Here is a 58488-nt window from a genome sequence, read left to right as displayed (position 1 = left end):
GTGTTATAAGTGCAAACAAAGTCATACTGGTGATAAATGTGAAGCAGATGAAGACAGAATATGCTGTATTCTATGTAATGGTTCTCATTTCGCTATTAGTAAGAAGTGTCCTAAATATTCCCGCCAAAAAGCTATTAAAGAAACCATGGCTCACAGCTGTGTTTCATATGCTGAAGCTATGAAATTTCATCCCCCAACCAGTAAATTATACTCAGATGTATTAACATCGCCACCACCTTCATCTATTAAACCACATATCCAATCTTCTCCACAAAAAGACAAATCAGGCCATATTCAATCTTCTTATAAAAAAACTGTTACACTTAAACCACGTTCTCCACAGAAACCACAACGAGGATATGATCGTTCTGCTCATGAGGCCTTAATTAATGAATATAACATTCCTGCGCCCTCAAATGGCTGTGCACTAAGTAATAATAATAATACTAATAATCAATCTGTTGCTGATATTATATTTATGTTAATTAAATTCTTGACGCAATCTAATATGACACAAACCAATTTTTCACCGTCCAACGCTGCCAACCTGAATGTTATATCTCAAATTTTATCAACTCACAATGGACAACAAAGCCCACATTATTCAGTGGAACTGTCGTAGCATAACAAATAAGAAATCTGATCTATTTTATTTGATAAACAATTTCTCCCCTTTCATTATAGCTCTTCAAGAGACATGGTTAAAACCTGGATATTCATTTAAGATTCCAGGTTACTCATGTTTTCGTGATGATAGAGCTGACGGATATGGCGGTATTGCCATATTGGTCAAAAACTCCCTTTCATATTTATTATTTTCCCTTCCTTCATTTAATGGAATTAATGCTATTGCATTAATAGTAAATAGTATTTGTTTTGTTAGTTTATATATTCCTACCCCTCTTCTCAATTATATTCAGAATTAGAAAAAATTATATCTATTTTACCTAAACCTTTTCTTATTATGGGTGATTTTAATGCCCAACATCAATCGTGGGGCAGTACCACCTCTAATTATTACGGTGAGAAAATTATAAGTATAATCGACAGTCATAACTTATGTATAGTTAACTCGGGTGTACCAACACGTAGAACTGGCCCAAATGAAGGTGTTAGCGTCCCTGATATTTCTCTGTGTTCTTCTGATTTAGCTTCTTCGTTTTCGTGGTCTCCTCACTACTCATCATTCGGAAGTGATCACTTTCCCCTTATTTTATCTTTACCTCATTCCATTCCTCCAATTCGGAAAACCGGTCCTCGTCTTAAATATAACTTAATGAATGCAGATTGGGTGACGTTTAAACAATATGTAGGCAATAGGATTTCAAAACTACCTCCTGTTTCTCACGGAAATGAGCACCAATGTTCGAATAGTTTAGTAATGGTTATGAAGGAAGTTGCTGATATGCTATTTCCTATAAAAAATAGTGCTTCAGGAAAAATTTACGTTAATTTATTTTAAAACGTTAGTATTTTAACCTCAGATATTCACATAGCATTTTCGCAAAATGTGTCGATTTTATCAGCTTTCTTGGATATTAGTTCTGCCTATGACAACGTCCTAATTACAATTCTTAGAACTAAATTGATAGCCTTGAATATTCCATTTATGCTTGCTAATTTTATTATTAATATTTTGTCAGAGAGAACAATAAAATTGGATTTAGGTGATGATAACAAACTATCCAGATCAGTATGGAAAGGTCTGCCTCAGGGATCAGTACTTAGTCCAATTTTATTTAATATATATACATATGACCTTGAAACATCTCTTAGCAAATCCGTTAAAGTATTGCAATACGCGGATGACCTATTAATTTATTTAATAGATCATTCAATTCAATCTGCCTGTCAAAAATTGTCTGATAATCTTGACTTGTTGAAATTATGGTTAGACGCAAATGGTCTCGAACTTTCTGTATCGAAAAGTAGTGTAGTACTATTTACAAGAATGCGATCACCACCGCAAGTGAAGGTTTTCTATGATAGTTGTTACATCCCGGTTAAAACAGAGATTAAATTTTTAGGCATCGTCTTAGATAATAAATTAACTGGTTTATCCCACTGTAATTATATTTCTGCTAAATGCGAACGAAATCTAAATATTCTTAGATGTCTAGCAGGTGTATGGTGGGGAGCACATCCGTATTCTTTAAAACTAGCGTATAATGGCCTTATAAGGAGCGTCCTTGATTATGGAACTTTTTTGTTAGCGCCGGGAAGTTCTTTTGCCTTTAAGAAACTGGACCTAATACAATCCAAAGCTTTGAGAATTATATCCGGAGCAATGAAATCAAGCCCAATCAATGCTTTACAGGTTGAAATTGTAGATCCACCTCTAGATTTAAGAAGACAATATCTAGCTGATCGTTTTCATGTTCGCTGCTTACAGTTGTCTAACCATCCACTTATCTTAAAACTTCCACAAATACATCAGTATGTTACCTCATCTTCTTATTGGATACACAAAAAACCTCCATGTTTAATAAAAAGCTTTGAAAAATATAAAGGAATATCTGCACCAATGTTTACTTCCTCTTGTTCTCCAGTCTATAAATACTCATATGAATCTCTGAATTTATGCCCTAACATTTATTATGACATAGGAATTTACAAAAATGATACGGAACAGGCAGCTAAATTCAAATTTATAATAGACACACAATGGAATGGATGGCATTGCATTTTCACAGACGCCTCAAAATCAAATAATTGTAGTTGTGTAGGTGTTGGTGTATTTCACGTGCAGTATAATATCGTTCAAAAAATTAAACTTCCACCAGAGTCATCAGTGTTTACTGGGGAATGTATGGGTATTTTAAAAGCAATAGAATATGTACATATAATGAAATTACAAAAAGCAATCATTTTTACTGACTCAATGTCTTCACTACAAGCGTTAGACAAATATCCTTTAAAATCGAAATCACTTCATTCTATTATTTACGATATACGAGAAAAACTTCAACTGTGTACATTAAAAGAATATTCCGTTTCTTTTGCTTGGCTACCGGGACATTCTGGTATTCCAGGAAATAATAGGGCAGACCAAATTGCGAAGGAAGCTGTGCTTTGTGGAGATATGTTTCCTTATAAAAACTATTACAATGACCTAGCGAGTCTTCCAAAGTTGTATCTTAATAAATCTTGGAAGGAATATTGGCAGAACAGTATTAAAACGAAAGGAAACCTTTACTATCAGGTACAACCCGACATTCCTATAAAGCCCTGGTTTTGTGGGATAAAGCTCGGGAAGACCGCGACAACTATATTAACTCGTATGCGTCTTGGTCACGTGTGCACACCGTCTCACCTTTATAAACTTGGTATTGTAGAAAGTTCCTGTTGTAGCTGCGGTACTGAAGTGGCTGATCTAAATCACATTTTTTTCTCATGTCCGGATCTTGATCACTCCTCCTTGTTAAAACATCTCAGATTCATCCGTATCCCTTTCCCTACCTCTTTTACAACTCTTCTTTTTTCCAATGATCCTATTATTTATAAAATTTTAGCTGAATTTATATATTTAAATAGTATTAAAATTTAATATAATGTGTTCCGTATTGTATGTATATTATTTGTAAATATCGTATCCTATATAATTTCCTAACCTAATCCTTATCTCTATGCTACAAAATTTTCGTTGCTAGATATAAATTAATGACGTTTCCCCGTTTTGTTTTTGGCGAAATACCCTAAAATCGGGGTGAATGCCATACCACAAGAGAAAAAAAACAAGCTTGTCAGATTGGGACACAATCGCTTCTTTTCTCATACATTAAATATACGTTTTTATATATATAATAAAACCATACAACTATTGTAAATACACAAGAATATTACATTTATACATAGCCACCACTGGACTCGTTATTTAATCTTCCTCCTCCTGTCGCTGCCAGTACCAGCTGAACATAACATAAATAATAGCTGTAACAATATAGACGCTAAATTGGTGACCCACGACGTTCCACGACAGCACAGCAGACACGGTGAAGCGTGAACCTACTCCAGTCCAGGTGCCATCTTTCCTACATTCCTTCTCCTTACCGGCATTCTTACCATACAAGATCTTATCACCATCGACCATCACACAAGTACTCGCCGTCGTTGTGCCGCCCGCGCCGCCCGCCGCCCGCCGCCCGCTTATGATCACGTTATATTTTACTGCTTGTTCTGAGTCCATATACGTACTAGTTTTTTATAGATGTTTCATATTTTTGGGGTACAAGTAAAAGGCTCCCAATTATTAGAATGTAGTAAAAAAAAACGAATCCTCGCGGTTCCCCCTGGAAACCATCGTGTTAAATTCCTGGTGAATTTGCACAATGGGCTGACATGACCTGACCTCATGCTCATCTTATCATCCTCCACAGGTGCCCCGCCAGCGTAAACCGTTAGCGCAGGCGATTTACAACACTGAATCAATTGTCAATTTAAAAATGTTTTCTACTGAACTGAAGAACTTGTATTCATGGTCATATATAAGGCATTTAAAAAAAAAACATGATTTTCCAAATTAATTATTATAAATTGGCCTTTGGCGTCATCACTTAAACAAATATGAAGAAGTTTAATCGTAGACTAGGCTGTACGGTCCAAGGATCTTTGCCTGTTCCATCATTGAATAGTGGACTTTGGCTTCATCACTTGAGCAAATATGAAGAAGTTTAAACGTAGACTAAGCTGTACGGTCTAAGGATCTTTGCCTGTTCATCATTGAATAGGAGATGGACGAATATGGAAAAAAATATATATTATAATCAAAGAGTAAAGTAAATTATACCAAAAGAATTATAATACTATTCCACATACAAATGGAAACAAGTGTACACTTTTCAAATAGATATATTATATATTTAACACAGGTCTGAGAGATATGATATTGAAAACACTTTTACAATTTTTTATGTAATTCGACTCACATCACTCTTATCTCTTTGTTTGACTACATGAAGTGCATTATAAAAATAAGCACTTCCGAATACTTCGCAAACTATAACTAATATATATATAATTGTAGGTTATATTTATCTAAATAAAATAAAGTAAATAGACACGAAACAAAACTGGTATAAAATACTTTTTCTAAACGTGTGTTATTCCTAGATGCTGTACCGTTCGTAGTTTCGTAGCACATAATCAATCTGAACTAGACCACAATTTTTTATACTGGACTTATCTAATTCTGTATATATATATATATATACCGAAGAGAAGTTAGACACAGAAGAGGAAACACTGCTAACGTACGTGACTTGTAAGTATGTTCAGTGATAGCTTATACAGGTTTCATACTAATTGCAGCCTATTTTTTTTATGTGCATAAAATGGAAAATAACCTGTCGGCTCACCTGTAGGCAAATGGTAATATTGTCTATATATACTAAACAGCACTAAGGACAAGCACATTAGCATGCAATGGAAGGACTGTACAGCATATACAATCGATTTCGGCGGCGGGGAGGGGTAGGTACGCCCCCCCCCCTCGATGGGTGCTTGCGATTCCTAAGTTTTTTTAATATGATAATTGTATGTTGTAATTTTATTATGAAAATTTAAAGGTTAGGATGCATTTCGCAATATGTATATCTAACAGATTTTGGTAGATACAATTTCAATTAAAATTCTAAAAATTAATATCTCAAATAATATGACTTTCCGCACATTAATTTTATGGAGTAGTTAGACTAACAAAAACAGGTACTATCAAACATAAAATTTTCAACTCTCAAATTGATTGTATAGATTATACAGGTTAGCCCATGCGATGCCCATGATACTGCTCTTGCGTTGCCATTCCAGAGCACATCATGTCTCTTATCCTGCAATTTAGCTACCATTTGACACCCTTCTTTTATATTAATATTTAATTTAAATTTAAATGTAATAAGGCCTACAAAATATTTATATTTGTAGGTATTAAATTATACAAAATTTTGTTTTTACTATTACAGGTGAATACAATAATAAAACACTTATAAACACTCTAAAATTTATGTCAGTGCAAAAATAGGCTTAAGTCTACTAAAAGTATAAAATAACATACATTATGTTAGACTTAAAATATAACATTACATAAAAATATCACAAATTTATTGCGATAACTGATTTGTACTTGAGGTAAGAAATAACAGTAGAGGCAAATATACACTTGATTTGGCAAACAAACAACATTATTACTAAACACTTCAAGGCACACAAGGAATGTTACCAAAATTTTAAACAATGTTCTCTATAGAATATATAAAAGCACGGAAATAAATTCTACTGTAATCCATCAACACTGGTTTCACCAATACTCCCTCTACACTTTGTTTTTTGTGAATTATGTTTTGTAACTTGTCCAGCACTAATTTCTCCTTCACTCTTCAAAGGCAGAATGCCGAGAGATTGTAAATCTGAACTATATTTGGAAACTATTGATGCTGAACTTGTATCTGAAGTGGATTCAACTCTATTTCTTCTTAGCTTTTTCTTTAATTTGACTTCACCTAAACTGCTAATTTCTGAGGAAGAGTTATCTCCATCTAGAGAACTGGTACTAGTAGAAATTGTAAACTTTCTAAACGTCTTAGTTCCTTGAAAATTTTCTTCTTTTTGGTATATCTTGGATACATTTTGATTACAATTTTCTAGATTTGAAAGTATTTCCTGAGAATTTTGTGGTAAACGCAAATTAAATCTAGGCGAGGATAAATTAATAGATATTCCAAGGTCATCTTCATTTTCAATCTCTAACTGTAGTTCTTCTTTGCTTGATACACATGTCATAGGGCTGGTATGTTGATCTACTGACAACAATAATTTAAAAGGTGATGTAGTTCTAGTTTTTACTTTAGTTGGAGAGGTCATTACACATTTTACATGTACAGGTGAGGTTTGTGTATTTTTTTGAAATGCAACTATATTATTTTGATTATCTTCCATGTTATTATTCCGAGATGTAGAAGGCTTATTAAAATTCTCCAAAAAATCACCATACTCATCAATTATGAGCTGTTTAATAAAATCTTTTTCTAATATTAGCATTTTTTCAAGTTCACCTTTAGGATCGAGTGTTGGCCACAAGTCGTTATGTATTGGTTGAATATTGAATGTTTCATTTCTTGGAGATGTTTGAGTTTCTTTTAAAGATATTTTTTGCGAAGTAGTGCTTTGGGTCGCAGTATCTTGTGTGTCAACTAAATGTATAAATTCGAAGACATCTATTTTGTTTTTAATTGATAAATTTGATGTTTTTATGAAAGTCTCATTGGGATTTTCTTTTTCACTTTCCGAAGCATTTTTTGATTTATAAGAATTGATTAAGTTCTGATCAGAACTTGACATAATAGAATCAAATGGTGATTTGTTACTCTTACCTTCCTTGGAATGATCTGTGTGCCCGGATTTATCATCTTCAAAATCATCGGCATAACTATCTTCGTTTTGATCATTACTTGTAATTGAAATATTTGTTGATGTTGGTTGTGTATTTTGTGCAGTTTTTGACAATGTTTTATTAATAGTTTTCTCAATGTCAATTACTTCTTGAAGTAAATTTTCATCAGAAGTCGAAAGTATGTTTTCATTATCTTTTTGTTTGTTTTTTTGGGGCATGTCTTTATGAAAAGAATTTTCACGACTTTTTAAGATTCGGTCTAGTATTGGACTTATAGCAACGTCATGCTTATTAGGTATGTCAGACAATTCCTTCTCAATATCACTTACTCTAACACCACCTAATGTCAATTGCGAGTATGGTATGTATTCAGTGTTATTATTTAAAATTTGAGACTGTTTATTTGATGTTTTAGGACGTGTTATATTAGAATTATTTTTAGATTTTGGTAATTTTACCGCATTTAAATTTGATGTGTGCCCATAAACTGATTGTAGTTTTCGCTTCCATTCTTCTAAATTTAACTGTGATCTATTATCTGATTGTTTTCTATTAATTAAGGATTTAGGAAGTCTCCCGATATTACGTGACGATGCTCTAGTAGAAAATTGAGTTTTAACTTGCCTTTGAGTTTTCGGTTTATATTGACTATTGGAGCTAACATTGTTATTGGAGCCACTGCTATCATATGTCGGCATCCTTGAAACTTTTCTTATAGACTGTTTCTCACAGGCATGTGTCAATTGACCGTCTTGTTTTTTATCAGCAGTTTTAAGCTTTTGTTGCAACGTATATTCCGATTCATGTTGTGTAACAATAAATGCTACATTATTTTTATTTATACTTACACCTTTCTCAACTTTACTATCGGGCAAAATATCAAATTGTAAAACTTTTTGTTCTCTCAATTCACTTCTTATATTAATTCCTGGCATTTTCTGAAGATGTAATTTTTTATATTGAGTAGCAGTGATGTTTGGTTTAGAATATTTATAAGAGTATTCACAATAGGCAATAGTAGGACAGTTACTGTTTATTTTCGTATTATTTAAAATGTTTTCTTTATAGCCAATGTTATCTTTTTCATCAATGTGTATCACATTAGTACGTGACAATCCTAGCTTCCGTATACTTGTTTTCTTAAGTATAGATGTCGGATTTACTTGTACTCCCGCGCTTATTTTAGGTTTTTGTAAGTCGTTGGCCAGCGACTTCATTCCATTGAACTCCTTACTCAGATCAGATACACGTGGATGTGAATCTTCAGTTATTTTATAACCATTAAATTTGGCATTTACAATTTCTTCTATATGGACTTTTTCATTAAATTCTTCATCTAAAGGAGTTGGTAGCGATTTGATTTGTACTCCAGGCTCATGTTGCTTAGATAATTCTTTAGAAAGTATTTTTAAGTCATCTGCAGTTGTTTGTAACATTTCATGTAATCTTTTTAATATAATTTCGTCTTCAGGTTTTAAAGCTGGCTCTGGATTCCAAATATCATCATTGATGATGTTAACCATTTCAAATTTCTTACTACTTTCAACCTGTAACATATAAGAAACATAATTGTTTACATTTTTTTTTATTTAATCAACTATTAAACTCATTTATTATAGCATTATTATTATACAGTATTAACAATAACATATAACCACTAACCACAGCATATCTCATATGAATGAGGACAGTTACATTTAGTAGGAATATGGGTGATACCCCGTTATATCTAACAGTTTTGAAATCCTTTTAAAATATGTCGAAAATTTAGTACTTACGTAGTACTTTTCAAATTGAGTATCATACTTAAGAAGACTGAAACTTTAAAGAATATAAAAATTATGAGACATGTTTATAAATGAATCTCAAATCTCGCAAATACTTACATACAAAACAAAATAACAAATACCACAAGCTCTGTTTGGCTTGGAAGTATATGAAGTTAACAATATATGTTAATATTGTTAACTTCACTTCATACACCAATTGTTAGTAACGTATTAAGGCAATGGAAAACAAGAGCTGGTTTGTCATTCCAATGACTCAAAAAAATGGTATAGAGTACTAACCAAATATCTATCAACTGGGTACCGAGGAGCGTCAGTCCTCATCTGTTGGTCAGGCAAAGTGGTTCTGGCATTCGCTCCGTTGACGCTGTTCCAGTAGTTCGTTCTGTGGACAGGAAAATTAGGTAATTTTAATACAATACTTTTTATGTAAAGGCCCACGTTTTGTAACTTCATAAAACATAATACATGAATGAAAACAATGGGTATAATAGATATAAGGCGACAATATAAATGTGTGCATGTGTGAGACAGCAAGCAATCATATATTTCTGAAGTATATATATGTATATAACAAAGAGAAATATTGTAGTAAATGAATTGAAATTCCGGAAGAATGAATAATTATAGTTATTCATTGTGTATATTATTAAAATTTATTGTATCCTGTTTAATACTTTAGAATAATCTCTAATCAAATTATGGATAAGTATATCTGAAACTAGTATATAAAGAGTACCTCAGAAACTAGTATAATGGTATTAAACTTCATTTTTAAATTAAAGTTACATTATATACGATAGACGATCTTTATACGTGTTCTAGTTACATGAAACACATAATAAATTTCTTATAGACCCACTAAATATGCCTTGCAACTAATATAGAGGTGGGGAGGATATTAGTAACGGGTATTAGAGGCGCCATTTTGTCAAAATGTCCCTTCATTTAGGTTTTTATTTAAATACTAATGTAGTTCATTAGTTTTTCATACTACGCACCTATTAAAGCATATTGTGACCTTTAAAAATAGCAACTGCTGTTTTTAAAGGTAAAACGTACAAAATGGAATATTTGCATTAATTAAATTTATTTGTATATCTTATTTATAACGCCATCTCGTTCTGATTTTAATCATCATGATCGATCATTTTTGACTTATTGTCAACAATTTTGTAAGGTACAGAAATTATTTAGAAAAAATAAGTCATAGATACTCGATGTTTTTTATTGGGATAGGTTTGAGAGCGGGTTGTGAGGGTTAAATAAAAGTGCATTTGTACAAAATCACATCAATTGTATTTTCACCAACATGTACATTAACGTCTTAATCGAAGCATTTCTCTTGCTGCTTACAGTAAGAAAGAGACGACTCTCAAAATTAAGTATGTATATACTTTTATGTGTCGAATTTCTATCGACATCTACAAAGAAGCCTATGGATAAAGGCGGACTATAACAATCTGGCGTCTTAAATGTATGACAGTTTATGTAATATAATCATATTATTTAACCATAAATAAAATAACAACTAATTGTATACAAAGAAAAAAACAAAATGTCATACATATATATGTATTATACACGATAGGAAACATTTCTGAAATAGTTTAGCCAAAGTATTGTTAGTTGTCATACATTTAATACAACAGTAGTACAAAAGTAAAATGCACATTTTGTGCTTACAATTTATCAATGTCGCCCATTGGCGAGCACTAACTAACAGTCGACAAACCCGATGCCGGGTGGAATTCCACTGACCATTGATAATACTAACAATCAATTTCGAATCTACCAGAAACGACAGATTCAAGAAAACATCTATCATTAATTTTAAGTACTTATCATAAAAGTTTGTGAACAAATAAGTTTATGAATCAGTTAGTCGTACAATTACTTAAAATCGCCTGCATCTAAGAAAGAAAATTACATGCGATTATCTACATCGATTAAAATATATTTGCATTAATCACCAATTTAGGTGACAATAGTACATATAGAATCTGAGGATTTTCAGAAACGATTATAAAAGTTTAATGCGGTAATAGCTGACTAATACTGTATATAGAGTTTAGTGGCTGTTCCAAACATATATTTACAATTACATAGAACATATATATACAACATACGTATATGTACACAATTATATATATCTCTAAAATAAATAATGGACATCTCAATTTAATTGAATGTACTAACATGCGTTGTTTATAGACATAACGTCTGAAGTTATTGATTATCGCATTACATTATTCAAAGCAACATTAATTAGACACATTTTTAAATGTAACAAAATATATCCACATTATCCTACCAGGACAAGTGACATACAAAAAATAGTAAAACAAGTTAATATTAAATTAGAGCAAGACCAAGATCGAAAATAACGTACTAAAACAATTTGAAGCCAGTAAAAATGCAAAATAACACCCAAGACGTCCAGCTTTCTGATAGCCTTCGAAATTGACGTACACTACTACTTTTTAACATTAATGACATATATAATGATAATTACTTCACTTTATACAAATATAGCAGCGAGTTTTAAGAGTTCCTATAACGGCCGCGTGTTAGCGGTTCTGACAATTTGACATTTCATAAAATGACTAGGTACGCCCCCAACATATGTAAAGCGATTCTGCTAATACTGCCACCATCTTCTACCCACCGGTCGCATCTCAAACTGAGCCTATTTTACTGCCACCACGTAAATCTGAATGTATACGAGTCCAACGAGTTCAATGAATCAGCTTGAAGCACGAACGGGGACTTACTTTCCCCTCATGACATCTGACGCATTAAATTATTCTTACAAATTAATCAACTCAAATATCCACTCCAACGAGGTCACGTATAAAATATATAGTATTTAATATTTTTCCAATCAACAGAATATGAAACAACTAGGTACATAACGACCAAGTAAACAATAATACCTGAGTATTATTTGTTTGACAGATTGTTGTCATCGAATGCAAGACGGTAACGGAACTCGAGCCACTCTAATACTTAAATTGATAGTAAAAAAACACTATTTCATATGTATTGAATGTAATAAATACAAATATACATATATTTAATAATATCTGTACAGGGAGCGACATGCTTCCAATCAATATCCAAAACTATGCTTTTACAATCAGTACACTCGACTACATGTTATAATGTCATGATCGTATATCATATAATACTCGTATAATATATAAGAATCACATAAATAAATGCCAAGTTCACTATGGTTCAGGACCTACGGGTAACTAAGAAAATGGCATGCGAAGAAATCTCGCTCACGAATCAGCGCAATTTTCTCGAAAAGTAACGTTATCTTACGCTACGAATAATTCAGATCAACATTATCGTTTCTGCAACGATGCGTTATCTAGACAAAAATTAGTCGAAAAATCTTTAAAAATTGATATGTACTCTATTCAGAATATCCCACCAGATTTGTGCATTAAAAAACTCGAAACCTTGAATTGGCTTTGCGAAATAACGGAGAAATATATAAATTTACGCACAAAATCAGATCCAATATGCTGAATACGGCCCATATCGTAGTTATCATTGCGGCCTCCGCTGCCGCTAAAATAAGTTTAGATTCGCCAAACCTTTTCAGTAAACGATCTAAACTTATAAGTTGACTATTTACAAAGTTATATACAAATGTTCGGTAGGTGTAGGCGAGACCAATCCCCGCCTCGCCGCGGAGCCGCGCGCCGGTGCGGCTGAGAGCTGACGGCCGGCGCTTGCGGCCTCGTGCCGCGGCTTGCTCGGTACTTCTCCCGTGCACAACGAGCGTTCACATCGGGAGAGACAAGAGATAGAGTCGGGGCGACACTACGCTAGCCTAAGTCTCCCGCTCCTTCTTCGGTTTGAACTCCTCACCAAGTATTGTTGCAATTTCACCCTGCATAAATGCCCATGGCACCGTCGAGTTTGCCAATGGACATTTCTCCCCACTTGGACAGTAAACCTAGAAAGAATAAGATAATATTATATTGTCTTGTCTACTATTTTTAGTTGGATTTATTTGTATCTTTCTGACCTAGTAATACTTAGCAAACACATACAGTAAGCCGATTCATCGTGCAGAAAATGTAAAAATCACATGCAATATTAAACAAGAAACTAACCTCTGATCCTTGCTGTCGCTTGATAGAATCCCGGGAACAGGGGAAGCAGAATTTATGGTGCGGTTGGCTAGGGCACTGGACGAAGTGGGTGTCCTCAAGGCGCTCTTGGCAAAGTGTACATTTGAGCAGTGGCGCTGGCGTTGGCGCTGCCGCATCTGTGCCTTCGCCTGCCTCTGTCGACGACACCGATGTCGTCGACGACACGTGCCGGGAGCCCGACGACCGCCGCCCGCCGTTCGACCCTGTCGGACCGGAGAGCAATTGTTAGCTACTGTCTGCTAATTGGAATCACGCGAAAGAAATCTACTCAGTACCGATTAAGTCAGCGTAACTGAACTACCGCTGATTGTCGAATTCTTAATTTAGTGACGTTTTATGTGACATATCCGCGAATATATAGGCGACAAGTCAGCAGACTGTAGCGGACGGCATGTGCGCGAGCGGTCGTCGGGCGCCATGCCGGAGCCGACATTAAAGCAGGTCGACTCCGACCCGCCGTACGATACGTACGGTAACTACAGAATCTATAAAATGTTAGCAAACGAAACTATTTTTGAGTTATTACTTCAGTATTTTCAAAATAACATTCGTGTGTGAAAATCTAGTTCCAATTGGAATTCAGTATCAGTCCATTTTCAACTGTAAATTAGATACGTACCTGATGAGTTAGGCGAATGTTGACTGGATCGACTGGCTGACCGCTGAGGTGGTGGCTGGGGTGGTGATCCGCCAGCTGACCGAGGCGAGCCTGGTGGTAAAGTATCCGCCACCGACATTAGCGCAGCCATTGGTGAAGGACCTGCACCAGCGGAGGCTCCAGTCACGGGAGGTGAGCCAGCTGTTCTACCCAATGGTGATCCTGCCGAACCGTTCGTCAGCGGCGCGCTGTTACCATACCCTGTAGATATTGTAAAATATACAAAAATTGTTAGCAAAACTAACGTAATCAAGAGATGAGACGATCATATTTAAAAGTCAGCACTTAGTTATATTTCACTATGCGTTACGTTTAAAAACGTTTAAGAAAATATATAAAATTGAATTCGTAACGAAATTTAATAATTTGGACTTTTTTAATGTTACGTGTATATATTATTATTGTTATTCACGTATAAACCGTAGTAAAAGTAAATGTAGTTTGGTATAATGAAGGATAATTTCTGGCAGGCATGACGTCGCGGCGACGATGCAATAGTAACGAACGACATAGCTTTCAGTTTGCCCCAATAACCTCACATTCAATGTTGGATGACACATCGTTTGCGGTGGACCGACGGATAGATCGTAAACACACGCTCGCACACGCATAATGTCATATAAATAGCGTGTGTTACGTAGTGAGCGGTGGTGTGTCATAGGTGGTCGCGTAGTGCTACTCGTAGATTTGGGCTAACTCCACCAGACTGACAATTCAAATAATACAAACACCCTCCATTATCGACACGGCTACTATCAACAACAACAATTATTAATCATTTATAATTCAGTGTAGTATTAATTTGTAAATTCTTTCTATACAGACCAGTATAGAAAGAATTTGCTGCATTAAGACCTAAGTCGTATGGTTAACACTATTGCCATAACAATTTCGTTACTATTAACAAGTCTATGGGTGCGTGCAGAGTTGTAGAAATGTTAGTTCGTGATGAAACATATCTAAGAGCTTGAATACATGGATAATATATTGCAAGGTTTATAGTTAATAATAAATACAATGCTAACAAACGTATAAATGTTCTGTCTTTGTACTCTCTAACTTTAACTTTTCTTTATTAATGTTGAAACAATGATATTTATATCCTTTTTAAATAAATTTGTTTCTTTTGTAAAAAGATATTTGATCAAACGCTGAATGTGTATGTGCCGCTTTGTTTACGAAAACGTCTCGTTTGCATTTGGGTAATGAATTCGCCTGTCATGAACTGAATGTAAACATATTCATTAGAGTAGCATGGTGTAGGGCATGAGTGACGGTCGGGTGCGCGGTGCAAAGGCTTGGCCCATATGGCGGTGGTGACGTCACGCGCGGTGACCTTTTTGGCCGCAGCTCGCGGCGGGCGGCCGCGCTCCCTACACACGCCAGCGGAATGTGGTCGGGCGGCTTTGCCAAGCGTAGGCAGGCTCTATATTTTTTCGCCCGACGAGCACCTACATACGTACGCGAGCGAAAATGTCGTCACGCAACGTTGCCACACCGCTGTTTCGTGCATGCATTCACGGTACGGTGGTAGGAACCGCGTTAACATTACGTGGGTGTTTGTACGTAGCGAGTTTGTGTGCGGGAGGCCGCAGGCGCGGGCTCGCTTTCGAGAACGCTCAACTAGTCGGACCGGTTTTGTATTTATGGACTGAGTTAATGCACCTACCTAGATTATGAATCCCGTGGCGAAACGCGCAAAACAACCAAGACCACGCACGTTCACGTTCGTTGTCTATCATGTGTGCGTGATGAAATAAAATAACTGTGTACATTTTCCAATATAATTGATTTACTCTGATATTATTGGTAAACAACGGAATGATCTTTGAGTAATATATAGTTATATGTCGTAAAAACTTAATTGGTTAGTCCATTTTGCTAATTATAATAGTCTTGAAAAATAAATAAAAACATTGGTAAACAGGTTTTTAAACTAAGCAGATACATCGAATAATTGTATTTCGAGTAATAGGAAAGGTACTGATTTGATCACTGTACTTATATGTAAATTCCTATAATATATAATTTTAACATTAAATATTGAATAGACACAGAGGTATGTGCAGTAAAGTCATGACATCCGATTATAAAGCATGGAATTAGCTAATCAACCTGCTGGGCTACAACAGCTTGCAGTGCATTTTACAAATGCGCATCAAAACTAAAGATATGGTATAAAAATAATAAAAAAAAGTCTGTAAAAGACAATTCTGTAAAAGGTTATACTTAATTATTTAGAGAGACGAGACGCTGACGCCACTATACGCAAATTTATATATTAATACCAGGTTTTAATATAATATGGCTAAATACCGAATACTAATACTACTGTAATTAATATTTATTAAACAAATGCTGATGTTCCTAATTAGCCAATCAAATATCAAACTAAAATTATTAAACAAAATGTGTATTGTTTTTGTGAAATCTATTATTGCGTGCGGTTTACGTGTTTCATCATACATACTATTTATTGATCAAATTATGGATCATTATGAAGAATTGCTTTTTATGAATTATGTTTTTATTTTATTTATAGTCCAAATTTATCAAATTTTAATCATTCATAAAATAACTAATCACAATATAAGAACACTAAAAATAACATAAATGTTTATATGAATTTAAACCGATGCTGACTTCAAAATAATTGCAAGTTTTACTTAAACATGTCTTACCGTTGGACTTAAATGACGCTGCATCAAAAGATGGAGTTCGTAAAGGATGTTTCTCCTGTTTGAAAACTCGGTCTGCAACGAAAGGTGCCGCCAATGATACTGCTGGTAAAGAATCGCCACGCGTTGGTGGTGGACGAGAATGCTCTTCCATTAGCCTTTTTGGCGGGTCGTCATCTTCCAACGGTCTTTTGAGAGATATGCCTGGAGCTAAACGTGCTCCACCATGTGCTGTCAAATGATGTGTAGGAAGATGCGTTAATCGCCGATTTTCATGTTCCTCGCGACGTCCTCCGTATTCTGCTAGAAGACCTGTAGCTGCTCCCCTAGGATGATGTAGAGCAAATCCAGCTGTGGGAGCGTGATGTGCCGGTGGAGCTGGTTGACCTCTAGTGGCAGTCTCGGCTCCATTTTGGTGAGCTTCCAAAGGAGCTCGATGAGTAGTTTTGGCATGTGTAGGTCCTCGACCTTCTTGGAAGCCATGGGCGCGCTTCAGCTGCCTAGCGGTGTCTAGGACCACTTCTATACGATCAGCGCCTTCATAATTGACACAACCACGACAAACTGCTTCCGAAAACTCATGCAACATTGCCCACGGCATGCGGGGCAAGTCGCACAAGTAACAGTGCTGCCGCTTTTGCATCACCGACATCTCGCCACCGGACGTAGTACGGAGTGCGAGAGATCGGCCTTCTTCGTTTCGCTTGAAAATTGTCACAAATTTTTCGAACTTTTAAAGAAAAACACCTTCACCATGGTACACACAGGCACACTGAACAAGTTCACAATCGGCTCCGAGAATGTCGAACAGAGATCTGGAACGTGTTAAGCACTCGCTACCCTAGCGAGTTGAGTAGAGACTGAGCTCGAGTCGAGGCGGCTGGCTACGGTAGAGGAGAAGGGGGACGGGTGGCAGCGGCCATTATCGAGCGGTGACGTCAGCGCGCGCAGAACGACGACGCGACGCGCCGCCGAGGACGAGCCGTTAGCCGCGACGCGCGGATGCGCTGCCGCGCCACGCCGCCGCACCGCAAACCACTCGCACCCTACGCCGACATGTTTAACGTCAGATAATGAATGCTATTTAATAAATAGATACTACATGCACTAGATGTACGCTCTAGTACATAGAAAAAATGTATTTATTTATTACTTGTTACGATTCAAATCTTACACAGACTTAAAACATGCTTTTTTATAACGCCTGACCTCTTTTCAAGTTAAAGATCATAAGTCAAATTAACTACATTATAAACGAGTTAGAAACAAATATTTAGATGTATGATTCGTATACCAAAAAAATTATGATTTTTACGTTACTTTTAAGATTTCAAGTAAGCTACATCTTATGAAAATATAAAACTTAAGATAAAATTTGAAAAGTATAGCTTACAAAATGACTCACGATTGCGCTCATTAGGTCGAGCCCTCAATTCAGTTAGGCAAGTCTATAAAATTCAACGAAAGTAAAGAGCTTCTGTTGTAGAATAACAATTAATGTTAACACGTATTGTGGACGTGTTCGATGCATTAAATTTAAATCTATTCTCGGTCTGTTTCCTTTCGGTCGACTGCATTCTAAATTATTATTACCGCGCAACACGAAACGGATCCGGTTGGAAGCGGGGGGAGGACCGGTATGGCGGCCATGTTGAGACGTGACGTCACGTGACGAGTCAGAGCAGCGTACGGAACGGCAACGCTGCTCGCCTGCTGCGCCATGTTGCCGTTCATTTCTGTTGTGTTAATAATAATGAAGCTCATCGTTTTTTGTATGCGGTACGAGGATCGGTGAAAAACAGTTATGCGGCCAGGTAAACTACTATGACAAACCCGTGGAGACTGTGAGCAACGCTCACCAATAAACACCAAAATGAATAATACCGGGGTAGTTGAGTACCGACCTATTCCGCTATTACATTCATTAGTCATTTGTAACTATGTGTTCGTTCACTTTTAATCACAATATAGTTACACAATATACTTACAAGATTAAACGTCTTTACTTATGTAAAGTTTAATCTGTATTATACGAAAATTTTCTGAGATTTGTGGGTATATCGAGAAAACTCGTCTAAATTATAATCTTTCTAATTATCTTGACAATTACCTACATATATGACTTAGTCTAATGATACTGTAATATTTTATTTTTCTGTAAGTATTAATATAGTTTTGATAACTATCAATATGTATTTTATGCCTTTCTCTTTCATAGGCAATGGCTAGTGTCGGGCATTTTGGACACCATCCCGTGGTCGTCATAAAGGACCTTTACCTGTGTTTATAGGTAGATTCTGTAGGTTTTTGTCAAGGTTATCAGGTTTTAGAACAGAACCCTTTCCAAACCTATTAGTTCCACGGGTCAGTAAATCTTTTCTGGATCACAAATTTGTTAAATGTACTTAGATTATATGTTTTTTAATAAGATAAACATTTCTTTTTTAGTAAAAGTAGAATGACACGATTCACTTTTTACTACCTCATAATGAATTCAATTTCTGAAAGTACTTTTTTATCCAAATTCGTTTTTGTCAAATTCTGCAATCAGGTAATCCAATTTGTTTCTACCTCATCACGGTAGACGTATAATTCGATTCAGTTGCCATGTTATTTGGAACAAGTAAATCACAAAGCGATAGGTATAACTTCTATAGAATGGAAAACATTTGAACTTAACTGTTAATGCAAATATTTTAGTCAATACAACACATTCCTGTTTCTTATTTCTAGTCCTAAATAACCTAAAGATTCGACTAAAATAAAAGCTGAATGTCATGTTTTAGCACTTTAAATTGGTTTCATGCCTGCTCAATGTCTATTAATTAATAATATCACGTCTACTTTATACTGATAAAGTGAACCAAACTTATGAGGCAAACGCTGGCTGGCAGTTTATTCTTTTGAAAAAACGCCAATTATTAAATACTTCGCCAGTGAATTACACTAATTCTTTGAGATTTTATTTTATTCTATATAACGTTAACACACGGGTGCACTAAGAAATTATGGATTTTAGAAGCACTATCAACTGTAGGTACATGTTCTCCAGATCGTTTATCTATTAGCATTTTCATTGACGTCGTGGCAAGAAAGTTATTCCGAAGTAGTCCTTACAGACAGGCGTAGAGTCTTTATATTGATTATCTGGATTTACCAAACCAGTTCCCTTATTGCATGGCGCAACTAACTTTCTGTAATAAATCCCGATAGTACTTGATTTTATTTCATAAACAAGTCTTTAAGAATTTACGTATTACTCGTAGATATTCCTGGTACTAATAGAGAAAAGAATTATTCGTCTTACATTTTTATTTATTTTCGCAGATAATAACCTATTGTTAATGAAATAAATTATAATATTTCTATAAACTATATTTTTTGACGAAGACCACACGATGTTACATATTTCTGATTGCTACTATACCTACTATTACAATGACTACACTTGTGTAAACCTACGGACAAAGGCTGTCTGTAGGTTCTAGCTTTTTATGGAAGTAGAGGGGGAAGGCTCAGTTCTGGGATCGATGAGCGCACAGAAAAGTCCAGAACGCATGCGCTCAGCATAGATAACACGTGTCAATGTTTATTTACGTTCTGTGCATGTATACAGCCTTTCCCGCTCCGTATTCGGGTATCTGCGTTGAAACTCATAGTAACTATGTGGATGCGGCATATATTGCTTAACAATAATTGATATTGCATTGAATAATATTTGTATAAATAAAAAAATGATCACTGTCTGTTACATGGAAGGTCTATTAGAATATCTATTACTGGACATTATGACAAAACCCAAAACGATGATTGTTACAATTTTTGTCTGCGCGTTTTTATGCGCTAATCTCAGAAACGGCTTAAACTGATTTAAGTGCAGGTTTTACTAATCTAAAGTACATAATTCACATGAAATTTAGTATTTATTTTATACTAAAACAGGTAAAATAAAAAATAGTTATTTTTATATCGATTACCAGGTGTCTGTACCCGAGCTACCAGCTGAGTCAATGACTCTGTAGTCATGAGCTCAACTAGAAACTACATACAAATTTGAATACATTTTTACAATTTTGTTTCCTGCGAAGACTAGATTATATTATAGATATTTTTTAATAATATTACACAGGACCTATTGGTAGAACTCATTTATAGAGATGAGATCCAATTATCTATGAAGATACAATATAGCTGGAAGATATCTTTATTAGCGATAAGCCCACTCTTGGTCACATTTTTCTCCGTACATTACATTCTACATCTCTTAGTACATTCAGTGTGCGAAAAGCAGTAAATGTGAGGATAGAAAAATAAATGAATCAGCTGTTAAAATATTTAGATTTGTAACTAAACTCACTATGTAAAATATTAATGTATGGCTGATTACACAATTTCTGTGTTTACTATCTTAGACTACTATATATAAATTGTATATTAGTAGCTACTCGCCCCAGCTTCAGCCAATTGTATACTAGTACCCCGGGTGTACATGTATTATATATATAAACCTTCCTCTAGAATCACTCTTATCTATTTAAAAAAAACCGCTTCAAAATCCGTTGCGTAGTTTTAAAGATTTGAGCATACATAGGGACGGACAGACAGCGACTTTGTTTTATACTGTGTAGTGATGTAAAGAGATAACATAAAAAGAACAAGATGATCAGAATACAACAAGTAGATGTTTAGTGTCTTTCCAGAGTAGTGATTTGTGAAAAATGCAATGCGAAAGAGTTCGACATAAAACTGGAATGGAAACAAAGAACGGTTACTGCAGTGATAGTCTACTACGCAGTATAGATTTCAGTCAAATTCGATAAAGCCTGCAACATTGTAAAGATTAAAAACTGACACGTGTAGAGGAACCTGCGAATTATTTGTTTCTTCTTTTATTCTTTTTATCCAATTAAATTGGCAAATAAACTTACGGCCCACCTCATACTCACATAAGTCTGAGTCATTCTGGAGGACTAAGATGACATGTCTTTTATCCTGTAACTTCACTGCCTTATCTCAACCTTCAACCGAAATGCAGGTTACGTTAAGAGCTGCTTGATGGCTGAAATAGGTGAAAGTGAGGTATCCAGAGAGACTTAATCAAAATCCAGGTCGCTAAAAACCGTGAAGAATGCACTAAGAACAAAATTAAAATAATTAATTTTGCGAGAATTGTTCGTTATTTAATTAGTAAACAATATTGGTAGGTTATGCGGCAGAGAACCAGTTTAGCAAGTTAAACGACGCCATTGAAATCAATCTACCTATGTATAAATTTAAATTTGCTTACATGGAAAACAACTGCGAAACCTGTATTTTCTATAAATATATATTATTATCTAAACGTTTGCATTTTATGAATATTAACGAAAAATATTGTTACTTTATTAAAATTCTATTTCTTATTTATTGTTGCAATGTTATTTTTAGTCTTGAGCACTGATATATACTTTATGTACGATAAGATATAAAAAATCAGTAGGCTGCAGATAAGAGTATATAACAGGTATTTTTATTAAAAGAAATCAAAACAATGATGTTTTAGTATCGTTGTATATCAGTAACATCTACCAATATACATCTAATATAGTTACGTAGATATACACCCTCAGTCACATACCACACTGTACGCCTGTGGGACGACGAGATGGGTATTATTGTAGAATAAAAATAATAAACGAAAAATATAAGTCTTTTATTCTTGATTAGGACTTAATTTGAAAATTTAATCCTATTCAAGAATAGTAGGTAAAACCAACTTCTATTAACTTGGGAATATGGGCGTATAAAGACCGAGGTCGTAAAAAACTACTAGACTGATTTATCTTGGTATTAGAGTTACGTTTTTCAGATCAATAAAGTAACTAAATTCACCCTTGAACGCATAAAATGCTATGAATCGGGACGCTTGAGCACGAAAACGTTACATCACCCCCTGTAACTGGAGGGTTGAGTATCGATTGGTGACGTCACACCCCTCAACCTCTACAAGGCATTGACCACTTACAGCATTATAGAATACATCAGCTATATTTACTTATAGAGAAACATTAAAACCTTACCTAATGTGAATTTTTTAACGTTATTATTATTTAGGTATAAATAAATACATTAATCAGAACACTCATTTTCTATCTATTGAAACATATAATTATTATGAATATTTAGTCATTTTTACCTAAAAAGAGCTGAATGCCAACTAAAATATTTCAAAAGTAAAACAATATATATCAAGCAAATAGATTCTCAATAAATTGTGAAGTGAACATTTTATTTGTGACAAAACACATTTAAAAACTTAAAAGAATTATTATATGGTTTAAAGATTGTTAAAGTCTAAAGATCTCAAGTAGCTAGTATATAATATACCTACATAGAAATGAAATATTCTATCTATATATTAATTTATTTGTATATAATTATGAGTTATTAATTAATAAGAATATTTGCATAAAATTAAAGTACGCATTTATTTATTTAATATAATAATCAACACAAATCTATAATGACTGAATTCTTAGATATAAACGTAGGAGTAGTTCCGTAATTTGATCATGTTATCGTAATTCAATCACAAATTTCCGAATGATATGTTTGTTATGCAGAATAGTCCGACATTCTGCAAAGAATACATTTTTTATGCTTATATAAATAGAAATAATATTACAGATACTGTAGGTTGTAGATATAAACATAAATATTAAACGAGTTGCCGCCTACATGATTTGACAATATGATCGGTTATATAACCGACTACAATGTCGAATAAATAGGTAAGCTAAGCTAATGACCTAAGGACAAAGACATGTTCTATAGATGGACGGATTATTGTGGTACATCGCAAGCCGTTTACTAATCTGTAATACGTATAGATAGAAGATTTTTACTATAGCACCACATGATATTAATGAAAACATACACGTCAGTATATGACATATACTATATATACACATATATACATTACATATACTATATGTAAATGTATATATGTGTGCCATCCCAGTTGTTATTGATCACGGAGGCAGAACATCAAGTTATGCCTCCGTAGAATCACATTTTGCAAAGAATTACGTAGAAATTAACGGTAGCGGTATTATTTTGGATACGGTACAAATTGCGAATATTGCGATGTCCGTGGAGAATGCCTGTAGTAGGAGATGATTAGGTGATTAGGTATATATCGTAATTTAATTGACCAAGACCTATAAGAAGATTGCACAATAAATGCATTAGTAAGAAAATTTAATATGGCTTAAAGTCCTCATATTATAAAACAGCAGAATATTGCTGATTTTGGCAATATTACGTTTTAGAACCTTTCTGAGTAGGTTTTTTTATTATTTTGTTTATATTCGAGAGTTATTAACACTTTGCAGTATCAACATCTTTAAACTACTGTAAAGTTACCAAAGATAAATTTTTAATAATGTAACAAAATTAATAATTAACAAAACTCTGTATATGAAAGAAACGAAAATAATTAAATCTCACAATATTATTGTGAGATTTAATTATTTTCGTTTCGATGTAATAGAACCTAAAATAGTGATTGTAAGAATTTTTGACTGTTTGTCTGTAAATCTGTGCGCGCGAATCACAGAAGCGGCTAAACCGATTTGAGTCCACTAATGCATATATTGTGGTAAGTTTAATTCAAATTTTAGTGTTAGTTTTATTCCAATCTGTTTACAAAAAAATTTATTCGCGTACGAAGTCGCTGTCTCGGCCAGTATTTACTAAAAATATTCTAGACCTATCATAACGTACTAACGTTCGTGAGTCGTTTACCTCGACGCAACGCGGGGTAACGCTGACGTGTCATCTTGCTTGTTATTGAGCGAGACGTGAGTACAACACGCATGCGCGAAGACATCGATCTGGTGCCGGTCGACGGCATCGCAGCCGCCGTCAGTGGCTACTATGCTGAGATGATAAAGAGATATGTATAGAGGTTAATTCCTAAATACAACAAGTTCATTATAAGAGCAACGCTAGATAACAATTTTAATACACTAAATATTTTATATAACATGTAATAGTAGATATGTAATGCAAGAAGTCCGTAAGGGTTTGAAATCTCATGCATCATCATGAACGTCAAATTTTTTATATTACAATTTCCCTACCGTCCAGTTCAGTAGATATACAGATTCAATTGAGTAGAACGGCCAAGAAATTCAATAGTTTTTTTTTTTTTTTTTTTTAAAAGCCATTTATTTACAACTTTTACTTATATAGTGTCTATGTCTAACATTCAATGAAAATCCCGTGCATGAACAACTATTGCCATGCACGCTCGCATATTTCTTTATAAAATAAAGAAATATAAATGGTTGGTTTAGCTGTTTTAAATTTCAAATCGATACCCTCAGTGGCTTCTGAGAAATGAATGGAAAGATCGCACTATGTGAAAACCGTTTTGAACAGAAATCTAAAAAAGGTTGTACTAAAACTGATCAGAAAAACTGTTCTGATGAAATGGAATTTAATCATTCTGTATATATTCCTTCTCTCGATATACTTCGAAATTAAAGCGGAAAATTAAGCACGATACAAATACAAATATCATACCGACTCAGATTAGATTACAAACCATTACATAATATAACAACAAGAAAGTCTAAAATTAGTTATGAATCAAAATCAACTATAACAATTCTACAAACTGTCTCGAATAGCATAAGGCACTTGGAACGCGAAGTATTAGAAAGAGATGAGTCCAAGTAGACTTAATTTGCTAGAAATCTACACTTTGCACGCAGATAATCTCATTCTAGACTTGAATTCTACCATTAACATAAAGATAATTAAATCTATAGCACATCTACTGAAAACTGACATAAAATCAGTTAATTTATTTCTTTATAATTAGAACATGTTACAATACAATGTAGGATTGATCGTCACCATGGTGGTACAAAAAAATCATGGAACAATATAAGTATTAACCAGTACTATGACACATTTGTAACCGTTATTATAGTATTTTTATTATCTTCAGTTAATTTCCTTTTCCGTCCAGTAAAGATGATGTGTTCGACTGAAAGTAAGTAAGCTTCCGACCCAACTCTGTTTCCGGAGGTTGTGACAATCCTTGGCCTCATTTCGGAGGTAGCGGACTCTAGCCCCGTAACCTCGCCGGGGTTGCCTTGGCAACTTGTATTGCTAATATGACACAATGCTTCTACATACAAAGAGGTACAGTTCACTTCACCTATTCTATAAGAGTATAAAAAAAAAATTAAGTTTTTGTGTTTATCTATTTGTAATACTTAGTGCCGTACCGATTTTAAAAATTATTTTACCTACAGATAATATATGCGAGTAAGATACCTACTAATACATAGTAGGTATAGATATCATTTTAATAAAATTTTTAACCATTGAACTAAAAAAATACAGTATAATTAGAATAATTTTCAAAATTCCATTTCTATATATTCTATTGCCTGTGTTATCTTTTTTTATTTGAATAACTATAGTTGTAAAAATTTATTTGTGTTTAGTATAATTAAATATAATTTTCAGTACCGTATGAATCGGTTCCATGTATTTATTTATTTTCTATTGTTACTCAGATTTTTAAATAGTTTTAATAAAGCCATAGGAATGCTTTACTTCGATAAAAAATGCCTGTAAGGGCCCAGGTGTATGGTATCTTTTTTTAGAAAAACACATCGATTATATATTGAATAACTCAATTATAATTGTATTTTAAATATTTAAAAATATAATTTTTAATCATTATATCATCGTCTTATAACGTAGCCATTTTTATTTAATTCATTGTATTATTGGCATTCAATTTAGTGATGAAATAAGAATGAAGAATGGTTTCCTTTAACAGGGGAGTGACAGGATGATACGGAGGAACTGGAGAAATCGGGTCAAGGATCCCGCGACCGGGTCGCCTCTGGTTATTGATCTTTGACCCGGCTACAGATGCTGGCTGGAACACATTGTCATCTATGATATCATGCAAATTATTTTGTAATTTTATTCTTAATGTAAACATCGTTGCTTTATGTTTGTTAAAGGTAATATATTTAGTCTGTACCAACGTTGACTGATATGATGGTCTCTAGATCAAAATATGTATTAATTCATGGACATCATAATGTTAAGATACATTGCGGAACTATAAATTACACTTCTTGTCGCATCTCACAAGTATGGTATACATGAGTCCCCCAGAGACAAAGAGGTCACAGTACCGGTACTCTTGGTATAGACACGTTATGCGGAGGAATATCATATTAAAGAAAATTACATAAACGCAAATTATTCTCAAAAGAAAAAGTTCAAAAATATAAAAGATATTTTTGAAGACACAGAAGAAAAAGATAGTACTAACAATATAGAAAGATATATATAATATCAATATAGATAGATTGCATTTTTAACCAATGTCAGAAAATGCATAATTTCTTATCATAAAAAAAGAACATCCCGTGATTGTTTTAAACAAGTACATATTAATTTTTAAGAATTTTTATCAAATTGCATTGATTAGGAAAATGGCTGCCTTTTAAGTTGTGTCGTTTGAAATAAGTATAAATATTCTAATAGATTATTACCATTTATTGTTTTTCAAAGAATTCGCGACATTTTTGCATACGTACAAACGAGTTTTTAAAACATTTATTCCACTCCGAAGTTGGGGTAGTCAAAATGGCCGTTTCGGGTGAGCTGAAACATTGACCACGAAGACTTTGCTTAATTTTGGGGAACGTAAAAAAATCGTTAGGGCTTAAATCAGGGCTGTAAGGCGGAAGATCCAAAATTTCAACATTTTGGGTGCTCAAAAACATCTTTGTGGTGTGTGAACTTGCATTGTCATGGTGCAGTATTATACGACGTCTTGAATTGTTTTTTCGAAATTCGGTGATGACTTGTGGCAAACAAACAGTGGTATACCAGTCAACGGTAACCGTCTTGCAATCTTCTAGTATAGAATAATGGCGACGTGACCACCCTTTGCCACAAACGAGGCAACCATTTTTTTTATTGCTCCGTGAGCAAATTACTTTGGTTGGTTTTGGCTCATCCTGGAAGACCCAAACAGTGGAAAGCTGATTACAATCTGGATCGTAAGCATATATCCAAGACTCGTCACCACTAACCAAATCATAAACATGCTTTGACTCTCCTCGAATCACTGCAGTGTTTTACGACACTAACTAACAGGGCCTGTTTTTTTGGTCGTCGCTAAGCAAATGTGGTATCCAACGAGAGATCAGCTTTCTTATGCTAAGTTCTCCGTGCAGGATTTTTTGGACAGTGGTCCCTGGGGCACCTCTATCTCACGGTATGACACATGACGATCTTCTAGGATTAGTTGCCGCACAGCTTCCATATTCTCTTGCGTCGTAGCGGTTTTTGGACGACCTTCACGTGGCTTGTCACTGAGGCTAGAGTGCCCACGTTGAAATTTTAAATACCATCGTTCTATAGTCGTACGACATGGTGCTACATCAGTAAACATAGAAGTGATTTCCTGAAAGTACTGAAGTCGCGATAATCCCCTTTGATAATTGTAGAAAATTATCGCACGCAAATTTTCCTTAGAGATTTCCATTTTTACAACTGACTTGTCACCTTTGAATAGTCGATACTATAAAACTATTCAACCAATCTGAAAACATTCTTTTGTTTTTGAATTCTAAATTCAAAAAGATGTAAATGCCATATGCTTTTTTTTTTTTAACGACACGACTTAAAAGGTAGCCTAGGTAACATTGTTTCTATCTGCATAAAAAATAATGAGTAAATTTACAATTTTATTAAAATATATGACTCATCATAAACAATTTTCGCGAATTCTAGTTAACGATAATTTTTATATATCGTAGTAATCTTAACTTATAGATAGGACCTTCCCTACAAAAACAACAACAGCTTTAAAAATACTTCGGTATAATATTATTCTTCACGATTTTCATGTTGGTACATTCGTAGAAACTGAAAAGTCGATAAAAATTAAGAATATTTATATAACTTAACACACGTGTACAAAAAGTATTAAAACATATGGCAGAATTAATAGCATAATCATCTGGATGGCAATACAATGATACAGACTGATCCAGACCAATGTGATTGCCTTATCAACTTCTGCATATTGCGACTTCTTCTACCAATTCCTAACAGCAGCTTAATCACCTTTTATGTGTATCGTTTTTAATATAATACTTCCCATCTTTTCTTCAGTCATCCACACTCCATTCTCTCCATTTATCACCCATTCTTATATTAAAATCCTCTTTAAATCATGATCCTCACTCGTCCGAATGACGAATATAATATGTAATATTAATTCGTAACTAATAATGGGACGTTAAATATAATAATTATAATTGCATAACTAACACTGTCGGTAATCAATGTTGACCAGTATAGTATTTCTGAATGCAGTATCGTATTGAAACGAATTGGCCACTTGTCAACAATATATTTTAGCTGTATGTATTTTCATAATAGACAATGCTTTTAGTCTTAATAATATATTAATTTAATTATTAATAAATGTAACATTTTACGTAGGTACTAGATAGGTATTTGCGGTTTGCCTGTTTTGTTGACCATACAGGAAAACATGTTATTTTTTCCTTTAAAGACGATTAATTAATAAGGACACGTCATGACTGTAAAGGAAAACTATACAGAAACTGCGATGCCAGTTGTGCTACTCAGAATGGACGAGTAGGTATACTTTGGATGACGATAATTTGTTTATACTGTAATGTTAACATTTAACATTAAAGCAATTTATAACATCGTAACATTTAAATGTTATAATTTTAACAAATAACCAAAAAAATTATTATGGTAATTTTTTTAAAGTCAATTAAACGGGAAAAATAAATCAAGTTAAAAAAAGCTTATATGAGGAATCCTCTTTCTCAGGTTAGATTTTAGTAATAGCCTATTCAAATTAGATATTGGTATAATTTTTTTCGGAAAATCTAAAATAATTGATATAATTGTGGTTGGAAAAAAAAGCGTGTATATGTTATGAATACTTATGAAATTAAATTATGGAAAATCATCATCTTTGAGTTAGTAAGAACATAATCTAATATTATATGAATGTTTGTCATGAATGAAATTGATACATGAAAATTGGTGTTTAGAGATTTGATTGTAACAAAAAATATACTATATTTTTTTTTATTTCGCCCCGTGATAAAGCTCAAAAATAACCTGAAACATTAGGCCGCACATCTTTATTTCAGAATGTGAAAATTATTTAAGGAAAGTTAGAAATATAAGAAATGACAACCAATATTCTAAAAACTAGTTTTCCTATTGCGCCACTGACTGCTATTCCTTCTCCACCGCACTCATTCTTCTGTAATCTTAATCTCGGTGTACAAAAAAAAAAGATAAAAAGATCCTACCCAGTTTAGTCGAGTTCAAGGCAATAGACATACTTAAAGAAATTTTACAATAGAACGCCTTTGGAAAACCAATTCCAAATACGCTAGGATATATTGATTATATCTAATACACGTGAAGTACTTTCCGATTACACAATACTAAGAAATGTCGCGTATAACCTAACGAACATTAGCAAACAAATATTATTATGGTACTGACAGACATAGAGGGGCCTTGTGCATTGGTATCCGTTAGCGATTACATCGTTTTAAGTTACTAGCGGTTGCGAGAAGTATTTCCAATTTGTGTAAGCATCCGACCTTTTAAATTGATGTTGGCAAAGATTTCTGTGTGACTCGTATGGGAAAACACGTCTTACATTTCAACTCGTTACCGTCAAGTAGCCACGCCTGCGTTCTATTTCAGTTATAAACCCGTGTCATTACTGAAACTTTTGATACTAGTAATGATAATTAAAATATATTTATTTATGCAAATCTGTCAGGCTCTTATGATATTTCAAATTTACTCTACTCACTGAACTGTAATAGTTGGCATTTGGCAATATTTCTGTGGACTCTCGAGGTACTCTAGGCTCGCCTAGTGCGAAGTCCAATGTATAATCAACTTTATAATATTTGTATGTTTAAAAAATAAACTTAAAGCTAGCTAGCTCGCTCGCGCACCTTCGTCTGCGTCACATTTTATGCCCCACACTAAAATAATTTTCAAAATCGGATCAGTAGTACAGGAGACTACCCAGAATATATAAAGTCATAAAGTTCTATATAATATAGATAAACAAACGTATAGAAATTTGGATATTAAACTATATAGATATCTATACCCAATTTTACAGATTTTAGTATAATGGCAGTTATTTCTGCTTTTCTCTAAAATGGTCCTTGTACGTGTGTTTATGAAATGATATAAAGAAAAATCGGTATTGGTGTTTCCACCCAATAAATTTGGATTATGACAACACGCTACTTGTAGTATCTTGCTTTGATTATATATGAATTAAATAAATATATACAAAAGTAAATAAAATTTTCAAAATATTACTTATTTAGTACGGCCCGCAACCGCTGCAAGTTCTAAACATTGTCACTTATATTACGCAGCTGTCGTGCCTCGTGTAAATATTGCTGATATGATAACTGATAACGAGTGTTTATTCGTATGTTTGCAAATAGACACATCCTCTAGGAATCGATGTGTCAAGTAAGTCAAAGCACAGGAAACGAGTTTCTCGTAGACGGCGACGCCATCAAGTCTCTACATTCTTGCGATTTTTTTAGAAAAAGACGGTCTGTCTATCTCTACTATTTGTCTAGTGACAACTGATATAAATACTTAGACAATTTTTTTTATATATACGTAACCGATATAGAGAATACCTAGACCGATATAAACAATTGTAATCATGATTACAAATGTTTGTTCGTGGAAGGAATCCATCCGAAATTCGAAAGGAGGCCGTCAATCTTTTTGTCAACCACTTCTGGCCGTCAATTGATCTGAAATTTGGCAATTCGTAAATTCGGTGTCAATGCGGACTATTTCAATAGATGTTCTCATAATTTAGGTCTAACGTTGAAGGTGAAGAAATCGGGTATGAAATAATGCATTTCCATTCTTCATAGAGTTTGCCCTCATACGATTGGTTACGATGTTTACTTGCCACTCGAAACTCACTTTCAAATACATCAATAACACAATGACATAAGGTCTGTAATATCATAATGATGACGAACCCTTAGTGATGTCATCACGACATACCTACTGTTGTGGTCGACTGACGCACGAGACGTTATTTTATCTGTATACTATATATATTATGTAAAATTAATACCTATTATCTACTTATTATTTACCAAATACTATTTATGTAATTAATTAAGTACTGTTATCTGTAGGTACATAATATTATTAAAGGAAATATATTATTTGTTTGTATATAGAGAGTTAATCCGAGAGTCTTCGTTTAATAAGTAGTATTCTTATTGCCATGCTATTAATTTTTGAAATTTATACCAACGGATACGCCTATAATACATTAAATATTAATACTAGGTAGTAGACACACATTTTAACACATAATTCTAGGTCAATTCTTTTTTTATATCATCTCTTGCATATATTGCACTATTCTAGAGACTTTTAACTACACCCTAACCGGAATATTGATAGGGCCATGTGAACCGGAGTGGAATTCATAGCTAGGAATATAAAGCTTTGTATTTGAATTAATCAAGTATAGCAACTTGATTAATTCAAACACTAAGCTTTGCTAAGAAGCTACTAATGATGCACTTCTAAAGTATTATAAAGTTTTACAATGACCTGTATAACTAGGAATAATGTAGTTAGATACATTTACAATTCTAATTTGTTTTTATAAATAAATATGAAATGATCAACTATTTATTTAAAGTGAGTGTACACATTATTTGACAGTATACTTTTTTTTTAAGATGATAATGTGTTCAGCCGCATCGTATATGCTTGGATGGTACCAGAGGAGGAGATCGGTTTCATAATAGATAGAAGGGGGATAGCATGTCATGGAGGTTGAGCTTACTAATAATCTCCCTATGTGAAGGATTGTAAGAAAACCTTTTTAATAATTATTTAACACCAGCGTTGTACGCGGTTCGTTCATAGTCCAATCTAGATATTTTTTTATAAAAATAATTCCAAAAAAATTAATAGGTAGTATAATATACAATCGGTAACCGTAGTGTTACGTGCGTTCGATAACGCCCACGTCGCACCCGCGTGCTTGTCGCCACTACTGATAACCACTATCACTGAACTTCGGGAACTTTCCACTCTACGCGATTATTTACTGATCATGTTTTCGTTGCCGGATGTTTATCTAAAAAAAATATCGCGTATTTTGATTAGTGATGCCATTGGAGGATATAAATACATGTATTTAAGAAACGTAGCAACGATTTATCGTCAACATTAAAAGGTAATTAAAAGTTTGGTTTCGTAACATCCTAAAATAAGCTATGTATATACTGAAATACAAGTAGGTACTTTAATCATAATATTAGTAAAACAATTTGGTGCATTCGTCAAAAAGTTCTTTCTAAAGACTACTCTTACTTATGTCTATTTAAAATTTGTGAATAAACAAACTTTCCGCCACATTCACAAAAGTAATTGCAATATAAATAGAGGCATTATAGATGTCTTTGTATTGTATATATGCACTTATTGTTATATCATGTTCACTAAACACTTGTATGTGTAAAATAGTCCTCACTCTACATTGAGATCTTAAGTTTTCAATATTTATTAAGTTTTGGGGTTTGGTTAGAACCTATTGTTGTTAATACTTGAAACTAATCTATACTAATAAATTCTTAGTGTTTATTAATTTTAAATATCTACTATATCAATAATATTGAAAATGTTTAATATCACCTATCCTCATAAAATTTAGCATAAGCTTAGATTTTGCGATTTCTATCTCAGTTATTTAATTTTAAAATTATGTTGTAGTATTTACTAAATAAATGAAAACGTTAAAATAAACGGTGTTTTACACATAAAGAGAATCTGGGTGTGGAGTCTAGTTTGTTGTCAGTTAGCTTAAACCTACTAATCTACGAGGTGTCAATTTGATATATTATCGTGGATCCTCGAACGTTATCAGATAACGCACTCCACAATCGAGACAAACAGGCGTTTGTTGGCTTTATGACGTTTCTAGTATAGAGTTGGTAACTACTGCTCTTAATACAAGGTGGGTAGGCATTTTAATCATACATATGTTTATAATATCATTATATATGAAATAGAAGTCTTAAAAATATAATTATTAAAAAAAAACAGTTTTCGTTTATTTATAATGTATGTCTGTCTGCGCGCCAGTGTACTCTAATCCCAGAAACGACTAAACTGATTTATATATATATATATAAATATATAATGATGTATTGTAGTAAAGTAATCATCACATTTAGTATTTAGTTTAATTGCAAACAAAGTCTTGTAAATAAAGTAATACGTAAATATATGAAATCTGATTGATCCCTAAGTAATAAATTATAGTAACTATAATATAAATATATATACTTCCAATATGTGTTCAAATATGTGCTTTACCATGAAACCAATAAATATATATTGTTATCTACAAGATAAATTATTGTCTGATATATTTTAAAAGACAACTGTTAACTATTAGTTATATATTAAAACACTGAAACATTAAGTAAAATGTTATATATAGACTATTTTTCAAGTTCAAGAAACTAATAGGTTAGTTTTTGGTAGAGGATATTAAGATGAGCAGTAATTTTCTTATGTTATTATTATTCTTAGTTATGATGAAGGTCAGCCCCATTACTATCAATGTACTCTAACAAAGCGACTATTAACAGCCCCCCCCGAACTAATAGAGGGTGACATTGTCAAATCCATAGGTAGTTAGTTTGAAGGCACTATAAAAGAATCCGTATATGAGTATATGATAATGTCATAATATAGAGGTCAAACATTGATTAAAAAGTGGATAATTCCTACGACTATTTTATAAATAATGTTCGTGATAAGGCCACACCTTATCGTACATTACATATATAAAAAATAGTTTTATATTATGTCGATAGCCACATTTGTCGATAGCACAATGATTCACTTGTAGGGTCTCTTGCGTACAGAGGAACTTTAATGACAAGAATTCAGTGTGACGCTTCGTCTTTTATCTGTACCAATATATTTAATTTGTTTACTACTATCGATACACATGAGTAGGTACGTAACTGTATCCTTTGCATCTTGTTTATATTTATTAAATGACCCGATGAACTTAGTATCACCTACAATATAATTTATTACAACTTTTGCTTGGTGATCATCAATCCCAATCAACCTTTAAACTACAATTCCGTTTGACCAGTAATAAAAGTAGTCGGAATGCTAAAATAAAAATAAAAACAAATTATTAATGTTAGTTATATATATATCGCCTGATTAGCCCAACACGAACGCGTATTTATTTAAAGTAATCCAAAGTAATTACATAATTTACCATTTTCAGTTAAACCTTAGGTTGTTGTGTGTGTGGTGTGTTTTCTGACGTTTATTAAGCATTTTTATTAAGGCCAAGAAAAAATATTTAAATTGAGTAAGTTGTAATTTATATTTAGTCATAATAAGGAATAGCAATTGACTTTCATTTATATGTATACAGTTTTGTAACAAAATTAAGTAGAATACAGTACATATTAAATGCTTTAAAAATTAACTTCCATAAACGGTTCAACTATCATCATTAGTTCATTCAATGTGTTGGAGTTATTCTCTTTTTAATATTCAGTTACAGTAATATTTAAGTATACGACGCGACGTAGCCTAAAGATACATGATAATAATTTGTACCTTTCAAAGACTAATTAATGTATGTTGTCAAAAATTCAACTGTATGTTGTATAATCATAATAATTTATTATCTTATTAATAATACACCTTTTCTCATGTATTTTAAGCAAGGATTTTCAACAGAATAGTAGTCACCGTCAAGAAAAAAAATACTAATATTACAAATGATAGTTTGAAGTGTTTGGATAATGTTAAAACTAATAACATTGATTAAATAAAATCTAATAAGCAATCATCGATACATATATATATGACTAGCATCGGTCATTTGGAGTGTATGACATTTGATCAATATACTGTTCCTAATTTAGTGTTGTAGTACAAAAGTAGAGACAACCCATGATGGTTTAATAACATTGACGGCGTTATACGTCAAAAAATGAAATGGGCTCAATAGAAAAATCATCACAAAGACATTTACATTTAATGAAAACATCAATGTCGTCATTCCTATCAATCATACCTTCGGCATCAACGTGGGAAGCTATATTTATCATCAATCATCAAATAAATCACTACGGGATAAGATTACGGACTTGCGTCAGCCTGGATATAAAATCGCTTATCAGTAGCTACAGTCACGGACCTTTATATAGAACAGTATTCCGTTATCATGACATTATCATTTTACCTATATGTGGAATTTTTAATTTCATTAGTATCGTACGATATATTGATATGTTATCTCAATGCCCTATTCGAGTAGTTTGATAGAATGTTTCAATGTAAAAGTTGTCAAGTTACGCAATAAATTTATTTACGGCACACTTAGGTGTGGCTTTAGGCGCATTTAGCTTGTTGGTTTAAATCTCCGGTGTCACAGGTCCGATTATTAAAAACGTCGTATAACTTATATATACAATGTAGTATAAAACATCAAATGTTTCAGGAATAATTGTATTATGTAATTTAAAATGCTTTCGTCTGTTGATAAAGCTGAAAACACACCTAGTAGACAATAACCGTCGCCTTACGAATAACATTGATATCACTATGGATATTACAAAATGTTTGGCTTTGTCTAAGGCTCGAGTAATATGTATATATATATTATATTAAAATATATTTACATACCTTTATTGGAGCGCAGTAGACTTTGTACACAGACGTATGCATGGATCGTTAGATGTATTCCGGCTGAGAGGTGATATAAGTAGGTACTGTAATTTAACTACTTTTATCACCTGTTACTGACTGTTTATTATATAGGCGACGGTTACTTACTATTAGGTGCGTCATCAGTTTGATTACTATTCCATTCAAATAAAAAAGATAAATAAGTTGAATTGAGTCAATAAATATCAAATTATTAAATTTAACTATACTTAATAATACCAAATGTGGTCATGAGTCATCTGAGGACCTCATTTTAATACTATATTTACAATTTCCACCGCATCATTGCTATTACTGTCTCAGTCTTATCGACATTGTTATGAATTGTCACAAATTTAATTATGACTGTTATTGAATTATTAAGTCACAATTAAAATATATCCCTATCACTTTATATAATTAACAAAAGAATAACTTACTACTAGGATTGAAATATAATTATGTATGCAGTTGTTATAAAAATGAATATTAAATAACCTTGTAAAAAGCTACAAGTCACTATTTCACACTTATAGATACTTGTATAAGACCTTTTAGGGCTGTTAGTCATAGTGTTAAGGATGGTCCGATGCGATGCTGTTGCATGCGTTTTCGTGTATATCCCTGGGCAATACCTAAAAATCGGTGGTTTACTGCTTGAGGAAACAGAACACTGAAATACTGACTTTTTTGCGTATGGGCGTTGCACACATTGCGTTACTCATGTCGTGTCGTTTATACCTACATATATTGTTAACTGACCAATGTGTATTTACTTTGCATCATTTAGGTACTTAGTTTATATTATGTTTATAAGCGGCTAAAATGTCCTACATGTATAAATGATTTTTGAATTACTTGAACTTGTGTGTGTGTCCTTTAATGCAAATAAGTTTTATCTATCTACTTACATATATCTTAAATAGTAAATTACGATAGCCAATTAATTGCCTAAAACAATGTCGTTTGTAGTGTAAGTAGTAGTGGTACTGAGATTATTGTGAAATATCACATAAATAAAATTGTTGCTAATATTACGAGCCAGCGCGAATTATCGCGCACGTAATTATCACTGGCTGTGCCCACGGTTTCACCCGTATGAAATTTATAGCTTGTGTTATTCTAGTGTATACGCTATATTACTGTAAATTTCATCAAAATCCGTTCAGTAGTGTTTGCGTGAAAGAGTAACAAACATCCATCCATAGATGGATATCTATCCATCCATACCCACAAACTTTTGCGTTTATAGTATTAGTAATATGAGTTTACTATTAATTTGAAGATATAATAATAATTAATTTGGCTTATATTAAAGCGGAACTTCTCATAATGTCTACTACACTTTTGTAAACATTTTTTTAATTGCTATATTTACAATAACTATCTATTAGGAAGAAGTATTTGTTATTGTACAGTTATATCTATTTTAATTAAGAGGTCACATATTTAAACGTATAACATTGTTTGTTGAGAATTACATTTTAGTGGAAATTTTGCGCTGTTAACCTATAAACCCTGTTATATTTGTACTTTTGATCTTTAGCAAAGTTTATCACACAAGTAAGAAGAGGCTCATTATATAAAATATTGTCAATTAAAAAAAACGATGTGTGTTGGATTACACAAACATATATAATGATATTGTAATCTTTTTGTACAGTAAACTAATTCCTCCTTTTGGCAGTAGCTTGAAATTGAGTAGTGAATGAGAGTAGAAATATGGCAAGAAACCAAAGAAAAAAATGACAGTTCTAATTATGCAACTACTACTGCGGATGAGCGATCGCCGCGTATTGAGCTACGTCGCGTTCTCTCAAGAATCAAATCTAAATGTCAAGGTGAAGGCAATGCGAAAGGAAACGCACAGTGACGTCATTGGCCGCCATCTTAGCCGTCGCGGCAGCAAACATACAGTTCGCGCAGTATTGACAACTTTGTAAAAGAAGTTGATTTAGTTAGTATTTGGTGTCAATCAGCTACCACATGGCAAACTTGAGACATTATTTATTACTTAAGATGACGAAAGTTTATAGGGCTATGGATCTTGTGTTAAAAATAATTCAAATTAAACATGATTTCGCTATATATCAACCGTTTAGTATAAACAGATAGTTACTTTTATAAAAAAGTCGGACATTCGTTAATTATCTAAATAGTAAAAGTGGCAATTGGCAATAATGCGCTATCTTACACTGACCAAAACATTATGACTGCAGACGCGTACAAGGCCCAGAATAGGACTGGCAGTTCTACAGCAGGTACTATTCGTATTAAAATAATTTAATTGACTTTTGTTACGCCTCTCAACACTGATTATTTGGTAACAAGAATAATTTTAATGTTTATAATATATTACGATATAAGTACTTATAATACACGGGGCGGAATTTCAGCCCGAGCTAAGGCAAGGGCGTACGACGTTTTTAACACACTTGATTTTAGAGAAACTCAACCATAAAACTGTAATGCACACTGTTGCTTTCCCGCTGTTTTACTTTTTTAAATCAGCGATTTGTCTACTGGCTGGAGCAGATCGGTTGTCAATTCGAAATTGAAAAATAAAATAGAAAATAGTGGTATTATGGAATATTACTTCATTATTTGCGTTTTATGAGCTGCTTTATATAAGGAAAACCGGGGAAATTAGATCAACACATTACGAGTGTGTTGAAAAATTAATTAATTAATAATTATTTTATCACCACATTACGAGTATGTTAAAAAATAAATTAATTATTATTGTATTATCTAAAAAGTATAAATCGATTCAGTATTGTTATTATTAACGTACTCCATTATTGATCATCACTTGCCATGATAAAATACCAATATTAGGTAAGTGCCTTCTATATAAAAACATCGATGTGCTATCAGTATCAATATACCTACTAATATCGTTATTTTATTTTTGCAATTGCGATGAACACATGTGAATCTACGAGAACAGCAATAAATTGTGATATGTCGAGATTTACAGTTGAACAATACACTTGTCAGTTGTCGCCATCAACCATTTATCAGTCACGATCTAGTTGCACTCGAAAATGCAATGCGACAAAGAATTTCAACTGTGTTTTGCACAGTTGAAATTCTTTACGGGATATACTTTACTTTGAATTAATTACGGGATTTGATGCCTTTATATTTGTAGACAGTATCCAGTATCCATGAATTACGTCACATTTTTTTTGTGGATGATAATGGAATGATGCGTCCGCCTGCGCTAACGTTTTATTCTGGCGGGGCATCATGGGGCACGGGGCACGGCAGGATGATATGAGCATGACGTTAGGTCAGTTAGTCCATAGTAGTTAATTAACTAAGAATTTATCACGTTTTCAGATTTCCAGGAGGATCCGCGTAGAGTCAAGCTGACATGGCACATTGTTAACAATATGGCTATTAATCCACATTACTAACAATCCCCTTCCCCCCTGCATCACACATCACATTTCAGTTGCATTATAAAATCACGAATACATCAAATTATATGACCAACATTTTTTCTTATGTATGTAATAAATTGTCAATTATCATAAGTATTAATAATAACATTTTCACGCCATCGTATTATTGATTTAACTAAATAAAACCCTAATAATATAATTAATTTCTAGACCATATAATTATTAGACCGCATATTTGAAATTTATTCCGCACGAGTGACTAACTGGTATGCATAACTTACTACGTATCTACTGGACTAGTATCAACAAGCCAAGGTTTACCAGAGAACGTAAATTTTAATAACAATAAAAAATATAATAATTTTCATAACAATCCATTAAAATTTTGTAATATTGGTGGTCACGTGTCTCTACACAGACGCTGTAAGCAAAGCGTGACCAACGACTTGTGAGGAGTTATTTCAAGTTTTTCTTCACCGGTATCGGTAAAGTAGTGATAACAGTACTCAATTGCCACATAAATAATAAGAAATATCATCATCAATTCAAATTACGTGTACACTCCGCCTCTATTACTATAGACAGGCCCCAATCCCATCCAACATTTCCGGAACATCATCATAAGATGACAATATTTCCAGAACATCTGTGACATATTTTTTTCAAGTCTTTCAAGAACCTCACATTAATAACGTTAAATAAGAAAGAGAGAGAGAGCGATTATGAAATTACCTCATAATACAAACCAATCTGACATTTGAAGCGATCTAGCAAAATTCTCACGATACGCTTGCGTGTTCGCCGATTGTGTTAAATGTTAAGTAGTTCCCTAAGTCATTGTGCGCAGCAACCCACCTGGAAAATCTTACTCTAGTTAATAGGCCCAAATGAGCCAAGTGAATTTTTTAGAATAGCACTTTAATTTTATAGCATTTAGTTCTCATGGAATTAGTTTTACAATAGCAGCACTAATTGTGGTTTGCAAGAAATAAAATATTTTACGGATTTTTTTATATATATATATATATTCCGCGTAAAATAGTGAACTTGACTAAATAATGAAAAAAATATTTAATGACCTAACCCAATAAAAGCCAAATGAAAAAGTTTCATCGTTTCATCTTCAAAACTGATACTTCCATACATAACTAACATACATAAATCTTTCAACCCCTTATAACTTCTTTTCTTAATATATATTTAATAAATAGGCTAAAAATTAAACTTCAAGCTTCTAGCTTTAAAAACGACAATATTTGCATGGAAACATTTGACTCTCTTTTAAATTCCTTACAACCCATTTTTCTTTATTTACATTTAATGATTCAGTTTCAGGCTTTGAAAATGGCGATATATCTATACAACCTTGCACCTTTCAATCCCCTTACAACCCTTTTCCACATTAAAAATACTCTATATCCATTCTCAGGGTCTTCTAGATTATATGTTCTAAATTTCATTTAAATCGGTTCAGTAGTTTTGGCATGTAAGTGAGACTGACAGACAGACAGAATTACTTTTAAAAATAATATTAGGTATTTAATAAACTATAAATTCAATAAAAAAGTTTCATAGATATGGCTCCAAAAATGGCGATATTACCTAAAATCTTTCATCCCCTATTTTATTTTACCCCTTACTTTTATACAAATTTTGAATGTCATAATCATTCATATTTAATCAACAGCCTCAAAAATAGGTTTCAATTGTTCCAAAAAGTTTACATAAAAACTTTTATCCCCTATTTTATTTAACCTCTTAAGGCTAACATTTTTATAAACTTAGATGGCCTATTTATTTATATTTAATCAACAGCCTCAAAAATCAATTTCTAGCAATTTTATAAAAACTTTCATCCCCTATTTTATTTTACCCCCTTAAGGGTAACATTTTTACAAAATTTCACGGCTTATTTATTTATAGTCAATCAACAGCCTCAAAAATCAGTTTCATTCAAAAATGACAAATTTACCTAAAAACTTTCATCCCCTATTTTATTTTACCCCCTTAAGGTTAACATTTTTCAAAATTTCCAGGCTTATTTATTTATAGTCAATCAACAGCGTCAAAAATCAGTTTCTAGCTTCAAAAATGAAAAATTTACCTAAAAACTTTCATCCCCTATTTTATTTTACCCCCTTAAGGGTATTTCTTTTACAAACTATGAATGTTATATTTATTTATATTTAATCAACAGCCTCGAAAATAAGTTTCAATCTTCTAGCTTCAATAATAACGAATTTACATAAAAAAAATATCCCCTAATTTATTTAACCCCCTTAAGGGTAAAATTTTTAAAAACTTTGTATGTCATATTTATTTATATTTAATTAGCAGCCTCAAAAATAAGTTTCAAGCTTCTACCTTCAAAAATGACGATTCTTCCATACAATCTTTCATCCCCAATTTCAACCCCTTACAACCCTTTTTTCGCATTAAAAAGTAGCCTATGTCCTTTCTCAGGGTCTAGACTATCTGTGTACCAAATTTCATTTAAATCGGTTCAGTAGTTTTGGCGTGAAAGCGAGACAGACAGACAGACAGACAGACAGAGTTACTTTCGCATTTATAATATTAGTAAGGATGAATTGATCTTCGCTTATACGATCTTTCTAAATCTCCTGACCTGCATTATTTCTGTGTCGTTGTTGGCGTGGCCAAGGTCACCCGTTCATCTTTTGATTAGGTTATTTTGGGAGCATCAATCTTCTATACATCGCTATACATGTGACGTTTATTATTTAGCCACAATCTTAAAAATAACACTAGTATTATATTGTTATTAATACATAGCATAAACTTCAAGAGACAAAACAAAGAATAATTGTTGTACATTGGTTCCTTAACGTAATGTGCATTAAGAGGGTTTTTAATATGTGAAATTGTCATAGAAAGATAAGACGGAGGTTATGGACAGGTGAAATAATAACAACAAGTGACATTAGCAAACTTTAAGAATTTGTAGTACTGGAAGCACCATATGTTCATTCTATAGAGTATAAGCAACGTAATGAACAAAATTATAATAATGTAACTGTAGACTAGAATATTAAGTTCCTTGAAGCGTCACGCTCCGGCGTGAGAATCTTCCCACCATTCAACAACTTTCTCATTACTATGCGCCAATGAGTATAATCACACACCATAGTAAGCTAATATTTTTATATATATAATTCAAAACTGTTAAGTATGTTGTGATAGCATAGAAAAGATCCTGTATGTGTGTTCAGAAGTGTTCTAATAACTACTTTTATTGCCATATTTACTTACTGTACTTAATAGACATATTAAATATTCTGTAATATTACCTCGTAGGACTACTTACGGATAAAAAATTATTTAAATTATTTTTTTTTCTTTCATAATCGGGAATTAAATCTGATGTTATTGTCTCGGTCAATTATATACTGTATGTATCCACAATAGTAAGTAATAATATATATAGCCAATTTATACTAAAATATCGAAGACAAAACAATAATAAAGTGTTTTGATAATCATGAGTCGCAACAATTTCTGAAATATTTGTCTAAAAACTGCACGATTTCCTCAAGATATCAAATTTGAAATTCAAAGCATGATATTACCGATATGTTCCAAAATATAAAACCTGTTTATAAGTTGATTTTAACTTATATATGTGTTTATTCCTAAAATATGTGAGTGGATGGCCTTCGACAAACTTGTTTCGGTCACCGCAAACATCTCTATTTGGCGAAGCGAGAGAAACGTGATCAGCCTAGGACGTGACGTCTGTTCTCGTACGTTAGGAACATTCATTTTATGTAAATGATCTTAGATTATATGGCAATGATGATTTCACGACTGTATTGGCCAAATGCCTTCATAATGCGTTGAATAAATTATTTTCTAGCAGAAGGACTTTGATTTGATGAATTAAATAGGAAACAAGTTATATACTTTACTGGTTATTTACACTAATGTGGTTAAATACGTATGTATAAAAACGTTACTCATATTTGATAACGTTAAATGTAGGTACCGTATCATGGCATATAGGATGTCACAATATTTTTAATCGAAAATGGTCTAAATGAGTAAATTACAGCAAATGCTGTTAATAGAAAGCCATTTTTTTATGATCATAGAATGGTGATACCAACTGCGCGTATGGTAAAAATTGGTGACCTGACAGGGTATGCTGCTAGCAATGGAACCAGATCAAGATTCCACCACTAATAATCTCCTCGCCCTGTTGATCAATAGCACCTGATGTAAGAATTACAATAATTGAGTCCCTTAATTTGTCTCACGAAAATAAATCGTTGGATGAAAAATAAATAATGGAAAATGCAAAACAGAAAAAAAAAGGTACTATAACGCAGTGCGGCAACAAAGGCTCTCTCAATACCTGGAACAAAGGATACTTGTTTTACTTAAGACTGTCTTATAATTAACTTAGTTTAGCGTGCGTAATGCGTACATTAATATTTATTATGCTAATATATTTATTGTGATTATAGTGCCATTGTGTAGTCTCCATCTACCCCCAAACCACAGATAATTATTCAGTAACAATAATATTATTGTAATTATTATACGACATTCATTTCTTATGAGTAAAACGCGCATAACGATAAGCGGGAGAATATTATGCTTTATTTGAACCACATATAAATTTAACAAACGTCACGTATAAGTTCATTCTGCTTTTAAAATATATATTATAATTAACAAGTCAACACAAACGTACCTAAACATAAGCACACATCATAAAGTTATTAAAAAAAAAATGTTGCGAAGTTGATGCTAGAAGTTATACAGATACATATAAATTATATAAAAGCAAAATCATAACATTTGATTCGTTCGACAGATTCATAAAAAAGATTGTTTACATAAAACAACGAAGTTTTCAAGTTTCTTTGAAATAACAATCGATATTTTACTGATAGAATAATAAGAATCTAATTAAAAGTCTATCTTAATTCGCCATAGAAATGTTAGATTGTATTAATGCTTTCTTTGAAATTTGATTAGTGTCATAGAATGTAGATGCTGTCAGTTTTATGACGTGAACTATATCAAAGATCACTTTTAGTAGCAGTAAGATAAGTAGTAGTATTATATATTTCTGAGTCTTCAAGACTCAGAAATATGCTTTAAACAAACAACGAGGCGTAAACGTACATATTTAATGGAATTTAAATGGTAAATTACATATCATTCATAAAAGCAGCTTAAGAATTATATTTTTAGAAGTGCTAGCCAAAATTATATTATGTTAGAATATAAATTCATATATCCATAACTAGATAATAGCCCATACTACAATATAATTTAGATCACATTTGTGTGAACGTGGGCGTTTGATTACCTAACTGTTCTATCAAAAATAATAACATATTCGAAGTTAAATATATCATCTTGATAAACAGGTTACGTGTACATTAGTAATAAAAATGGCTATAGTCTCATACTATGATATATATATATCGGTTTGTTTATAGGATGGTGTGTGCCTGATAGATCGCGTGAACTCGCGTGCCGCCATCAGTAGCCAACTCACGCGAATGGTTTCCAAGCCTCGCGTGTCTCACGTCACTGTCGCATTTCTATCCTTCACGGATAAAGAGCTGCTCCCATTATTTTAAAAGTAAGGAACAAATAACATTTAAACAGCATTCAGCATTTGAGAGTTTCATTTATTGCTCTGTTAATTGTACGAGGTTTACACTCTCTGGTATTAAAAGTTCCTGGGTCTACTTTTTTTTCCGCAAATTATCAAGTCAGAGCTACTCATACTCCGAGCAGAAAAAGCAGCAAAGGAGAAATAATAAGGATTAATTTAAATAATATAAACATGATTACGGAAAATGCAGAGTTTCCAGCTAAAATTGCTGATATAGGATATTGGAAACATTGTCGCTCTATCACAGTTAAATAACAGAGTTAAATAATTATTTTAAATAACAATTTAAATTATTATGCGGCAACTGTGGGTTTTTAAATTAATAAATTTAATGACTCCAACAATTCTGCACAGCGCATGAATTAATCATTTGTAAAACTAGTTTCTTTTTTCTAATTTTGTAGGAGAACAGCTACTAGGGTTCATAATTTCTCGAGCTTTTCAATTTTTCGGGTCTCGGGAATTCTCGGGTCTTCTCGGTTTGTCGAGAAATTTACATTTACGTACGTTTTCTCATATTATTTGGTTCCAATAACGTCAAAAAACTCAGTGGTTTCATTTGAAAGGAAAACCACTGCAGTATTTGTTAAATATTAAATATAAAATTAATTATAAAAATTTTATTGAGTATATTTAAAAACATTATACATAATATTATGAATTAGCAAAATTTTATTTAAATACTGAAATATATTAGGTTCTTAAATATGAAATTAGCGTTTTGTCGCACTACGACAAAACGCTAATTTCATATTTAAGAATTAATATTTGATCTTAAATATTTCCTCTTTGGTTAGAAATTCCAATTTCAAATTTATACGGCTATTCACTCATGTATTTGTTTTTTGAAAACCGTAATACATATGCTTGATTTTTTCTTTGGGTCACTCAGCTTACAAATGGAAAACTTAAAATATCGCGTCATTTACAAGTACGAGTACGAGTTCCGCCATGGCACTAGTGCTGCAGAAACAGCTCGACGGATTAATTATGTGTATGGCGGTGGTGTCGCAAAAGAAAACACAATGCATTTTTGGTTTCAACGTTTTCGTTCTGGAAATTTCGACCTGCAAAACAATCCCCGTGGGCGGCCGGAGTCCAAGGTTGGTAATGCAGAATTGAAGGCTATTGTGATCCATCGCGAACCACGTCCGAATTAGTTGCAGGTTGCGGTGTTAGTGACAAAACTGTATTAATCCACTTGTAGAAAATTGGGAGGGTGAAAAAGCTTGAAAGGTGGGTCTCTCATGAATTGAGTGGACAATTCGCCTTTCGATCGACAAACGCGCGTAGTCTGCTGCGTTACATTAGTCAACCGGCATAATAATAAAGGGATTTTAAATCGAATCATTACCTGTGATGATGTGGATCTTGTATGATAATTGGAAACGCTCATCGCAATGGCTGAACCGTGGCAAACCAACCAAATCCTGCCCCAGCGAAAATTGACTCAAAACAAGTTACTTGCGAGTGTTTAGTGGACTAGTTCCGGTGTTGTTCACTTCAGCTTTCTTAAATCAGGCCAGATGATTACGGCAGATGTGTGTTGTCAGCAATTGAGAAACCATAATGGAAAAGCTAACTGCTAAACAACCGAGGCTGGTCAATCGCCGTAGGCCACTGCTGCTTCAGGACAACGCTAGGGGTCTCAAGATTGATTTATAGTGTAATTAATTGTAACTAGATTGACAAGCGAATGTTTTTTTCGAATATTTATTGATAATTAGCTTACGAATATGATGAATATTGCCATGATTTAAATTTGATATTTAAGCACAAATGACATTTACCATTTAAGACAACCACCTTACTCCCCGGACCTTGCTCCAACCTTATCATTCATATCATTACCATTTTTTTTCGAAATTTGGATAACTGATTGGGAAAAAATACAAATCCGATGGGGCAGGCCAAAGTGCCTTCAAAGATTTTATTGATATGTCCAAATGTTCCCGTTCAAATTTTTCTTTCAGTAAAGGGATCAATGAAATACCTATGAGATGGCAAAAGTGCATAAATAGCAATAGTATATAGTTTGATTAAATAAACATGTTATATTTTGAAAAAAATACTTCAGGTTACTCCCTTACAAAACACCACTTTTATATGTTAGGACCTAATATTATAGACCTATATTATTCAGACTTATATTTATAATGACATCACCATTTTTGGCTGGGTATTTAGAAAAAATCTACCTTAAACTTGTAAACAAAAAATAAATTATATGAAAGAAAACCTTAATATCTTGAAATATTACGCCGCCACGCAACAAAACAAACAGCAATTTAATTTCTATAGAGATACTTGATTTCTCGAGTTCTCGACTTTTCTCGAGCTTGATTTCCCGGGAACAAAACCCAACGATTTCCCGGGAATTCTCGGGTCGAGAATTCCCGGGAAATGAAATGAAATGAAATGAACCCTAACAGCTACTAACTTGTTATAGGATTTTAGGGTTGAAAACATAAAAATGACAATTTCCAAGATTTGCAATATTAATAAGTGCACAGACATGCTTTTTTCGATGATCAGAACTGAAAAAAGAAAATTGTAAAGTTCAGAAGATATTGACAACAATACAGAACAATTCCTTAGATTACAGTACAAGTATTATTTCCGTTCGTAATCAAGAATGAAGGGATAGCCCACTGGCGTGTCTAAGAAACATTAGACGCAAAAGTGTGGTTATAGCACGCGAAGCAAAATTAACACAAATTAACCAATAGCGTGGCAGCAGTCACGCGAGTCGGGTGTTAGAAAGCGCGGACCCGACACGCATCGCTCCTACACCAAGTCTTTGCTTACACGAAACATCTATTCGAGTTGCATTTACCAATGCCTTCATTAACGCTATATGCTATATTAAATGCCTTAAATCTTTATTATCCTAAGTAACACTCTAACTCCAATTGAACTCCATTCAAACATGATGCGATCACAACACTGCAATGTTGATGTTGTCGATAACTCTTCATTGACATAGATATAGATATATTAAAGGAACTTTAGCTCGTTATATAATAAAATTGAATTGGACGGTGGTTTAAATTAAATAACTCATATCTGAATAATTGAATAATTTCCTATATGCCCTATGTACTAGTGCTAACATTAGAAAACTAGCATGATTATAATTGACTCGTTTAAGGCTGTACAGTATATAGAATTAATTATGTCGTGATAGACAGCGATAAACTTGAATCGACGGAATGCACTATTGATCACAGGGCCACTTTTTATTGTTATATTCTTCTGTAAGAAGCCATTAAAGAAATAAAGCACAATATATCGGTGCTGATAAGCCACCACTTAGAAATGGTAAAGTAGGCTAAATCCTCCTTTTATGAAAAACGAACAGAGAGGCACGAGTAGCCAGAAGTAGCAAAGCAATTGTAATCATGATGATGATAATATTTTTTTGCGAAGGTAATCCTATATAATGAATACCTTCACTTCAGCGGCATATTTTAACCTTCACATCAGAATAATGCTTACAAAGTAGCCTGCTTAGTGACAGATGTTGGGTACATCTGACGACTAGATTATTAGAATTTGTTTAGAATTTCATAAACAATAAAAATATCATAAAATATCATTCGATATCAACATAAAAAGACCAACCAATTATTTAATCATACCGAAATGAGAGCAGTCTTCATTCACGAAGATATACCTAACAACATTTACTCATGGATAGAACACGATTATCATTAGTCGTCATTGAATTGAAGAACAATATTACGTAACTATCTAACTGTAATTGGATATAATGATTACACGGGCTGGCAATCATCCATTAGAAATGGTTGTGATTATATATGTTAAGCATTCATCTCGTATACACATATATGTTCATATATGTATTTGTTAAGTTCATCCCATCAAAATTATTCCTATAAATAGGTTTTAATATATATAAAAATTATTAAAGTAGCCCTACACAATTTTTTCGCAATGTAATTTTTAATGTGTTGCTTCACACTTTTCCTCTTCTACCATACCTTGTAAAACCATTTTAAAATTATTCAAATATTGATCAAACAATACACATAGCATATTAGTAAGTTTGTCTTATTTATTTTTATAAACAAATTTGCATTTGCGAATTGTAAGCTTCTACGCCAGTCTTAAAGTACTTGTAAGTACAGTTTTCTATTCTATTCTATTCTATAAATAATAAACAACTGCAAGATTTTAGAAAGGTTGGTATACATATAAACAAAACTATTACTTACTAATTGTTTTCGTTGACAGAACCACCAGACTCCTGTAAATTCTACTCACAATATAATATTTAGCAACTAATGAAATTCGTTTATTTTAAGTATCACTCATGTAAGTGCGGCATGCGTAACGGTGCCGGGCATTACGATGGCTGTGATATCTTCACATTTAAAGGTTAAAAGTCATTCGCCGAAGGTCTCTGGTGATTAATGGCAGTGGTTCAACAGTTCACGACACGTGACCTGGCTCACGAAATGTCATTTTCAGAGACAACATAAAATTTATATGTACACTGTGGTAGGTACTCCTGAAAGGGCCGATTTTAAAATAATATTATCTGAAACTATGTGTATAAGTCTTAGTTTGGAGATGGAGATAAAGAATGATGTTTAGATAAGATTACGGTGGATTCAAGTGAATCTGAAGTGTTATTCTCTAAAATTAACTGTAATTTAAGATATAAATATAAACAAGGTAAACTTTGTGCAAACTCGTCTGTGTGGTTATATATATCCCATCAATCCCTGCCACGAAACAGCTTGCTTTGTAAGTTTGTGTCGGTTGCATGGGTAAGATAAGGAAGGAGGCAGGCACAAATTACAGTCTATGGAGTGATGACATCTTAGCCCTCCGGAATGACAACGATTTAGTAGTACCACGAGAATACTTGACTTTCAATCAAGAGTATACGAATATGATGAAAAATTTGTGAGACGACGGAAGTCGCAGTTTCTTTAGATGGATAGTAATGATATCATAATACCCCTAGTAAATGAAAATAATTTCACTCTGCTTAATTAACAGTGTCGGTTTCCAATCTACGATCAATATATTGCCCTGATGATGAAACAAATGTTGTAGTATGGCTGGTGGACTACCAGTTTCATATTTTGTTTTCATGTTTCCAGATACCTTTTTTTACTATCAAAATACTATATTCTAAAGTGCATGATTAAAGTTTCAGTTACAAGAGAACTGGTTATATACTCATTCGATAATCGTCATGCCATATACAAACTATTTTCAAGTTTGTAAACGGATATTATGAATTAATTCACACCGTACGAACTCTCAGGTGTATTGTGCTGTTGTTTGTTGTTGTTTTTGTATTTGCCATATTGGCAGACAAAGCTATTTATTCACTCTGCGTTTGAAATAGCGCTACAAATGTCACTATCTTCCGAATGACGTAACACCGCTGTGACAGATTGATCTATCAACACGCATCAAACGCACATAATCAATACAAGGCCATTGAAGAGTAAAATTTATCACATAAATTTCAGTGACTTAGAAATCCTCAACAAACGGTTTTAAGGAAGTATCCACCGAAACTGAGTTACCAGGTCCGCAGCTGTAAAATGTTCTAAAATTGTTGGTAACCACTTACTATTAAATTTGAAACACAAAACAAACCTCATAACATCATAACTGTCAAGATACATGATCAAAGCGTCGTCCTTACGTCAACAGCTGCCCAATCTATCCCGTTTAGACAAGAACCACCGTGTGTTTATTTATATCATGAGCAACAATTACTCACGTGCACAGCGTTACGCTGTACGTATCGTAATCGACTACGCAGTGCTATGCGGACCCAACAGCTGATACAAGAATGATAAGCGGTCAGGGGTCGAACAGGAATATTCCGTTGGTTATGATGTATTGATATTAGACATATATGTACGCATTGATATTGTTCACGACGTCAAAATATGCAAGTTAACATATATATTAACACCTTGCTGCAGCTTGTCCTTCAAGTTATATTACGGTTATTGGGTGCTTGTGAATTACAGAATAAGAGGCATGACATCTTAGTCCTCTCAAATAGAAATATATGAGTGTTATCATAATGTCATATTACCGCTTACGATCAGGAGGTCCGTCAGCTTATTCGCAACTCCTGCAATATGAAAATTGAAAAGATTTCTTAAATTGACAATTTTTTCTTGATTTACAATACAGACAGCGAGTACTGGGATTCACTTCAATTATTAAACACAATTCTTTCACACTTATAGTTATAAATGTGAATGTAGACGAGTTCATCTCATATACATATGCCAGTACCGGATTTTTTTTTTAATTTCGACCAAATATAATGTCTGTTTTTCGTCTAGAATATTTCGAATTTACTCGTGTCCATTACGAATAACCTCATATAATGGCAGTAATAGATTGTTGACTTATTTTCCGGGTAAAATGGTTGTACGTTCAATTCCTCTACAGTACGATTATTTATATAGTATATCGGTTATCAAATGACTTAGTCTTGACGACAGTGCATATTATGAGTACATATTGAGAGTACTTAATAATAGTACATGTTTCACTTGTCATATAGTACTTTATACTTTGTCTACGACTATGTGTTTTACATCGACTTTACAATAAAAGAATACAGTACTGATATGAAGCCGTACCTATGTAGTCATAAAACACGAAATTGTGATAATGCATGTAGTAGCCACAGAGCAAGCTACTACGCAATACCTAAATGCAAATGTGCCACGTACAGGGACGAACGTGTTTCATTATCAAATATAATTAACTATTTAATGTCGCCATATTATTTTACGTGTGTTTACTATATGAATTTAGATTACTATGATGATATTTCAAGAATTTCAAAATATTTTAAAGTTAACTCTATATGTAACTATATATATGCTGCTGTACTTCCCGCCTTAAGTAGAGTTTATTATGACAGAGTGTATGAGTCTATTACTTTCAAATAATGTACCTTTCTTTAATTAAAATATTTTTATAATAGATCATGTAAAAAAATATTTAAATATGTTTATCCATTATAAACACATATAAAATTATATGTTTCCTCTTCATAATATATGTATACATAATATATAATATTTAGATTTATATTAATAGATCTGTTTTACATTTAAATGTAAAACCACTTGGATATCAGACACCATGTAGCAATTTATATTTTTTTTATCTAGTATTTACATTGCAGTGTTGGAATCTGTTAAAATAATTTAGAAGTAGCCATTTACTAGTTCAAAATTAAACAGACGAACTGTATTTTCAATCCCAAATCTGTTGTCCAACAGTGTTTATCCATGTGCTGCCTACATATTATGGATGTTTCTCGCGGTTTATCCGCACGTAACAATTTAGTTCCCAACCTTATGAAGAAATTCGTGCTTTTTTTGTTAGTTTAATCTACATGTATGTTCAATCCTACCTACTTACGACATTAACATAAGTATGACGTCTGAGTTACGTCAGATAGCCCATGATAAGAAACTCACCATAAATTTATCACGATGGTTTCCAGGGGGAACCGCGGGGAGGTCAACAAACATGGTTCATTGCTAGTAATAGGCTCATTATTCCACATTACTCATAAACCCATACCTAGGGAGGTATGGGTTTTATCATTTCTAGGGAGAAATGAGAGGTCTGAGATTGTGAGTAATGTGGAATAATGAGCCGACGTTATACAGTATGAAACCGTAGTTATAAATAAATAGAGCTGTCATAATGAATAGATATTAATAACACAGACGTAGAAATCTTAATGGACTTTACCTATCAGTTATCATAAAGATGTGATTTGTATATCAGAAGTTAATTAACAATGCTAGTCATAATTTTACACGTATTGATAAGAAGCCAATACATTTACGTCATATAATACTTAAATACGAAACAATTAAATGTACTGTGGAAAAATTATACCATTTGTAGTTACCATGCAAACACAAAACTCTAACTACTTGTTATATTATATGCGTTCATGGAAGTTACTACTAAAGATATATATGAGTATCTAAATATAAGTAAATTTTATGTTTACTGTTTTCTTTTATTCGACATTTTACTGCGTGTATTATTATATATATGATGACATAAAATATGCCCACCAGAGTTGTAGACAGTGAGTAGTAGAGTTGTAGAATATGTCGTTGTTGGAACTACCTATTACGACATTGGAGTGTCATTAACTGTGTGCTGAAATATTGATCTTCACTACGATAACATACAGATTGTCCGAATTTACTATTTATTATATATATATATATATATATATTTAAAACATACAAACATTATAAAGTTGATTATATTGGACTCCGCAATAGGCGAACCTGTATTGCAGGAGTCCACAGAAGAATTGCCAGATGTTAATAACTATTATAGATCAGTGAATAGAGTAGATTTATATCCTTATAAATAGAGTATACTATACACATAAAAGCCTGCAATAGACCTACACAAATAAAGAAGTACACAAATATTTTAATTTGATTTGAAAAAACATTCTGTTCTGACAGAACTGCCTCCTTTCTTTATAGGATAATATTATCAAATCACACTTAAAACGACATGGACGTATTTCACGTGATAACTGATAAATATACTAGAATTCAGGTATTATCATATCTTTGACGTCAGTACTTTCTATTTATATACAGTAGACAACAAATAGTCGATAAATCAAGAAATAAGATATTGTGCTTGATACTAAGTTTGCTCTACTTCATGAATCTCGTGACTAAACGCTCTAAATATCTCTTTGTGCCTCACGACAATGAGTTTAAAATTACTTCTCTTACTCTAAAGCTTATCTGGAAGAGATTATTTTAAGAGATAACTCTCCTACCTCCTTGTTATCTGCAACAAATTTAACAATAATTCTAATGTCATTTTGTAGTTGTTGGGCTGAATTTATATATTTTTTGTTCTAAATTCTAGCTTTTTGTTATCTTGGTTTACATCCACTTTCAGGAACATATTGGGATAATTTTGTGTCATTCAACTTCCTACATGACGGGCACCGAGCCAAACATGAATAATAAACGATTTATCCATATTCCCAAGTCTCCAACTGGCTACTAACGGTGCAGAACGTTCATTCAACAGTTTATATTATACAAGTTTGACGTCATTTGGCAACGTTATAGTGGCCGTGGTTCGTAATTATCGTAATTTTCTCTGAGATTCCGTATACAAAAGGTTAAAAATATTTAGATTTCACCGAATGAACACTGAAAAGATTTTTTATATTTCAGTCAAAAATTGGCAACGTACAATCAAAAGGAGATAATTTCTAAGGTAATTAGTAGTTGTGAAAGAGAAAGAAGATATAGTAACCAATAGAACCCTATTTGTAATTTTTTTAAAGTTTGTTCATAGTATCTCAAAAAACTTCAATTTTACTTAAATTTCAAAACCACGCTGAATTTCATACACTGAACACTTGAGGTTCTATACTTAACCCTACGGTTCTGTCAACTGTACGATGTCAAGCGTTCTTATACCAACAATAGAGTAAGACTACATTTTAGTTTTACAAGTCACACAAACTTGTTAAGAAAGTTCGCTTTTATACTTTCAGATATTTTACACGCGAAATGTGCCGTCATTCCATATTTTCGAGTCGAAGATGGTCTTACCCAGTCAGACGGGTTGTCCCCTTTCTATACAAATATATATATATATATATGTACTCTTCAATAACTGGGGACGGGGACATATTGTACTCAACTACTCCCATAATGAAACATGTCCAATCCGTCAGTCTCTCAATTTTATATATACAAATAGTTGTATATGAAACATGTTGTAATTCATTATAGTTTAATAACATACAAATACCTGCTTCAAAACAAGATATACTAATTATAGATCGTGCTGATCAGAATTCTATACATTTAACATTAATTCTTCCGCAAGAATTATTTTTAGAATATTATTTACAATTCAAATATGTATATAGTAGCCAAAAATACATTACATAAGTACTTTTTAAGAAGTTAATATCGGTGCTGTTTATTATCAGTAAATTTAAAGTGAACATATAAAAATATTACAAATATTTTATTTCTGAGTTCACTTATACTTATTCAAGTTGCTATGGCCTCTCTAGGACGCGATTATTCAAGGTTTCGCCACTTTTACTACCCGCTGATGAATCACCGTCACTTGGTTTATATTTAGCTCTATAATCGCTGCGTATCAGAATGAATATGCTTTATAGCGAACCGACATTCGTTGTGCGCATATGTCCTTGTTAGCGGATGAAAGAGCAATTGAGCGAGTCCGACAGAACTCGTTTTGTGGCGTACAAAAAACAATTTATTTATACTCTTGACTACTGAAGCCTTGTCAGTATCGGCTTTGTTACCGGTTTCTGTATGACGATGTCCCTTCGGCTGTTGAAGTGCCTGCTCGTTTTTATTTTTATAAATTCCGCGATTTATGTTATAACTTTATTATGTACTTTCATAAAACATAACTCATGCATTTTTTACTCTAATTATATCTGTAAAAAGTAGCAGATTCTGCCTATCATAGGATATCCAATTATCAACAGAAACAGAAGCGTTGTTCCAAATGTACTATGTTTATAGCCAGTTTTTATTTTATGTATTTTCAATGACATAAACATTATAATTTTCTTTACCACTTTACTTCAATCTGTCATTTGGACAGTAAATATTCATGTCACCCAAATTCAACCAATAATTTTGGCACTGGTATGGCATTGTCGTGTTCTTGTCGAGACAGTGCGCTGTTACAGGTGAAGTTAAACAAAAATGTATGTTTTCCTAGCGATTTTCTTAGAATAGGTAGCAATCAACTCGGTCGATTACGTACTTGGGTTTGGGATACGCTATGTAATTGTTGTTTTTAGAATTTTGTGTAACAATAATGACCGAATTTAACGTAAGCCAGACAGAAAACAGACAGACAACAACAAAGATTAATTTTATATTGTGTAATGAATAAAATATATCATTCAACAAGTTATTGTTATATATTTTTTTAATAGATGAAAGTGAAATGATGCTACGTGACATCAATGGATACAATGAGCATAAAGTGAGGTCACTTAGACCACCGTGATGAAGTTACAAGGAATTAATCCACGGATGATTTCCATAGAGGGAGAAGGGATACATATTCCCCACTACTAACAAATTCCTGCTCCTCTGCTGTCCCCCATCATGCGAAGTATTCAAGATTATGAACTGCGCAGTTTTAAGGGGGTCTTCCTATGTGATGGTTGAAAATCGATTTTTTTTTTTTCATAAATTGCTCCTTAACATGTCTAGAATACGGTAGTAAAGCGATTTTAGAAAATTCGAAGTCGTTTTAAAAGACAGCAAAAGAAAGAGCGCGTTCGGAGCGGTGAGTTACAGTTAGAGCATCGGGTTTATTGTGTACTGTCGGCTTTATACCTGGCCTCCTTTATTAATATATTTGTTTATACAAGTTTAGACACGTTTTCACAGACTTAAACAGAAATTTCTATTACAGTTATAATATTTTACTGGAGTTATTTTAGTCTTGGTTGAACTTCAAAGAGAGCAACAGCTACAAATTATTTTTTTTCATAATGAGTGGACGGAAAGGAAGTACGAGTGGAAATGTTCATCCTGGTCGTGTAGCATCAATTTTGTCCAGAAGGCGAAGACAGTTGGTGTAAATGGCGTAAGGCTGAAGCTAATAATGAACTGGACCAATTTCATCACGATAAACCACCTCTAATTCCGCAAGTCCAAGAAGCTATCAAACCGATTTTCGAAGATTTATCGAAAGACGAATTATTAATTCGTTGTTTAGGAGCAGAGACACAAAACAATAACGAATCTTTGAATTCTTTGATATGGACTTTCGCTCCTAAACATCTTCATTCTGGTCCCAAAGTTGTTGAAATTGCTAGCTACTTAGCAGTTATTATCTTTAATGAAGGTTTTCAAGGTATTTTAAAAATTATGTCGATTATGGGATGCCCTGTTGGTCGTGAAGCCCAAGCGTATGTTGAGAAACGGGATGAAAAGCGAATCTTACGCTCTGAGCGGCGCGTAAGTGATGTCGTTAAACAAGCCAGGATTGACTCAAGAGCTGAACAATCTGCTTTAAAAGAGTTTCACGAGGAAGAGGAAGGAATACTCTATGGACCAGGCATCGCCGATTGAGAGTAAGTTGATATTTTAATAGTTTTTAACGGACTTGAAACTTTAAACGCGCTTTAAAAACTGTGTTTTTCAAACTTTCCTCCATTGTATCTCAGAAACGGCTGGACCGAATTACTTGAAATTTACAGGGCACACTCAATATATGTAAACGTGCATGGAATGAACTATTATCAATCGAAAATTTTCAAAATCGGATTTTTTATAGCTAATTTGCACTTTATTTCAAATGTCTAAAAAAACTAATTTTTTGCAGATTATGAAGTTCATCTTTAAGTTCCTGTATGAGGAAGTGGGAGCAGGCGGGGGTGTTCAGAGCGCTGTAACTCTAGTTGACTGTATTTTTAGTTTTATATTTAAACCAAATATGTTAATAAATGAATTAAACAAATATTTACTGGTGTAGAAAAAAAAATCTCAAAATATCCCTAAAAAACAGGCCGTCACATAGGAAGACCCCCTTTTAACGCATCGTAAACGATCCAAATTAAAACAGACCCAATGTAAACATCTTTACGTGATCACAAAACTCGTTTGCTTGTAATTAAAATACAATTTCTTACAAGTGACCCAATAATAGTTACCTACGATGGTCTATGTGTGGGCGGTGGTTAAACAAGACGATATGAAAATATCCAGAGAAGATAATATTTAAATAGAGTAATTGAGTTTAATAAATTAAATAAGAATGATATGTT

The 58488-nt window shown here is 33.1% G+C and overlaps 3 protein-coding genes across 3 annotated transcripts; all 3 read right to left on the bottom strand.

The window, feature by feature from the left end:
- Nucleotides 1-5989: 5989 nt before the first annotated feature.
- On the bottom strand, nt 5990-10098 carry LOC131840913 (probable basic-leucine zipper transcription factor S). Its single transcript, XM_059189129.1, has 3 exons — nt 10043-10098; nt 9454-9556; nt 5990-8931 (listed from the first exon to the last, which is right to left on the bottom strand). The coding sequence occupies exons 1-3, from the start codon at nt 10096-10098 to the stop codon at nt 6268-6270; spliced, it is 2823 nt and encodes a 940-aa protein (XP_059045112.1). The 3' UTR covers nt 5990-6267.
- Nucleotides 10099-10440: 342 nt separating this feature from the next.
- On the bottom strand, nt 10441-17331 carry LOC131840890 (interferon regulatory factor 2-binding protein-like A). Its single transcript, XM_059189088.1, has 4 exons — nt 16683-17331; nt 13963-14202; nt 13305-13546; nt 10441-13144 (listed from the first exon to the last, which is right to left on the bottom strand). The coding sequence occupies exons 1-4, from the start codon at nt 17329-17331 to the stop codon at nt 13019-13021; spliced, it is 1257 nt and encodes a 418-aa protein (XP_059045071.1). The 3' UTR covers nt 10441-13018.
- Nucleotides 17332-17504: 173 nt separating this feature from the next.
- On the bottom strand, nt 17505-19195 carry LOC131840974 (uncharacterized). The gene is made up of 3 exons (XM_059189194.1): nt 19162-19195; nt 18273-18415; nt 17505-17759 (listed from the first exon to the last, which is right to left on the bottom strand). The coding sequence occupies exons 2-3, from the start codon at nt 18411-18413 to the stop codon at nt 17505-17507; spliced, it is 396 nt and encodes a 131-aa protein (XP_059045177.1). The 5' UTR covers nt 18414-18415; nt 19162-19195.
- Between the last annotated feature and the right edge of the window lie 39293 nt (nt 19196-58488).

This window comes from Achroia grisella, unplaced genomic scaffold, assembly GCF_030625045.1.
Source record: "Achroia grisella isolate CSIRO2021 unplaced genomic scaffold, CSIRO_AGI_Agris_v1 utg152, whole genome shotgun sequence".
NCBI classification, from domain to species: Eukaryota; Metazoa; Arthropoda; class Insecta; order Lepidoptera; family Pyralidae; genus Achroia; species Achroia grisella.
The sequence above is the reverse complement of the archived record's forward strand: the minus strand, read 5'-3'. Positions and strand labels throughout refer to the sequence as shown.

What these genes read in the sequence shown, in the direction of transcription:
- LOC131840913 (XM_059189129.1), bottom strand. Translation starts at nt 10,098, where the DNA reads ATGGCGCCTCTAATACCCGTTACTAATATCCTCCCCACCTCTATATTA. An exon ending in ACCTCTATATTAGTTGCAAG is followed by an intron (nt 9,557 to 10,042) that starts GCATATTTAGTG and finishes TCCTGTCCACAG; the next exon opens with AACGAACTACTGGAACAGCG. An exon ending in ACCCAGTTGATAGATATTTG is followed by an intron (nt 8,932 to 9,453) that starts GTTAGTACTCTA and finishes TATATGTTACAG; the next exon opens with GTTGAAAGTAGTAAGAAATT.
- LOC131840890 (XM_059189088.1), bottom strand. Translation starts at nt 17,331, where the DNA reads ATGTCGGTGATGCAAAAGCGGCAGCACTGTTACTTGTGCGACTTGCCC. An exon ending in ACATTCGCCTAACTCATCAG is followed by an intron (nt 13,547 to 13,962) that starts GTACGTATCTAA and finishes CCGGTCCGACAG; the next exon opens with GGTCGAACGGCGGGCGGCGG. An exon ending in AGCGACAGCAAGGATCAGAG is followed by an intron (nt 13,145 to 13,304) that starts GTTAGTTTCTTG and finishes TATTCTTTCTAG; the next exon opens with GTTTACTGTCCAAGTGGGGA.
- LOC131840974 (XM_059189194.1), bottom strand. Translation starts at nt 18,413, where the DNA reads ATGAACGGCAACATGGCGCAGCAGGCGAGCAGCGTTGCCGTTCCGTAC. An exon ending in GATCCGTTTCGTGTTGCGCG is followed by an intron (nt 17,760 to 18,272) that starts GTAATAATAATT and finishes TTTATTAAATAG; the next exon opens with CATTCATTATCTGACGTTAA.